The 72089-nt window shown below is 31.8% G+C and overlaps 1 protein-coding gene across 1 annotated transcript; it reads right to left on the bottom strand.

The window, feature by feature from the left end:
* Positions 1 to 7449: 7449 nt before the first annotated feature.
* On the bottom strand, positions 7450 to 37235 carry mRpL28 (mitochondrial ribosomal protein L28). The gene is made up of 8 exons (XM_067273749.1): positions 37134 to 37235; positions 34196 to 34408; positions 33780 to 33896; positions 31995 to 32136; positions 22517 to 22660; positions 13676 to 13805; positions 10330 to 10360; positions 7450 to 7589 (listed from the first exon to the last, which is right to left on the bottom strand). The coding sequence occupies exons 2-8, from the start codon at positions 34399 to 34401 to the stop codon at positions 7538 to 7540; spliced, it is 822 nt and encodes a 273-aa protein (XP_067129850.1). The 5' UTR covers positions 34402 to 34408; positions 37134 to 37235; the 3' UTR covers positions 7450 to 7537.
* Positions 37236 to 72089: the final 34854 nt, after the last annotated feature.

The following is a 72089-nucleotide window of genomic DNA, read 5'->3' on the forward strand; positions in this document are numbered from 1 at the left end:
TTACTGTAATTATAGAGAATTTCCTAACAATTCCCTTCATTTTAATTATAGTTTCGTGTTTAACAGATTGAGAGACACTTTTTCTTTATTTTAAATTGTTAGTTTTTAACACTTTCCAATGATTTAAATGTAAAACAAAGCAAAAATTCCTCTAAATTCAAGCCCCGATTTTCCTTTATTTCCGAGTAAAAAATTTACTATTTTTGGCTTAAAATTTGGCAGAATTTACTGCATTAAAATGTTTTCTAAAATTATGGATTCATTCTTTAATATTTTAATCGTTAGAATTCATTAAAATGTGGAAGTGTCGAAGAATTAAGCGAAGATAATGTATAACGTTCTGACACCCGAACTGGGATTTTCAAGGTTGGAGAATTGAGATTATCATTAATTTTGAAGCGCTTAAAATTAATTGTGACAATTTTATCGTTATAAATTTTCTTGGGAATTGGAAGAAGTTTTGTTTATCTTCCTCATTTTATCATAATTTTCAGCAAAATATTTAAAAATAACTTAAATTTACGTGGACTTTGATGTATCGTGCATTTAAATTGCTACTTCCACCCTTTCCAATATTTTACAAGGAGAATTTGCCAAGAAAATATTTGTAAATGAGGCAAAATTTATTATCGTTGCAGATAGGAAACTTGCCAAATACATAAATAAGATTTTGATTTTATTAAAAATGATCATTTCTTGGATGTAGATTAAGAAAATTCTCAACACAGTATATGAAAACCAAAATAGGGAAATTTCGTGATGTGATGCAGCTAATTTCATGAATTTTTGACAATATAAAAATTAAATTAAGGTTAAAATTTTGAAATTAGTAAGTAGTTTGCACCTAACTTCATTAATTATACTAAACTATGTTTAAATAAATTTACTCTAATTAACCAACATTATGTAATATTTTAGAAAAATTTAAAAAAAAGTAACAAAATTTTATTAAAATTATCTTAATCTGCAACTCTTGCACGTTATATTTTCTTAAAGCATTGAAAAATTTGCATAATTATGTGAAAAAATGATATAATTTTCTAAACTTCCTTGCAATACTTCAGAGTGATGTAGATGAAAGAATAAATTCATTTTGGAGGGTGAATAACGTTTATTTTAATCAATCTAGACACGTTCGGGCCAGATTAGTTATACCTTTTCCTTCAAGAAAACAGATTTTAACTCGCATCGTGACTCGCTCTTATTTAATCAGCTGCTGAAGTAAAAAATAGTCACGTAGAACAGAACAAATGACCCACATACAAGATTATCAACTACATCCAGACAAACGATCCGTATCTTCCGCATCAGCATCCTTTCATCCCTCCAGATTCTTGTAGATTAAATTAGATGATACAAAATTGTAACGAATGCATAAAAAACTTATTTAATATTTAATGCTGAGATATGTATCATCTGCATCCTTTAATCTAAATTGTTGCAGATTAAATTAAATTAATGATGAAGTGTTCGAGTGCATCCAGGATGCAAGTTACTAAATATTTATGATAAAAGAGGATTTTGAACCCGTTTGTAACTGGTTATAAACTATATTTATCCTCATCTTTTCATCTCAAGATTCTTACAACTTAAACTAGATGATGCAAAATTTACTAAATATATATATTCAATAAATGAGCTTTAAACCCGTTTGTAGCGCTAAGTATTATAATAAGAAATATCCAGACAAATGATCCGATTCCTTTAATCTCTCGAAACTCTTGTAGATTTAGTAAATTGCTTCACTTAATTATGCTATAAGCGGGTTTTAAACTCGTTTGTAACGCGAATCTGGTAATAAACTATACGCATCTTCATCCTTTCAGATTAGAAATCTTCCATTATCTAATTTTATCTAGCAAATATATCCAAGAAATTTACTTAATACCTATGCTATAAGCGAGTTTTAAATCCCCTTTTATTGAAATTCGGATAATAAATTATATCTAGACAAGTGGTTCATATCATCCTTGAAAATCCCTAAACTCTTGAAGATTAATTGAAAGTAGATGATACAATATAATCCAAGAAATAATTTACTATAAGCGTGTTTAAAACCCCAAAAATCAGTTAAAAATTATTGCTTTTTTCTAGTCTTATTGTAAAAGTAATTTAGAATTTTCTGTTAAGATCGTAATTCTAAACGCAAGTAAAATTAGATTTTTTTTAAATAGATGTTTGTTGAAATAACAGGAGAAGCTTTTCCCACTCCGGAAATTAAAAATTCTATCTTTAGATTGAGTACGTTTGTATTAAAGTGTAGATTTATTCTGTAAACGTTACTCTAATACGCTTTATAACAGCTTGCAGAATGATATATTACCTAAAACGCCATCGTATGCGTTACATGTCCTTTCGTATATCGCAATTCATAGTAACTAGTTGCTATATACGGTATAGGATGGTGAATGTCGAGTAACGACAGATATTAATGTATATGGGATGTGCTCTGTGATACTGAATACAAAATTTGATTTTTGAATGATGGATTTGAAATTTTCACTCCAGTTACATGTTAAAAATCTTGTATTTTATGCAAAAACTTTATTCATTTAAGTGGAATAGATACTTATTAATGAGCTGTGCAAGCTTATAAGCTTTTGTCCTTGCACGTGACAAACGAATTGTATCTCATCTCGGCAAATAAATCGCATTTTACCAATTTAATAAGAGAGAGAGAGAAATGTTGCAAATTTAAATTGCTAAAAGGTGTAAAAAAAATTAAATTTTGTGCAGATAATCTTATATTATAGCGCTAAGAAACGTAATCCAAGATAACGATCTTAAATCCCAATTGATGATACGATATTGATAGTGGAAAGATAACAACTAAAAGTAAGGAAAATTACTCAGAAATAAGTATTAAACTGATGTAGATGAACAGATAAAATCTCTAAGAGGATAACTTGCTCTAGTTACGTTGAAAATGACTTAAAAGACGTCACTTTGTTCCAGTTTTTTCATTCTCCGAAGAGTAATTCCACTTGAAAATTGATAGGTATGATGGATTTCTTCATTGAAAGAGACCATTAGTTTTAAAGATTCCATCAAATAAACCTTTCACTATGTTATTATTTTACTCGAATTATATTGCTGTAGATAATGCATCTTTCAATTTTTGTTTAAGCTGAACGATTCTCATTTTCTAGTTCAATTTTAAGATGCCATTATAGATTATATTCAGTGATTTTCCTGCTCTCAATTTTATCAATTCTTTTTTTTAATGGATATCTCCATTTGGTTCTTCGGTTGCGGACATTTATCTTTAAATCTCATTGATTTTCTTTGGAATGAAGACAAAATGATACCCGAAACTACCCTTTTTTCCTCCTCTCTATAAAAATAAAATTATATTTGAATCATTAAAGTTACTATCTGAATATACTGGCGCCTACTAAAATTTATGTAGACCACTATTAGAGCTTTATAAGATTATTTATTCACGTGAATGGAATTATTTAAATAATTTTCCAGTTTTATTTGATAAAAAAAGCTTTCAAAAATCTCTTGTAAACTAATTACAGATTTAAAATGAATTTTTTCCAAAGTAAATTAGTTTAAACTCACTTAAAGTCATTTCATTTCTGATGTATAGAATACCTGTAGTAATTGCTTTATAAATTATTATGTTTGGATTATATAAATTTAATAAATTATTTAAGATATTCTAATAATTACACTAATACCAAATTACAAAGATTAAATATATCTAGTAAATTTATTATATTTAGATCATTAATTCTTAGTACTTAGGTTATATAATTATTAATTACAGATACAGTATGTAATGATTGATTCCTTTTTTAACTCCATAAGAGTTAAATTAACATGATGATCTGAAAAGCCAGATTTAATCTAATTTTCCATATACAATTTTAATATTTCAAACTTTATTCTATGATTCACAGAAGGTTCTTTCAAAGCTTTGTTATAGTTTATATATAATGAAACTCATTAAATGTTTTAGAAAATTATAAAATATTGTACGGAAAAATTACACTCTTGAAGTTTTAATCTCATCTTAGCAATGGCTGGTGAATCGTTTAGTTTCACTCAACTGGATTATGATTATAATTATGCATTTCTGTACAGAAATTTAAATTTCTCTTTGTTAAATTAATAGGAATAAATTTATTCCTGTTAATGGAAGAAACTAGAAACTATAACTAAATGTGAAATTAATCAAAATTAAAAAAACAAAAAAGTAAATCTATTATTTAATAAGACTATATTGATGACAACACTTAAAAAGAACAGAATCAAATTAAACTTTATTTAATCCATGTTTAAAAAGTTTTTTTAAATAAAAAAAATTTAAAATAGTCACTTTTATTAAATTCTGCCTTTAGATACATTAGCTCACTTGTTGTATGTAATCAATACTAGTATCTTATCAAGTTCGATTTTATTCAACTTTATACTTAATGGAAGCTTTTAAATTCAATTATTTAAGTATAGATTTTGGATGACAGTTAAAATCATCACACTTTTATGTAACTCAATGCAACACGTAGGATTATTCCTAATTCACTTTGATTTAATCAATTTGCAGCTGTGCTTCAGAAATTGTAAAGAGGAGGAACAATTGTTTCTTATAAATTTTAAAGTTTTCCATTTATGGTGATGGAAACTGCTAAAATAGTATGCTTGAATTAGAAATAATTATAATGTTAACTGCTAAATATCATGAACATAACAAATTTATCTTAGAGCTGCTGCCACAAATGTTTTTTTTATTCTTGAAAACAATGGTCATCAAATTAATACTCAGATTCAATTAAGTATGAATTTTATTGACAAACCTACCGTATTTTTGTGTGTACACCTATAGACTATCCGTGTTTAAAAGGTAATGTGAAAAGAGTGCACAGGTTATATGTTTTTAATGTATAATCATGAACATAATTACAAATTAATCACAGCTATGGTTGCTCCCATAGCTGTGCATTTATGAAGGTTTCAGTTTTGTTCTGTCAAGTTTCTGCAAATTATATGCCATTTCAAGTTATATGCACAAAAACATATAGCAGGTCTCTGAATTTTAGTTATTATATTTGCAGTACTCAGGAGCAATACTTGTATGTATTATTGTGTGTTTTATAACATGTACTGATGGTGAATAAAATAGATTTCATCATTAATATAACATTTAACTTTGGTTAGATGATTTTATAGATAATTTTTAATTGAGTGTGTAGTACTCTCTCATTTAGCATTTAGTGTATGTCCCTTCTAATATCCTTTGCTATGCTCTGTTAAAATTTATTCATTTTGTATCTTATTTTATCATTCTAGGGATAAAAAAAACCTTGATCTAAAAATAAGTATTAATAAGGTTTCAGACACAGTAGTTCCTATAATAAAATTTTATACTTAAACAATTTTTAGCCATACATTACACATATATAATAATTCTAACTGAAGTCAGTTTGGATACAGTTTGTTTTCTATAGCTCAAATGTTTAATATTTCACAAGCAGAGATAATTTAAAAGCTATTAGCGAGGTTGAGGCTGAAGTTTTAAACGCGAAAATGTGTACATCTGACGTTCAGCGCCGCTTTCCTGTAAGCCTAGAAGTTTAACAATGGCGTTTGGAATGTCGAGCATGATTCCACTGACTTTCCAAACACCACTGTCAAACTTTTAGGCTTACAGGAAAGCGGCGCTGAACATCCGACGTACATGTTTTTGTGCTTAAAACTATGGCCTCAACCTTGCTATTAACTGAAACTGAAACCTATTAACAAAAAAGCTTTGCATTTCATTGCAAAGCTTTTTTGTTTAGTCACAGATATATGCCTGTTTTGTGATTGTTGTAAATACAGTAAAATCATTTTAATTTACTAATGCCTAATTAAGAGGGTAATGATCTGAATTTTGAAATTAAGAGGGTAATGATCTGAATTTGTTAAAGAGGTTAATATGATTAATTGCATTGATAATGGAAATTGCAATGCTCATGGCTTATCATCATTAAAATAAAATATGGAATTTGTGATATGAAATTTTATTTCTGGTAATATTAACATCTTAATATTCACATAGTTAAGTGAAATAAGGAAAATAATGGCATACTAGTAAGCAATGTTGGTCTGGAAACAAATTTTGGCCTGGAACATAAATCAAATATAGATATAGCTCCATATAACAGAAGTATATATATCTTTGACTAGATGACTAAAATGGTTAAGGTGTCAGCCCACTGCTCTGGAATCTAGAATTGAATCCAAATGAAAATAACTTCCAAAAATTCCTGGGGTTCTGTCCAGATACATCAGGCTCCCATCCCTCACCACCCAGCTATCTTTATCATGACCTGACCAACGCACAATGGACTTGATAGAAAGAACCTCTTTCCATCTTGTGGGTACTAAGAAGTACCCACAAGATGAAAAAAGAAAAAAAAAGCATTAGTTCAATTTAGGTTCCATTATGGCAGTCTATAGCCCAAGTTTGATCAGATATTTTCAAATTAGAAATTAAAAAATAATCATCATAGTGAACTGAATGTCAATGATGGCCCACATCAAAATCAGAGCTAGCCATTTTAAAATTTCAAGTAATAAACTACATTTGCTGTGAACTGGACTTTTCTTTGTAGGGGCTGTACCATGGTGCCTTACAGCCTAAATTAGAACACTTTTTTTTAATGTAATACAATAGATAGCATTTATATTTTATTAAGTGAATATAATATACTGTATATTAAAGTAAAAAAATGGCCACCAAGCAAACACCCTAGTGGAATTTTCCCAAATAGTCCACCATTGCTAGTAAGGATCTGTAAAATGTAAAATTTTAAAGTAATAATAATAACAAGTAGCATTTATCTTTATTGGCCTTCAAATATTTATTAATAATTTACAATTCAGCTGCCAATAAAAAGCTCACTGAATGGTTATGTAGTAAAATATAATTCTGTGCAATGAAATATGGTGTAAGTTAGTTCAGATTATTTTATACTCTTCAACCATGCCAACAAATCCTATTGTGTATTTGGTCACAATGATATATAATAATAATAATAATTAATTAATTTCAGACTTAGATCATTCAACTCTGCTAGTTCTTCAGAAGATAGTAGTGAGTCTGATAGTGAAACAAGTTCGACATCAAGTTCCACAGATTCCAGTTCTTCTTCTTCATCCTCCTCTTCCTCCTCCTCATCTGATAGTTCTGGATCTTCGGAGACCGAGATAGACAGTTCGGGACATGAAGATTTTCGTGACAAGTCCAGATGTAGGAAAAAAAGAAAAAGTAGCAAGGGTAGATAATGTATTAAAAAGTGCAATTGACTGTTTAACCTGACTTTCAATTAGTAAATAAACATGCAATTCATCTTTTTATTCTAAATTTCTCAGAATATTTAAAATTTTTATCGATTCAGTGAGAAAACATATCAATTATATAATTTGAAAATGTACAGAGATGTAAATAAATGCTTCATGTTATATTTTAACTAATATCAATGTTTTATTTTAAATATGTACAATACTGATTATTTTCACAAAATGCAAATCTGTTCTTGATTGATCTTTACTGTCTTCCAAATAGCTTTATATTAGATATCCAGGAACCTGATGATGATCTGATTAAATAAAAACTCAGTATTAATGCAGGTTTAAAACAAATATTATCACTAAACCAACATCTAAATTTGTAATTTATAATGAATGAACTGTTAATCTACAACTTATTAGGAAGCTTCCAGAAGGTTCTAGATTTATTTAATAATTTATTTAAATTATAATTATCAATTTAGTTATGAAATGGCACCTAGCATCTACCTCTAGTAACAAATTGCTTTATATCAATCATTTAATTAGCCAGATTATAGCCCGATATTTAAGGCGATCATTGGTAATTCACTATTATTGTACTCTCTAAACACATTTCGTGGAAATGAAAGACTGTTTCTGCTCAATGCAGATAAAAAAAAAGCAATGAAATATTTAAAAAGCTTTTTGAGTATATATTTATACACAAGAGAAAACATTTTGCAGTCAGATTTTTAATCCAATATATAATTGCCAAAAGTGCATGATGATTGATTGAAATTTTTAATAAAATTCTTAGGTTTATAGTTATCATCAAAAGTTACTAATTTCTTGCTGTAATGTTACACTTCAAATTAGACAAGTCTCATAGTTTACGAGTGTAAGTACAGTAGAGCATCGATTATCCGACCCCTGATTAACCGACCGCGTTCTAGTCGACAAATTCAAATGTCCGGTAGTGATGTGGTGCTACAATATTTGGTTGTGTCTTGGCTACTAAAATATTTTTGTTAAATTTTTGCATGTTTTAGCTGGCAGCACTGGCTTGACCATGAAAGGGAGGCTAGTATTTAAACCAGGCCTAATACACTATACTAATAATGTATTTCTTCATACTTTTTGGTTATCCGACTTTTTCAGTTATCCGACCAACCCGTCCCCAATTAAGTCAGATAATTGATGCTCTACTGTAAACATATATATAAATAACATCGCTAAACCTGATATACTATAATATAAGCTAGACTCCAACCAGATGCCAAATTATATCAGGCTAGATATGGCTAAATACTAAATAAATTAAGCAACCAATTTGGCACTAGAGGGAAGCGTTAGATGCCATCTCTTATTAAATTTAATAATTATAATATTTAATTAATTAATTTAAATAATTTAGAACTACTGGAAGAAAAAAAAATTAGCCCAGAGTGGGCCTCGAACCCACAACTCCTGCTTACCGTGCAGATAACATTCCTCTAGTGTCAAATTGGCTGCTTAATTTATTTAGTATTTAGCCATATCTAGCCCGATAGAATTTGCATTTGGTTGGAGTCTAGCTTGTAAGTAAACATTTTTAAATTTATGATTTATAATTTGATTCATTTGTTTTAGTCTAACTTTATGGACTTTGGCCTTAAAGTAATAATTAAAACAAATTTAGTTCAGTTATAATTTATTGTGTATAAATATATACAAGCAATCTGATTTTTGGACGAAATGCATTTATAAAACTATATGGGCTATATTACTACTACTATTATCGATATTAGTTATATTATATTATATTCTAGAAATATATTAAAACATCAAACAACAGAGTTGTATGTTATAAAGTTTCATTTCCAGAAGGTTAAAAATAAAAACTACAAAATCTCTTATTTATTTTTTTTATGGAGATTAAAAGTTTAAAACCTTATATTAAAAATCAGCAATTAATTACAGTAAAGTAGAAATGTCTTATGCAACATATTTGAAATATTAATCACACATGGTTTTGTTGTTGTTGGAACCAAAACTGGCAGAAAGTAACTCATAATTTTCAGCTGTGATGTAAGAAAATCTGAATTTTCTGCATGGCTTCGTGTTCTCAAGACCACGTTGAGAAACACCCATCCGTTTTATTTTTATTTTTTGACAATATCCAACCACATCTTTTCAAATATTTTAACCAGACAAAAAATATTTTTTACTAATTTTGAGATACTCTTTCTAATTTAAACTGTACTGAAATCTTTCATAGTAACTAAGATTTGATTTGGTCCCATGATGATTAGATCATTCAATATCCCACCACTGATTACCTACACTCTCATGCATTTGTGCTTAGCTAATATATATCAAAAGCAAGATATGTACAGGATATAGACAATAACATTGTACCAGACTATAACAATAGTGTTAACTTAATAAAAATTCTGATGTAAAAAGTTATTCAAATTTTTGGCAGAATTTAACAAATCGTATCAAAATATCAATGAAATAAGCAGAAGACAGCAGTCAATATTGACTGCTATCTTCTGATATATTCATTAATATTTACAAAGTAAATAAAAACATAAAAGTTAATTTTTTGCGATGTTTATGTTACTCTAAAAAATTAATTATAATGTTTTTGTTCAAATAAATAAAAAAAGAATTCAAATTGGTTAATTTCAAATATTCTCTCTGATTTAAATGTGATTAGAAAGACTAAAAAACTTTTTAAAACTATTGTTGTTAATCTTAAATATTTTTAAAAATGATATAAAATAAAAAAAACAACTGTATTGTTTGTTCTCGTCTTCAGGGACAACTTTTCTATTACTATTATCAAAATTCTATTCTTCATTGTCATTTTACAAAAGAATAAAAATAAAAAAAGGTTTTTATGTTATTTAATAAAAGAAAGTATTTTTATAAGATTGAACGAACACAAACACATCTTTTTTTCTACCAATTTATATTTTTCTATTACAATTACCAAGCAATAATATGTAAATATAACCAAAACTAAGCAATGATGTTTTAAAACTGTTTAATTAATAAAATAAAAAAATGAAATGAAATACTCACTCTTTTGAAGCTTCCTCTTCTATTTTCATTTCTGATTTAAAATATAGAATCTATTACTGACAAAACATAATTAACTACAGCCCAAAAATTTTAGTTAAAATAGTTTTAAAATTTATATAATACATTAGAAACCTGATTATCTGGAATAATAAGGACTGGTGCTACCTTAGACAACTGAAAACTTGGATTAAATGGACAGCCATAACATTTTGGATTAAAAATTAATACAGATTTATATGGTAGCACTTTTATTTTATACTTTAGTAAATTTAATCATATATAAGAACAAAACTTTTTACATTATTTATTATACTTCTAATATATATATAACTTATCATTCTAACTATTGTAATGTTGTAGGTATTTATATGAATGATATGTGTCATATTGAAGTTAAATGATAAAAGATAACAGACATATCATTTTATACATGTTATTGTTTTAAACTTTCTTTTATGAATTACAGTATAAAAATGTAGTGTATTCACTTAGGCTCATCTCAGATAATGTGGAACTTATTAGTTAATTGTAGTTCTATTATATTAAAATAACTAATGATAAACACAAAAATGTATGACTTTTTTAAACAAAAAAATTAAATAATGAATTTAAAATACACTTTCATAAAATAAGTAGGGATTCCAATATTGAAATTTTTGTACTAGAATTTCTGCAAAATTGTTGGTACTAGTATTTTTCATATTATGAAATTATTTCAGTAACACCAAATAAGATATATGTTTAAATTAAAAGTTCAAACGTATGCTGATTGTTATAATCCAAAAAATATATATAGAATGACTACGGTAACATATTGCAGGGAAATTTTAAATTACAAATCTCATGTGGGGATGGGATGAGACCATAACAGGTCCTAAGGCCTAACATTTGTTTGCTTGATGATGACAATTAATTCTTATATTTAACGATTTTAGTATATTTAAGACAGTACTTAAATTATATAATAAATACATTACAAAATTTGTAATAAAAGGAAGAAAAACAAAAATGTATTGTTATATAAACAGAAGAACATAACTGATAATATTATAAATTTAAAACTAAATGATTATAGTTAAGGTTATAAAACTGGCCAGAACCCATTAAATATTCAGTTTGATCAGAATATGTCTTGCCAATTATTATAGTTTGACATCAAAGTCGTTAAAATTTTGAATCTCATTCACACTGAATAAAATCTCTAAATATTTTCATAAATGCTATTCATCTTTTCTTCCTTAAGTTTACAAAATCACTTGTGAAAGAAATAAAGAATTTTTGAAAATTATTTGAATTTCAGATTTTTTATGTATTAATTTTCAAATATTTCACTGAATACAATATTCTTAACAGAAAACTTAGAATATTCCAGGGCTGTGAAGTCAGAGTTGTCAAAAATCCCCTAACTCCGACTCCTTTTTACTTTCCCAACTTGTTATGTATATAAAAAACGAAAAAGTATTGAATCATGTCACATTTGACTCTCAGAGTTTTTGCAAATCTATACGTTTGGAGATCTCTTGAACCCAAAAAATGTCAAATAAAGGGAAAAATTCACATGTCCATGCACGTATCTTGGCGTCTAATTTGTTTAATTTCTCTATTCTGTTCTGAACTATTAAACAATATCTCAGAATGAGTAAAGTTTAAGAAACAAAATTTGGCACAGTAGCATGTGTATAAAGGGCATTAATGCTATTAAAGGGTAGAGACATAGAAGGGGTCATGTGTCATATCTCCAGTGTGGTCGGATTTAATGAATATTTTACTCATTATTAGCATTCACAATCTTATAATATAATCGAGATGGGTTAATAATAACAATAACAATAATACTGTAATAATAATAATGATAAGCTCAGAGTTCAAACAGTTAAGAGTTGAAATTTGGTACACAGTTAGGATACAACATAAGAATGCACACTAAAAAAGGATTTTTCAAAAAATTCCTCTAGCAGGGAAGAGAGGGTTGAGGATTATCCTGAAGAACTCTGTTTCTACTGTACTATTTTAGATACGGTATTTTGCGTTTTTGTGAAAAATCAAACATTCTTTTAGACCCATCTAAAAATTCTCTAATTAGTCTCGAAAGAAAGAAGACCTAATTCTTGTACCCACTGAAAATGGGTAAAATCGACTATAATCTAAATATCTTAATATTTGTTATTGTTACTTTTTGCATGGGCAACATCTGACTCATCTGCTAGTTTTTTATTTTTTATTTTTTTATAAAACGCGTCTCTACCCTCAAAATTAAGATTGAGTTCTAATATGAGTACAGACAGAAAAGGAAATCTTACAAAATTTGATGATGATATTCTATTATGCACTGGAAAAAATAAATCACATTGACTCCTCTTCAAGTTTAGATGTTAAAACTGCAATACTGCACTATCCAGACATTATCCAAAATACAACATTGATTGTCACAGCATTGTCACCAACCAAGTTTCAGCAGAGCGTTTACTTTCTGATCTTAAAATTATTAAATATGATGTAAGAGCTTCAGTGAATGCTGACTTAATAGAAGTGCTTTTTTTTGTAATGAGTAATTCAGTTTATAACAGAGATGAAAAAATGATAAATTAATCAACATGGTAAAATAAGCAATCTCTTTTCTTTACCAGTCTAAATGTTATATTTCTCATTCTTGACTTTGTTAACATTGCTAGATGACTGAGCCAGATATTTGTATGCTAGATTGTCGATAAAAGTGCGGCCATATCCATGATTGGACACTACCTGTTTGAGATGCTCCAGTTCCTTGTTGGTATCTAACAATTCTTAGAATGGGAGTAGGCTCTGGCTACTAGTGCGCGGAATGCAGATGCTTTATATGACCATGGGCCTGCTGAATTGGCAGGTATGAATAGGGGGCTAAGTACCTTTGCGGTAAATTGTAGTGTTGAACTTGTTATCAGTAACTTGATGTCTAAGAAATTAACAATATTACAGCTTTCCTGATCCAATTTTAGCATTATTTGCTGAAAAGTTTGAATTTAGGTGTTATTTTCGACTCTACAAGTTTTTAATCATTCTGTGAACTGATTTTTGAGAAATGACAGTAATGGGAAATTTACAGTCACAGAAAAATTTGAGTAAATCAGATATTAAACTTGTTAACTCAAAAGTTGGAACTTTTTTACCTCTTCAACTTAATGAGATTTTACTGTAAAAATTAATTTAATCAATGCTCACTTTTATTAATTAACAGTTTTGAATATGTTAAATAAAAACTTTATATTATTATGCTTGCTAAAAAAAAGGAATAATGAACATTTTATGCAAAAAATATTTTAAGAATAAATACAGATAATTTAAAAAATATCTAAATCACGAACTATACCTTTTAACTTTTCAAACAATTCTTTTCTGTAGATTAGTTTTAAAGGAACAGGTTTCACACTCTTTTCTATACTTATTTGTTTTTCAAATGCATCTCTAAGGGAAAGACCAAACCATTCAGCTTCTTCTTCCTGGAAGAAAAAGTTTAATTAGAACTTATTACTAAAGTTTTCTTAACTGACAATACATTTTAATGTTTACATGAATTATAAAATCCCAAGGATTAATATGCTTTTATAATTTTGGGTCATTTTAAAGTCTTTATCCTTTTTCAACATTCCAACCAGATGCAGATGATTAATAACATGAAGAAACAAACAGTTCATTAAAAACCAGCGATATAATATTAAAAACACATATACACTATACATTTGACGTCAACTTTTTCTTTGAGGATCTCACGTCAACAACATAGTATTGAAATTTTTTAAAACATCACTCAGGTCATTCTTTGTTGTATTTATACCCATTTTCAGATTCCTGGTGGAAATTTGGGAATTCATAGTAATTCACATATTTACATGAATTATAAAGTCCCAAGGATTAATTTACTTAAGTAAATTAATCCTTGGGACTTTATAATGTGTAACTTGGGACTTTAAATGTCAGTCTAATGTGAAAAGTATCACATTAGACTGACATTTTCAACAGCAAAACACGATTTTTCTCAAGGTCATAAAAATGTGCATGGACTTATGGACTGACCTGATATTTGGAGTGTCAGTTTACTTTTGGATTTCGAAGAGATCATACTGTTCCATAATATATCACACCATAATACAAATAGTTTCAATATTTTACAGTAAAATGTCTGTGAATGAAGATACTATCAGTTTACCAATAGTTGATGATGATTATTAATACACTTATTAATTATTTTGTATTATTATAATTAAAATGACATGTAATATGTGTTAAACATTTTTTTAAATGAAATTATTTATTATAATAAAATTTTAATATATTTATATATATTCAAAATACTTATTTTAAAAATTTTTAGAAAGAAAAAAAAAAAAAAAAAAATACTAATCGAGACCAGAGATTTGAACCCTGAACAACTTGGCAGTAGCCAAGAACGATGTCGACTGAGCTGCTCAGCAGCTGCCTGACCTAGTGAAACTTATTAGTACATAAGCTGAGCTGGAATTTTTAAAGGCCTTTTTCTTAAAATTGGCTGGCCATTGCGCTTTCTTGTTTTTAGGATTGAACATCCTAAAGGAGTACTACCTATATACCAAGTCTCATCCTGAAGTGAATTTCCAGGTCGTGCCCTCCCCTTGTAAGTTCATTTTTTCTTTAAATTTTCAACTCAATTCAAAGGCATTTTTGTTGTAAGCAATTTTCAACAAACTTTAATAAATTTTTTCTATTTGTGAAAATTTCTATGTAATTCAAAAGTAATTTTTTATACATATTTTACACAGCATTATTCATTATTATTTCTGATGTTGCAGGTTGTATTAAGTTACTTAAAAATGAAAAATAATTATATCATTCAATTTTAAGATTATTTTATATCTTAAAATATTAGCTGGAAGCACTAAATGGCCTTTCTCTATTGCTAGACTTATTACACCACCACAGGACATCAAGATTAGCCTTAGAAAAATCACTTTATTATTTCAAAAATGAATGCATTTTGGACCTTAAGTCCCTTTTCAGCATGTTGTACAATAAATAATTTTGAGATTGATGTTAGCACATTTACAAAAAATATACAGTAAAATTGCGACAATTAATAAAAGAACAATGATAAAATATTGGTAATACAAAGACTAGACAAGAAGCGTATCATAGTATCTTGAAAATAATTAATTATATCCTGAAATTCTGGGAAACAGTTCATTTTTTTCCCAAAATCCTGGAACCAGCAAAAATGAAAACCCTAGTCCTATTATTCTATGATCCAGGACTCCCACTTTAAAGGGAGAAAACTGGTTTTGGAAAAGACAAAAGGAACTGAAAATATATTTATTTGCTATAAAAACAACAAAAATCTCAATGAAAGTATGATGAAAAATGTTAGGATCTTAGCATGTAAAGATCTCTAATCGTAAAACTCACTGTTTAATATCTAACAAAGAGTTGGTTTAATGGTTTAGATTGGACATCAGTCACATCATGCCAGTCTAACTAACCTGAACAAAAGACATCCCCAAATCTCGCTCCACATGTACGTGTAACCTGATTGGTTCCAGATTGGATCCTGGTCATTAGGTTTTCATATGTGTAAAAACAACTGACCCAACACATCCCCTTTTAAGAAAGAAAAACCGGCCGAATTGGCAGTTTATGCCATGTAATAGTTCTTTTGAGAAGGGTTGATTTGAAGCTGTCCAATCAGGATTCGAGTGCGGGCTGATCAATGTGGAGGCTGTGGTGCTAATATCTCAGGAGATATTTCCTTGACAGTGCATGGTCTCTTGAATGGCGGGGACTCAATGTCCTGCTGTGACACTCTCTCAACTGGATAAGTTAAGTCTTGAGTCGGAGCGGGACGTAGTGGGATGGAGAAGGCTTCCACAATGACAGCGAAAGGGTCACTCTCAAGCTGTGGTCAAGAAGATTGTCTCCATATGAGTTGATTGGTGTGGAATCACCAAGTCAATCCATTGGTCATTTCTACTTTGTATATGGTGTTTCTGGTTTTGCATTTGATTGTTCCCAGCTGCCAATTTTGGGAGCGTCAATGTCGTGCGAAGACAAGCTCTTTAGTTGCGAAATTTCACTTTCAAGCTCCATGTTTGTGGTTGAATTGTCTCTCCATTCTGATGTCACGTTCTGTTGGATATTTTGGTGGCAACAATAGGTTGAAAGATGTTCGAATCTTGTGTCCGAAGAAGAATTTGGCTGGAGATTTGCTGTCTTGTAGAGCTGAGTTCTGAGTTATTCAATAAGTCTCCAGAAATATGTCCAAAGTGTGTTGTATATTTCCCTCCCCTTTTAACTTAAGGAGAGCTTGCTTCAGTATGTCTACAAATCCTTCCACCTGTCCGTTGGATTGTGGATGATAGGCTAAAATATGTTTTTGGATCCATGTTGGTCACAGAATCTTTTAAATTCATACAAGCTGAACTGCGTTCCGTTATCACTGACAAGAACTTCTCGCAGTCCATGATGAATAAAGAGTTTCTGCAGTATGCTGATCAATGCGAGCAATGTAGTTTTGTTCATGCTGATAATTTCTGGATACTTCAAATAGGCATCCACCATGACGAAAAAACTTTTCCCCTGGTAAGGTCCTGCGAATATGCTGCCACAGGGTAGCAGGTTTTGGCCAAGAGAATAGTTTGGAAGTTACCGGTTGTTTGGCTGCTGCGATACACAGAGAGCACTGTCGCATGATTGACTCGATGTCAAGGTCTATATTTGGCCAATAAACATAGTTACAAGCTAGGGATTTCATGTGCCAAATGCCAGAGTGTCCACTATGTAGAAGTTTGAGAACCCTATGTTGCAGTACTGTGGGGATGATAATGCATTCGTTATAGAGGAGACATCCCTTTTCAACACTGAGTCCGTTGTGTCAACGATAGAATTGCTGGATATGAGCCCAGTCAGAGGACTCTTGAAGCTTGTCGACATTCAACCACTTTGAAGTGATATAGTGCCTGATTGTTTCAAGGAGTTGATCCTTCTTTGTTTGCTCGCTCAGTTTGTCGAAGGTTACTGGAAGTTGGGAGATATGGTTGTAAGGTCTATCTCGACTTGGATGGTTGCCATGACCATTTCTTCATCCTGTAATGGTGTTGAGCGGTGATGAGGCGTGACAAAACATCAGCTTGCCCAAATTTGCTTGTTTTCTGGTATTTGATCTTGAAGTTGTATCCAAGAAGAGTTGCTGCCCAGCACTGCAAATGGATGGCAGTGTACGTTGAAATACCTTTCTTGTTGCCAAAGATGACAAGGAGAGGTTTGTGATCCATGAGAAACATGTGGAATCCTTGAAGAATGTGCACTTCTCCGGTTGGATTCAGAACCCACAGTTGTGGATGCAATGGAACATCTCATGGAGATGCCGGTGATGATCGTCCATGTTGCCACTAGCAATGACTATATGCAAAGGCAAATGATAGTCTTGAGATCATGGAGTCCATGATCAATTGGAAGATGCCTGGAGCAGACTTCACTCCAAATGGAAGACATTGGAATTTGTAGAATCCACGGTGTGTTGCAATATTGCAGAGTTTCTTGGATGTGTCCTTGAGTTCCACTTGCAAATAGGTGTCAGAAAAGTCTATTTGTGAGAATATTCAACCACCATTGAGCATGGAGAAGGCAGCTGCTGGAAGTGGAAAGGGGTGCTGATTGAGCTGGAGAGATTGTTGAGACCTGTTGAGTAGTCCATGCACAGTTGTGACAAATCATCTTGTGGAACTTGTGAATGGTGAAGATGAGTGAAAGACCTTCTTTTTCGATTTGACTATAGTTCTTCTCAACTAGAGTGAATGCATGAGAAGAGTGAGCAATAACCTTAATTGATCTGTTGGGCAGGCGATGTTGGATGATGGCACCAAGACCTAGGCTTGATGCATCGGCTGTGACAACGATATCTAATGGTCAGATCATAGTGTGTAAGAAGTAAATCGGACTTGAGAATTTCCTTGATGCGCCAAAAGGCCCATTGGCATTTGTTTGACCACTACCACTTTCAGTCTTTCTGGAGTAATTCGTCTAGTGGTTGGTAAATTTGATGCACGTTGTGGATGAAGGTTTGATAGTAGTTTACCATACCGAGAAATGAGCGAAGTGTGGAGAGATCTGTTGGCGGTGACATATCAATGATAGCATTGACCTTAGAAGAGTTTGGGTGGCATCTATCCTTATGAATGATGTAGCCTAAGTATATCCTCATCCTACACACCGGGGTGTATAAAATATAAATCGAACTCACTTGTGCCTATTGACCGGTGTGAAATAAATAAATTCAATTCAACGAACGTTTTCTGGACGCCTTCCGTGTCCTTCTTCAGGTTAACTGCTGGATTCTATTATTTTTAAAAAACTGCGTTCCGATCTTTTAAGAACAAATTCAAATGAAGATAGTTCGAAAGCGCGATGACCATCGCGCATGCGCTATATCTGTCGTGCTCCTTGTCGTACTGTATCATATTCTTTTTAATCTTTTTATTCTTTTTTATCTTTGGGTCACATGATTTCATGTGTTATCGGACCCAAATAAATCTTTATGCATCCTCTTGTAATAAAGTTTGCCAAGCAAGCGAAAGAGTTATCTCGTCGCGTGAATTAATGCATGTTGTTTTAGTTTGCGCTTTATGTATCTCTATCGCTTCCAGCCATTTGAGGTGTTCCATCCGAGTCGTTTTAGTTATTAGCGTGGCCCCCGCGAAGTCCACATTAATGCCCGGTTCAGAAGCGTACACTGCAAGCGACGTGGTAGCTCTGTTGTATTTTATATCCGCCTCGTGTTCTTTAACCCTGACTTCCATAGAGCGTTTCGTTGATCCTATGTAGATCAGATCCCTATTAAATCTCTCGTCCTTTATCTTTATTTAGATCGTTTAAATAATCTAAATTATAAATTGTCTTTATCAGGCACACCACAGCCAAATACAGCACCACTATCTATATTTTATATATTTTGGGGTATTACGTCATCACGGCATGTTTTTACGTCTATAATAGTTATCGCGATTTTTAATATGTTTAAGGAATTCCATCCACGTGCTTTACGTAATTTAAATAGTCCGTTAAAAAGCTAATTTGTTTGAAAATTACAGTATTCGATTTTCGCCTGAAGATGACAACTGTAAGTTGTTGAGAGTGCTTGCGAGTACATGTGAAGTATTACAAATCACCGTTTGTATCGCCGCAACACCGATGTGTCAATCATTCATTACTGTACGTTGGCATGAAGTGTAACAATATTATTCTTTTAGAATGGTTCTTTGCAGACGTCATTGTGACAGAAGGTGGTGTGTTCCTTCCCTAAGAATGGTGGAAAAATAGTACTTCCATTATAAGATCTGGTTCATTCTGTACAAGGCTGGGGTGTGGGTCGTCCGATGGCATCGTATGTTGTTTCACTGATAATGTTAATTTCAGATCCACTGTTGAGATAGAAGTTGATTGGATGTCCATTAACCTCAATCCTCATTTTTAGCAGTCGGCAGGAGTTTACAAAATTTTGGATAATTCCTACCCTGGCAAAGCACACTTGCTTTTTCTTTTGTGGTCGTCGACATAATTTTTCCAAATGTCCTATGCAACTGCACTTTTGGCATTTGTACCGTATGTGTGGACAGTCTTTGTACCAATGCTACTCGCCACATCACTTGCAAGTACTCGATAGACGATTTGCCTTCTTGGTCTTTTCTTCTTTAGGTGGGTTCTTGGCGTGGAGATTATTAACAAGATATTCTGTTTCTTCATACAACTTATTTTTGGAATGCATCTCTATAAATGCTTCACAGTCGTTCATCATGTCATCGTATGTAACGTTTTCTCCATCCGAGTTAAGCTTCTGGAGAATTCAAGTGCAATGACTCTTGGGCTTTTGACTTTAGTCTAGTGAGAACAACGAGACAAAAGAACTGTTCTTCTGTCTGAGCACGAAAGTTATATCATTGTCGGGCTGCTCTCACTTGGTTTGAGAAATGGTGGAAGTCTTCAATTGCAATGTGCAGACAGTCATAGTGGTCTGCAAAGATCCAACATTTCTTGCTAAAAAGTTGGCGAAGTTGCAAAGTGGTTTCCTCATAGTCGAAGTTCGTAATACACTTTGGCATACAGTACTTATTGTACTCACTGAAGGCAGACGCAGAAAGTTTAGTCATAAGAAACTTGACTTTCTCCTGGTTGGCCATCTTGGGTGCTGCGCAATCTAAAGTGAACTCAAAACAACTTATCCACTTGTCGAATTTTGAACAGTCTTCTTCATCAGGTTGGAATTCCGGTAACTGAGGGAGTGTGTTCCTGAGGACAGCATTGATGATGTCGGTGATGAGGAAAATGTGTGTGTAGATTAGTCTTGATAAGTTTGTGTAAAGTCTCTTCTCGACGTAGTGCAGCCTCCTGTTGTTCTGCGAGAAATGATTTTACAAATGATTTCACTGATTCCGGGTCCATCACCGTATCCTTAATCCTTGTCGCCACTGTTAGGACTGTAGCATGTAAAGATCCCTAATCGTAAAAATTGCTGTTTAATATCTAACAAAGAATTGGTTTAACGGTTCAAACTGGGTCCTGCTCGTCTAACTGACCTGAACAAAAGACATCCCCGAATCTTGCACCCACACGTAAGTGTAATCTGATTGGTTCCAGATTGGACCCCGGTCATTAGGTTTTCACAGGTGCAAAAACAACCGATCCAACAAAAAGTATTAACTTAAAAAATCATTGAGTGACTATCATCAACATGATTAATGATAAGCTAAAATTAGCAATATTTGCTGGATATAATCACTCATTTTTATCACCACTTAAAAGGGGATTTTCTGGAGAATAGAACAAAATGCTTAAATCCAACATTCACCCAAGTTCAAGAATTATTCGAAAGACCATTTTATTCCCAGATATTTTATTTAAATGAATTTTGAATTAGTATTTTTGTTGATCCCTCTTCAGTAAAGGTACAACCTGTGACAGGGTCTACACCAGGGGTTGGCAACCTTTTTTGGCTGCGGGTCAAAATTAACAAAATGTGTGTATTAAGATGATGTTTCGGGTCAGTAGTATTTTTATTTTAAAACAGTCTTTTTTGGCAAATAATAAGATACATTTTATTGAGAAAATAATTACAATATGCTTTAAACTTTAATCATAAAAATTAAAATTATAATTATTGTAAAAAAAACACAACTGAATGAACTTTATTTTTCTCTCCAATATCAATGGCTCCCCTGATTACATCTGTGCATAAAATACATATCAATTTGTCACCATTTTCAATATATCCATATTTTTCTTTCCACACATCTTGAAATAATCTCTTATTTGCTTTTTGTTTGTCCGTGGTACTAATTTGTTTTAAATAATGATAATTATTTCTCTGCATAACTATAATTGTGCCACTAATTTTGCGCTACTGAACAAGTGCTACAACTGAGAGAGAACTGAGAGGAGGACACCAGTGTTACCACATGTCTGTTAAGGAATTATGGATTAGCATTGCCAAACTTATCGATTTTTCCTTGAAATTATGTTACAATTTTTATTTTTTAAAAATAAAAATGCATGTTCATTACTGCAACTTTGTAATAAAACATAAATGTTATTGTTATTATTTATTTTCAGTTTATTTTTTATGTATTCTTCAAGTCAGTCGTAGAGAAACAGTGTTGTGCTAGATTGCTTATTCAAATTGTTAAACACAAGATCATGTTATTAACTCAATCACTTGGCTTTTGACTCCACCTTTATTTAGTTGATGAACTAAATAAAGGTGGAGTCAAAAGCCAAGTGATTGAGTTAATAACAGGAGCTTGTGTTTAACAATTCGAATAAGTATTCTTCAAGTGTTTGTTTCATATTCATGTTTTATAATTTATTTTTATATACTATGTCACAGAAACAATCAACATTGTTATTGTGTTATTACATTGTTATAGGTAAGTCATTGATTAAAGGTCTCAGGTCAGGATAGTGGTAAGTTTATATATTCTATGCTAAATTATTCTAAATATCTAAGATTTTAGCTGATGATGGTCAGATTTAGACTGAGAACATTTCTTTTAATTAATTAATATTGACTAACACTAAAAGTTGGTTTCCTGAAATTAGCAGCGATTTATTTATTTCTTAAATTTATACATAAATGAACGAAAAACTATATTTTCACTTAAACGCAATATTTATATTTTAAACAGATAATACTTACTGGAATAATAAATTCCTCATATTTTTTATATATTTTTTCTTGTTTCTCAGGATCATCAGGATACATTTCACGGCGAACTAGAGTCAATAACATTAATCTTCTCAAATCTAAAGCTAACTGTGATTTAAGATCTTGAACGGGAGTCTATTAAAAACAAGTAATAAAGTAGCAATAATAATATTTACACACACAATTAAATAAGAGATGTAATAAAACTAAATGCTTGCATACAAATGTAAATCGTTATATACTTAAATGTAAATTTTTTGTCATAAAAGCATAAACTTTTACATCAATTTGATGTCATTCCTACATTTTTGTAATGGGGGAAGTGTAAAATATGGTACAGCATTGATTATCCAAAACAATTGGGCAGAACAATTTCAGATAACCTTGATCACATTTTCTAGAGAAAGAATAAAAAGATATTTATCTTTTTATTCTTTCACACCTTAAAGAAAGTAAAAATATTAATTTTAATTATAGTACAATAGTTAAAAATATTAAAGCAAGGTAATTTAATACATACAATGATAAATTGGACAAAATTTTATGGTTTCTTATTAAAAACAAGCACTCGCTTGTCTTTCATTACAATTTATAATACTAATGAAAGGTAGAATTCAAAGTAAAAAATATAATAGTAAAATTAATATAAAATAAAGTATAACATTAGTACTAGAGTAAAAACTAAGTTCTTTTTTTGAAAGTAGTAATTTATTTTGCTTTGTTTTATATAGTTTTTCTTTTAAATTCTGTTAAATCCCTGGCTTTCTTGATTGTCATAACAATTGAAAAATCTGCTTCAGGCTGCATTTCTTACCATGTCAATGCTGTTTCTAATGTAACAAATGCTTTACTGTGCATAGGCAGAGCAAAGCATTTGATGCATTAGAACTGTGACTTATTAATCATATTTTTCTATTTGTACTGTAATAAATAAAAACTGACATTAGGGTGATAATGAGATAGCTCAACATAGTGCCTACAGATTTCAAACAATTGTTATTATGTAAAAATTTCATAATTTATAAAATTAGTGCTCACTAAAGTTGATTTTGGCTAATTAAGTTTTTGAATAACCAATGCTCAAAATCTAAAAAGTTCAAAGTTATTCTGTGAGTAGGCAAAATCATAGTATCTATCTTTTGGGATCATCTGTTCATATTATTGTTGACTTATGTCCAAAAGGAACTACAATGATGAGTGAATTCTACTGTAGTGTTTCAAATTCTGTTTATGGAGCAATTTACAACAAATGATGTTTGTTGTCAAAAGGTGAGCTTTTCTTGCAGGATAATGAATGGCCAAACACTGGCTGGTAAACAAAGAAAAAAATTGGAAATGTTTTATTGGGAAGTCCTTTAACATATCCCCTACAATCATGATTTAGCATCTTCAACATTAAACATCTGTTTGGTCCATTAAAAGAAAACTTGTGATTTCAATTGGAAGATGAACTTAAAATATACAAATATAAACATCAACCAGAACCTGATGCATAGCAAATAGACACCCACAATTGCCATAAATAATTGGGCTATAAATTTGGCACTAGGGATTGCGCCTAATGCCTCCCTCTAGTGTCAAATTTATTTGTAATTTATAATTATTATTTCCCAAATATAGCCTGATTATTTACTGCAATTGTGGGTGTCTGTTTAAACTTAAAATGTTTGTTTTGCAGTAGTTCAGACACCAGGACAAATTTTCCATTTGTTGGTATTAATGTACTGGTATATTGATGGAAAAAAGGTAATGTAAATGAATAAATGTACTGTAAAAAAAAGGTAATGTACTGTAATAAATAAAAATAATTTAATACATACAATGATAAATTGTATGTATTAAATTACTAATGGGGGCATGTACTAAGTTTATATACTTAGTACATGCCCCCACTACTTTGGTTTTAATTTCGTTTAATGAACAATGCCAAGCAGACAGATCTTGCTAAGTTTAAGCAAAGAATTATCTGCTATGCTGAAGAACATGTATATATGGATGTTTCAGTGTGATAGTATGTATTTGGAAAATTTCATGCTTGTATACATGGATGTAAAATCTTTCTGTTAAAACATTGATCATATAGTAATTTTATGTTAGTTGGAAGATCCTCCGTACCTGATAATGGAGTCATAAATAAAACATACTAACCTTATTGCACTTATTTTGAAAATTATCACTAATGTTTTCAGTCCACATCTAGGACCTTCTTCAGGCAGTTTTGAAGAAAAAGAAAAAACAAAAAAAATTTTTTCTGGTGTTAGTGATGTTCTATTTGGCTCCAATGTATTCAAATTTCAAATGTTTCTTTTTATGAATTTAAATGTGTGTGCATGCATTGTTTGTTATAGTACTGGGCATACATAGCTTGCCACGCCTTTGAGATTTGTTTTTCATCTTTAAAATTGATCAAGAGGCCCTGGTGATCTGCTTTAAAAATCTCCAATGCCTCTAAATTCCTAAGTTGGTTTATAAGGCAGGTTTGTCGTATTATGGTAGCCTGTTGTAGTTCTGGTGTAATTCCATTCTCACTGGCATATGTAGCCAAGGCAGTAGTTTTTTCTTCTTTTCGATATCTGTTTTGTGTTCAGAGAGGCATTGTTTGAGAGATCTTGTAAACCCGATGTATACAAGGTTTCTATTAAACCTGTTATCCTTGGGTGGAATTTATATATCCCCAGTGTTCTTTTTATGTCTGCTTGATTCTTCTCATTTCTAAGCATTTTGAATGTATCAAGCTTACATCTGCAAGTGATTTCTGTATTAGTACACGCTTCAATTTCTTGATACAAAGAATGCATGTGGTGTTTGTATGTTATTATAACATGGTACGGAGATGTATCTTGCCGTGGAATATTTTTTATTGGAGTTCTATTCAATTCATCCTTGAGTTGGTTTCTCTACTTGTCTGCCATTTTATATACTAAGTCTTTACTATAGCCATGCATTTCAGAAATCTCTGCTATTTTTTTTATTTCCTTCTGCTTGTCTTGTTCTTTGTTACAATGTGTGCGGGCCCTTTTAATAATAATATTAGTGCAAAGTGCAATAAGGTTAATACAGTAGAGCATCGAAAATCGGAATCAATTGGGGACTGGGGTTGTTCCGATTAGTCATTTGTTCCGATTACCGACTTTGTACGAAAAAATATATTAACCTGTCCGATGTTCAAACTTTTCTCTGTTGCGTGTCGCTTCGTGTTGAATTTTTCTCCGTTGCGTGTCGCTTCGTGTTGAATTTTCGTCGATTTTAAGCCTAACAAAAATTTTTATAATAATAATCGAGGCTGTTGTATCATTAAAAATTATTTCTTCATTTTGTACAAACAAAATAAATATATTGAAGAATATAAAAAACATGAAAATTATACTTTAGAAGTAAATCTAGTATCAAAAATGTTCGATTCAGCACGACACAGTCCGACTGAAAATAGTTCCGATTACTGGCCATTCCGATTACTGGCGTTCCGATTAACGACGCTCTACTGTATGTTTTGTTTATAATTAACGCATTGTTTAGTGAATTGTCTTTAATAGAGTCATAAATAAATATATTCAAAAATGTAAATATCATGAAGTACTGTAAACACAATAATAAAATGTTTTTATTGCTGCTTCAATACATTATTTTCCCACAGCTGCATGTTTAGTGTTAAAGATGTTTATTTGAAGCTAACTTTTTTGGGTTTTGATAAAAATGATATGAGCATTGCACTTGATAGTACATTAGAATCAAACAAAAAAGTAGTTTGATTATTAATATTAGTAATAGAAAAATGTTAAATCTAGTAAGCTTTGATAAGTAATTTTGAGTATGTGAATTAACTCTGAAATTAAAGTTACAATATTTATAAAAATCATTAAATATTTTAATGTAAGTTTCTACCACCTTTTGAATCAAGTTTTGTTCACATGGCTAATTGTATATCATTGTAAAAGGTTTCTCTTATTAGTTATGAAGGGAGAATTTTGTTTAAGTTCGGTTGATTTGTTTGAATAGAAACAGTCGGATTTAACGGGTCTGTTAGATTTTCATTCAGATTAAATGGCCCAGGTGAGAGTGGATTCTCAGTGACTGTTGCAGGTGCAAACTTGTGATCTTCAAAAATGTCACTTCTCGGGGGATAGATCCCTGTTTTTGCAACTAAAAGTATTGCTGCTTTAAGATAAGCTTTTACAAATAGCTCAGCTGTCTGATATATAGTCACTGTCCATCCAGGATGTTCATGAAGCCAGGTTGACACTTCTCTACTGTAGTATGGGCAAAATACTACCCCCATTTTTCCAAGTCATCAATTTTGAAAAAGCATTTACCATGTGAGAATTGGTGCAACTTTTAAAATGAAACTTCGATGTTTCAAACAGTTAATTCATGAACTATTCCACAAAATTCCTATCATGCCATTATTGTATGCTTTCAATATTTTTGTGAAGAAAAACACAAAACTTACTTTTTGGAAAGTAAGTCCTGTAAGAAGCAAAAAAGTAAAGAATACAACCCTGTCCAAATATCATCCTTTCAAATATGACTACTGTAACCCTAAACTGAAACTGTGCATGCAAGGGCGTTCACACACCACACCAGATCTGAAGATACCGAGGCAGAGTTAAAACGCATTCAGAACATAGCTGTACTGCACAGATATAGTAGGAACCTGATACACAACCTTTCCTGCACTTACTCCACACAAATAGCTGCATGCAACAGTTCTAACACACACATGTAGCAACCCATGGAACACACAACCTAAATAGCACACAGTCTCATGCAGTGGTAGAGTACAACCACCACATCAAAGCCATTTACAGAGAGATTGCCTCCCATACCAACACTAAGATTGCATACATGAGGCCCAGCACTGTATATGGGCTACTCTGCAGTGGCAAGGATAAAATCAATAAAAAGCAAGCACCAAGTGTATACATGGTTCCTCTCTGGGACAACAGGTTTCAAAGGGAGTTGGTTTATATCAGGTCCACAAAACGCTCTCTGAATAAAAGATTGCAGGAACACAAATACGATATCGATAATAAAAAGGCACATCACCGCCCTATCCACCTATTCCACTAACCCCAGCATAAGAGTTGACCTACATGAGGCCAAACCGATCAAGCTGTCTCACCGTGTTGAACACCTTCGAAACCTGGAGGCACTTGAAATTTACAAAGCCAGGTTACATGCCAATTGTATTAACTCTAATGATGCCATCAATGTGTCTCTTGCATGAAAGGTGAATAAGGAATAGTGGATGCCCACATCAACAGTTAGGAACCACACCCCCACCCTCATTTGTTTATTTATATGTATTTATATCTGTGTTTGTATTACATACACCATTCCATTGCCATGGTAACACACATGCATAACTGTTTATACACACACCTAGAGTGTTCCATTGCTTTAAAATCCATTTGTGCTGTTCCATTTTTTTGAAAATAATTTCGTAATTTTTGTTGTTTGCTTGTTCGAATCTCACTGGGTTTTTAAACCTGAAGAAGACCGAAAGTGCAGTTGAAAATGTTTGTTTTCTATTAAATATTTACTACTGGACTTTTAAGGTTTATGAGTGTTAATTTGCAAGTTATTTGTTAACACTTTCCTTACACAGATGGATGTAATTGTTTATGAAGAAAGAGCTGATCCTCATTGTCTTACATTCCCTTAAAGATTTAAGAAAAACATTTTGTAGCTTTCTATTTCCCTCTGTACTTATTATTTAGCAACAAGTATTTCTAGACATAAATTTCTGAAAATTGACTTGAGAGGTTTCACTGTATCTATCTAAGTTTAAGGGGTAATAATTCCTGACTTTGAGAGTTTAATACTCAGTTTTCTCAAATTTTTTCTGTGGCCACAAATTTCAAACTATTAAGCAATTTTTCAAAAATTTGTTTACACAATGATTATAAAATTGTATGGTGCTTTTGAGCATGTTGCCAAGGCACTCCTTTGTGTTCCAATCAGAATGCCAAACTTTTTGAAAGCAAGGTCTGTAAGAAGCAAAAAAGTAAAGAATACAACCCTGTCCAAGGCACTCCTAAAGTAATACTATCAGTAAAAGGATGTTAACATGATTAGTAATGGCATGGTGTTGTGTTCAGCATAAAGTCATAGTATTTGTTTATCTTAACTGTTTGTATTCATATGAAATTAAGAGAAAACAAAGATCACAAACATATGAAAGAATGGAGAGTACACGAAAAAATACAATCGAGTTAAAACATACCAACAATTTTGGTTAATGAAACTGTATTACATGGAATATCCTATATACTATGCCCAGGACCTGTAGACACTTCAAATTAATATAGTTCAACTTAACAATGTTTTACTGTATATAAAAAAGTATTGTACTATCTAATTATACATAAAACAGTAAATCAAATCTTAAAATTAGTCAACTTTTTAAACTAAATTCAAGAATGATTATAAGAAGTAACATCTATCCTTAAGTGCTTTTTAATACAGAAAAACACAGCATATAAAATAATATGGTATATCTGAATATAGAAGCAAGCTCTTAGATTGATAGAGATAAGAAAATATTTATTTGACAAAAATGAAAGAAAATCAAAAAGAAAACTTATAAAAGGACTGAAAGATAAACAACAAAATTTAGTAACTGATAATCTGATTAGTTTCCATGTTAAATTTTAAATAAATATTAACCATATCAAAATTCAAAAGAATGAAGTTTTAATTTTCAGTAATCCATCTGAATAAAAGACATTCCCCATTTATTTAATAACTTTTGTTTTAAAATTGTTTAATTTATATGTTTTTCCTGTGAGTATTGCAGAGTTTTCTCTATAAAACAGAATAAATATATATATACAGTCAAACCTGTTTTTATGCGGTGAATAAGGACCCCATAAAAAAAGTCTCAGGTAGAAAATAACTCGAAACCATACGAAATAACTAGGAATTGCTTTTTTAACTCCTTGGGCCTTTTTCTGCAACACCTAATGGGGAAAAAAATCCTCTAAGAATTTTAATTTTTATATTAATTAATTATTTCCACTTAAATACGAATCTAACATTAAAAAGTTAAAAATAATCGTTAAATAATGATTTTATTTGATAAATATAGCTGCAGAAAGTGTTATTTCATTTAACAAGGCCAGAAATTTCACACCTGCAGTCTAAAGCTGGAGGGGAGCTAACTTACCGCATCTGTTCAAATATAACATAATATTTATGGTTTTTATGCTATTAAAATAAGAGGGGACGAAATAAACGTGAGAAAAAAATTTTTCTGAATAAAAAATGAAAAAACTTGCTGATGTCATAGAAAACAACCAATAGAGTTTTTAAAAATTTTACAGGAGTCAATTATGTTCCAATTTGATTGAAATTTTCATATACCGCACAAAAAAAATCGCACAGAAAAAGACCGCACAAAAACAGGTTTGACTGTATATGTATAATTCAACCACTTACAATAAACTCTTAAATTAAGATAATTTAAAAAATATTTCACTATTAGCATATCAGCAACTCAAAAAATGTTTATCTACAAATAGTTTTGACTTCTATAAATTATAAGTGGATTTATTTTAATTAAACTCAGAATAAGTCAGCGTAATTATAGTCCAATAATTTGGCAGACTAAGTTAATAATTAGATAGGAAGTAATTTGTCTTGAGATAGGCAGTTAAGTCATCATCTCATGATAATTTTGATAATTATAATAAATTAATTTTAATTCAGAATTATACTGTAAAGGATCACTTTTAACAGAGTAGGGACAAAAGTGACACGACCTTGTAAATTGGCCCCACCTGGTGTTGTATTTGTAAACAGTCGGGGAAACAAAGGGAGTATCGTCTTTGTTTATGGGACTTGTGTGTGGGTGGGCAATGTGTTTGCCGCATGTTAGCTTACTAGAAAAAAAATGTAAACAAGTGATGGACGTTACGGTAAGCTGTTTTGTCGGGAGAAGAGCCAACGTTTTGGAAAGCTTTCGATGAAAGGAAGAATCCTGATTAGTTGGAACTTGTCACCCAAAAACTCTTTAAATAGTAAGAGTGGTGAGAAAAACAGGGAGAAGGCCAAGAGACTGATAATACAGTAGTCTCAGGTACTTGGGTAACCAGCTGAGCGTAAAGAGAGTGTTCTCCTCTGACAACGATCTCAGGGACGGGTAAGTGCGGAGACTGGACAAACCGTATAGTTGAGCCAACTCCACAAGCTGACTGAAGCTTCCCCAGAGTATAATAGTTCCCGAAAGTTAAGCTGACACGTAAGACACAACCTGTTGTTATCTAGTAAATATTATGTTTTCAAGCTTGTATATTCTACTTATTGTAAATAAACTGTAAATAGTGTATAATTTGAGTGTAGAGATGTACTTTTCTACGAACCAACGTAAGAACACTCGAGTCATAGGAACCAACTCGAGACAGATTATCGTAAAGATCTTCACTGATGCAATAGTCTACAGGAGTATCATTGGAGAACTTCACTTACACCCTGACAATTTGGCAGATCCTGATAAGGTGAGTTGACTATATAAACAACAACTCACCTTAAAATGAACACCAATAAAGTGAATTTTGCCGTTGCCCTGGCAAAATGACACTGTCACAAAATTAATGTTCATGTGATAAAGTGAACAAAAATTTTACCAGGATTCATTAAACCAAACTGTAAATTACTTCCATAACCCCAAGACATAACCATATTTCCAATAATGGTTATTTTTTATACTTTTTGGAGTGAACAATAAAAAGTGATACTGTAATGAATGTTTTATTTTGTGTAGAATGGATTTCCTTCTAGTAAGCAAAGATGGGTTCAATCTTCAATTGTATGCAAAAAGTTTATCATCATCACTTTTCTTTAACAAAATACCATAAACAATTTACATACATTTATCATCAACAAATAAAAAGGATGATAAACTTCCAATTGTAGAACAATTCAAACATCTTGTTTTAGTGGACCATTCCACTGTACTCAGAATATAGAGGTTAAAGTTTAAGGCATCTATCCCTTTAAATGGATGCAGTCCTATGCTAGTTTGCATATTGAAGAGTGCATACAGGAATTTCAAAATCATTTAGAACATTAATTTGTTTTCATAAATTTTATTTTATTTTATTTAATAAATTATGCAAGTTGACTATACTAAATAAGTCTATTTACATATATAAATATAGGTGGATCAAATGAAATGGGAGAAATATAGAATTGACATCTATAACTGTTTTGTATTCATAATGAATATAAATAATATGATGAATAAAAATACATATTTTTATATGCATAAAATTACTATTTCAAAAAGAAATTTTCATTCAATAAAATTCTGAAATATCTAAACTTAATACATAATTCATGTTATCAAGATTTGTTCACCATAAATTGCAGCATATAAGTCAACTTTTTAAGCCTGGAAAATTTCTGATGTATGATACCATATTTAGATTTCAGTTCTAGCATACTTTGGATTTCAGCAGTAAATACATACCTTTAGAATATAATTATCAAATCCATAATGATCGTCAACCAATTTCAATGTTCTGGGCGTAACAACGACATGCATATATTTATCTAATATTTCACTGTAGACAATTGTACGAATTAACTGTGGAATCCACCAATGGGCAATCCTTAAAATATAATTTATAACTGATCAATTTACATTCAACTTTAAGAAAGATTTTTATTTATGTTTCTAAAAATGATATTACTATTATGTTTTTCTTATATAAATAACAACCAACCTGATATATTAGAATTTCCAATAATCTGCCTGATTTTTATCATAGCCATAGTTCGTCCTGATAAAAACCTGGCAGTTCATTTGAAAAAAAGACTTTTTTTTTTCAATTTAATAATAATAAAATCATATACTTAAGAAACATTCAAAATCAAGGTAAGAATAAGACATGACATTTCATCATATAAAATATGAATAAGAGAAGATTTTTCTTGTATTGGTTTTGTTCTTTTGGTAAATATTTGCATTACAAATCACAAAAAGTTTCTCTCTACCTATAAAAGTTTATTTCACAAGTATAGAGATTATACAATCCATATCTTTTTCACGTAGTTTGAACCAAAATCGGAATTGGGGTTGATAGTTTAAACTTGCAATCTTTGGGATATTCCAATTTCTCATATCAGTTGTTTTTTACATATAGAGTTTACAATATAAAGTACAGTACATCAATTTTGTACAGTTAAAACAAAACAATTCTCTATTGATATTTTACCTGTCCTAGCAGATAAATAATTTAGATAATTTAATTTATCAAACACAGATTTCTACATCCAAGCATTTCTGAACTAAGTAGTAAATATGCAAAAAAATATTGGTGAAAATACCTCTGTAACATAGCATTGAACTAATCTAACAGGAAAGGTTAAATGCTTTGAATATTACAAGATATTACTAATATTTTTTTACTAATTACATTAAAATATTTGGCTTGAGTTTAATGAAAATTTGAAATTTAAATATTAGATTATGTATTTTCTGACTAATAAGTTAACAAACAGTAAAATATTATGTTGTTAAACTCACTTATAGACACTGATATTGCCACATGCTATAAAATTTGCAATAAGCCAATAATCAGTGCACCATTATTGCTGAACTGATATATTACTGAAAAACTATGACACACTAAAATACCTGTACACTCTGTAGCATCAAGCAACAACCAACATGTACAATCCATAGAACAACAGTAATGAGGATAGTTTTTATAAAACAGAATTATGAATAATAAGTACCATAATATAGCATATTACACAGTGTCTATATTTAAATATTTAGTCTAATTTAAATATCTAATTTAGGTTTTCCACATTTTTTGCATTTTCACACTTGCTAACAATATTGCTCATTACTCAAACACAGTAACCCTGGAGTATACTATGAAAAAAAACAGCACACATCTGAACCTTATAAGAATTTCCAGGATATTTAATGCAAACACAACATTTTCGATCTGCACAGGAGATCGAAATCATCTCCTGTGCAGATCACCTTTCGAACATTTTCGATCTTCAGGTTAGAATGTTTTGAAAACGGAAAGCAGAAAAGTTTGTGTTTGCATTAAATATCCTGGAAATTCTTATAAGGTTCAGATGTGTGCTATTTTTTGTGATTGCTCATTACATATAAAGTTCTTAAATTAATTATTTTATATAATTGAATTATTAAATATTTTTTTCCTCATTTTATAAAAATTTTCTTAATTTTCAATTTATTTTAGTAATAATTTTATTTTATGAACGACCTTACTTTGCATGATAACGATGCTTTTTCTTAAAACCTTTTATAATTCCTTCTCCACCCCAAATACCATTATCGGCATCTTTTGGATAAATAACTGGAATTGGTCTATTTTGAATTCTTTTCCTATATAATAAATAAACAAGATGTTAGAAATGCATTAAAACTTTAAATTTACAAGAAAAAAACAAAATAAACTAACTAAAAACTTATTTTTAAAAAATTTAAAAATAAGTTTTTAGTCAGTTTTCATATTTAGCATAATAATGAATAAATTAATAGTTTATATGGTAAAATACAATATTTAACCAAGTTTTATTTTTATTTGATTAAATAATTATATATTAAATTACAAAAATAAACATAATTTTGCATTTTAAATATATTGGTACAAAAGTATATAATACATAAGAAAAAGTACTAACATTTCTCCAGTTTCTAGATCTTTATACCATTTTCTTGGATCATATTTATAATGAACAGGTGCTGATGGCTTCATGAGTTCTTGGAGAAAGCGTTTATAATGTTCAGGCCAATTCTTAGCATATTTATATCCTCCATTCCAGGGTTTCACAAAATATTCTAGTGAATATTTATAACCAGCATGCCATGGTCTTAGAAATTTTTCCATTTTAAACCTATATAAGTAAAATTTACATAAATGAATTATAATTTTTCATTTATAAAATAACTTTAATCAGAAAAATCTGATAATTTAAATGGGTTTAAAATATTTGTAATTCTTTTGTCCGATGGCTTCTTTAATTTAAAAAAAAATTATTTTAAGATGTAGTTCGCTCAAACATGGACAACCATTAATTTTCTGTGCTTTAGACAATACAATCCTGGCGACCGACCTTCCTTTGTAAGCTACTAGCCGCAAAATGCTAAAAAGTCTTTTAAAAAACACACAAATTTACTGTATATAAAAAATCATAAATGCCAATAATGAGTAAAATCTCCATTAAGTCCAACTGCATTTGAGATATGACACATGACCCCATTTACCTCTCTATCCCTTTGATCTTTAAATGCCAAAACTTAATAGCATCAATGCCCTTTATATACAAGCTACCATGCCAAATTTAATTTCTTAATCATTACCCCATCCTAAGATATTAATGTGCTAAGCAAAATATGGATTGCTTAGTGATGCTTAGCAATTCAGGGAATGTTGTTCAATTGATCCCTATCTTTTAGGTGTGAAATTCAAAGATGATGCACAGTGTGATCAATGATTGACTGCAACTGCTCCCTCATGATGCTTCACACATTGTGTTGTATTAGAGAAGCATCATGTTAAGTCTGCCAATGTTACAACATTATAATGATAAATCATCTTTAAATGGTCCAAGAGCCATTTAAAAAAATATGCACACTCTGGCAATTGATGCCCATCATAGCTGTAGCTGATAAGAATGACATTCACTAGTTGTCTGCATTCCGCTTCTATATACCATATTTACTCACATATAAGACAAGATGTGACTTTAAAGATCAATATAAAGAAAATTAGATTTATTAATGCAATTCTAATTTTATTTCAATTTGGAATTCAATTCAAAAACTTTGCTTTTCCTATTGTTATTCATCTTTACACCTGACAATACACAAGAATGATTGAAATGACCAAGATAAAATACTTTTGTCTTTAAACATCAGTGGGTGAGCATCCGATAAAAAATGCAAATACACGGTTTACAAAAATTATTGCAAAAACACAAAAATTGTTCGCTTGCACATATAGGATGACCTAGGTTTTTGAAGCAGTGGAAAATTACTAAAAACATCTTATATGTGAGTGAATATGGTATATCACATTTTTTTCCTTGAAGTGCCATTTACCCTAGTGGGCAATTCTGGAACTAAAGTTTTTCTTTCAAAATCCTTTTCTGCATCCTTTACAGTGGTGATATTTGAAATAGTTAACAAAGGGTTCGCTTCGCTAGCAGAAAATTTTTCCCTGACAATCATCGACAAACGAAATGGAAGTTTTGGCTAGAAATAAATACAATACCTTTTCTTGCAATACATCTAATAATCAGTGGTGTATTTGGAACATAATGAGCCCTGGGCAAAGACCAGGTAACAATAGTATATTAGTGCTGTCGACCTTTTTTTTTTTTTAAGGCAGAGAAATTTTTCACCCTGAATGGCACTGCTGATAATAGACAGAAGTCATCATCTCTCAAAATACAATATCCTTTTTATTTCGCTGTCCATAGCCCAACGCATCTTCCACAGCCATCTTGTATTATCTTGCACTTGTGAGATTGTGGGATCTCTCTTATGACTGGATCTAGTTTCAAGAACGCTCTTCAATCGATCGCGATTAAACCTCATTTCGGTCAAGATTGAAACGGTTGAGAGAGACCACACCAAGGCATAGTCCCCGACCTTGCTCACAATCTAGATTGAAATGCTCGGTGCGAACGGGGTATAAGGATCTAGTTTAGTAGTGTTACAGAATATAACACGTATATTTTAATATATTTAAAAAAAAAACAAAACCACTGAGAAATGTTCCATGTGTTTAACAAGGTTCGGAAAACTGAAAATTAACAACGGGTTTGGCCGAACCTGTGCGAACCCGCTGAATATCACCACTGATCCTTTGAATAACATGTACACAAGTTTTGGTGTCAATAGGCTTATTGTTTGGAGCTACAGAGTTCTCTGAACAGGACAACTTTAATTATGATCCCCTGTAGAATTGGTAGATACTTTTGAAAAAACAAATCTATCTTTCTAATATCTACATATAATATACAAAATGCTAGCTTTATTCATGCTAGCTAGGTCTTATCTTTCATCTTCAGTCAAATCTTGAGAAATTCAATTAGCAGAAAAGTAGAATTTCTTAGTTTATGGAGTTAGTTAATGATGTTATCAGTGGCATCAACTTATTCAAACTTGTGGAACTTAGGCCCATCCCATAATTTGAACTCAAAGAATAATTTATTTCTTTGTAATTTATACCCATTTGTTTAATAGCATACTTCAACAATATTGTTTTGCCATTTGTTTCATAGAATCATGTGGCTATTTTAAATTGTAAACAAGTCCCATGCTGTAATCTTGAACTTGGAAGAATCCGTAATGAATTTATAAGAAGCAGCACATATGCAACATGACTTGTTAATGATGAGTAATCATTCAGTAGTAGTAGTGATAGTAGTGGTTTTATAATTGTATGGGTTTAGTAAAATATAGTTTTTATGGCAATCCCTACCTCACTATTTTTAAACCCATACAATTCAAATGTTAATATTATGATTTAGTAAGTATGAATTCGAATTTCATGCGAAAATATATTTCTGCGATTAACATGCCGAATAACCAAATAGATAATAAGAAACTCACTTGTATAAAAATCCACTCCTTCCAAATTAAATGTTAAACGGAAAAATGTACGTATAAACACAATTTATATACTTAACAACACATCTCAGACATGCTTCTCAAAAACGCTTTTAACACTCCCTAGCGGAAAAAGTAAATCACATAGATATTCGTTATTATAATTATTCAAAGTATTTATATTAAAGGCTGTGTTATTCTAAAATAAAAATATATATATATTATTTTAATAGAAAATATTACACTAGAACATCGATTATCCGACTTAATTGGGGACTGGGGTTGGTCGGATAACTGAAAGGTCGGATAACCGAAAAGTATGAAAAAATGCATTATTAGTATTCGCATTTTTCACCGGATGCTCGCCCTCTGGTGTTTAAAAACAAAACTATTCTATCTGGGTCGTTTGATTAATTCTTGTGTATTATCAGTAGTAAATATGAATAACAATAGTTTCGAAAAGCAAAGCTTTCTGTTGCGTTCCAAATTGCAATTTCAAAGATTTACGGGAGCCTAATATAAGTTTTCGTCTATTCCCACACGAAAAACAGATGATTATTCGGAAATCGGTCGGATATATTTATGAGCTTCTCCGAATTGTGAAAGAGTGAATTAGACTTAAGAATTGGCAGTTTCCCGATTGTCCAACTTTACACGAACAAGTTATGCTGTCAATTTTAAAAGATATTTTCTTAAAGTTAAAATGCCAGTTATTTTGTATGAGACAGAGTCGGATTTAAGCATTTCGAAGCCTTAAGCTGAATGTAAGTACCCTTACCAACCCTTCACAATTTTAGAAGTCAATCATAAAAAGAAAAAATTAAATCAGACTATCTCTCTGATTCAATACGGTTATTGGAAGAAAAAGCTGTGAGGTTTCACTAGTCTTCTGTTTTATAACTGAATTTAATTAAATTTTTATACCCATTCCTTTAAAAATCTTTTTTAAAATTGGTTTTATCATTATTTTAAAAAAAGACCTTACGTTAATTCTTAAAAAAATTAACGAAATACTACACAAAATAAAAAGTAAAGTATTGTTTGTTGGTTTGCAAAAAAATGTTTATTACAAAATTCGACTTTAATTTTTTTTTTGTTTGTACAAATATTTGAGGCTCCTTGAAAGTCAAAGCCTAAGCAACAATTTACATAGCTTTTTACTTGTAAATCTGGCCCTGATAGGACAATGTCAAAGCTGATGTTTTTAACACAAAGGGCACAAATATGTATAGAACGATCTCGCTCACTTGCTTCGATACCACATAATGACGTATCCCGCTAGCAATAATTGTTCTGCTACTATAAAATTTCTCGATAAACAGCTACGAGCAGCATATATCATTATATCGGGCAGTAATATATGATTAATTTTACATTTACTAGTTACAAGCGACCCAGATAAAGTAGCCATTTTGTAAAAATTCAGCGCCCTCTATAGTTCATGAAAAACGCGAATAGTGTATTAGGCCTGGTTTAAATACTAGCATCCCTTTCAGGGTCGAGCCAGTGCTGCCAGCTAAAACATGCAGAAATTTAACAAAAATAATATTAAAGTAGCCAAGACATAACCAAATATTGTAGCGCCACATCATTAGCGGACATTTGAATTTGCCGACTAGAACGCGGTCGGTTAACCAATAAGTCGGTTAATCGGGGGTCGGATAACGATGCTCTACTGCAGGGATGAGCAACACGCGGCCCGTTAAACATGTTTATGCGGCCCGCCAAGCATGTCTATAATTGAATTTATTTGATCAACTTTCTCCCATCAATATATTGTTATAAAATTAATTATAATAAAATGGTAGTACATACTAAACCGAAACAATTTTTTGTGACGAGTTACTCACTTGTCGGCGACTTGTTCAAACATGCAATACGAACGCGCCGCGTCTCTGCTTGTTTGTGTTTGCTTCTGTCACACAATCAGTCATACTGGTAAGCTGTTAACTAGCAATTTTAGCAATTCTTGTGTTTCTTGAAAGGCGTGAGTACAATATTATTGTCAAAAAGGTAATATTAGAATTTTTTTTTAATTCAAAATTAAGTTTGCCTACAAATTTTTTTAACCTTCAAATTTTTAATCCATAATAGCATGTCGGAAAAGCAAACAAAAAAATGGAAGGTTGCGGATGAGCACAGACATTTTCAAGAAAAGTGGAAATTTGATTTTTTTTCACTTTCGTCAAAGATAAAGCTGTATGCTTAATATGCTCAGAGACTGTGTCGACATTAAAAGAATATAACATAAAAAGGCATTACGATACAAAACATGAACAACGATATAAAAACTTAACAGGACAACTCCGGATAGATAAGTTTAATCAAATGGAAAAAAACTTGGGAAACCAACAGGCTATTTTTAAAAATCAAGCTATTTTTATCAAATACGGCAGTAAAGGCTAGTTTTGTTGTCAGTAGTGATGTAACGAATGGTATATTCAGCCTCAGCCGAATATTCGGCTTGATTAATGCACATACGAAAGTTGGCGTGCAAACTGCATTATGGCAAGGAACGCGCACCCTGCTCTATTTGGCTCGCTGTCACTACGATTTTTTCTTCCAGTAGGTCTAAACTATTTAAATTAATTAATTAAATTATAATTATTAAAGTTAATATGAGATGGAGTCTAACGTCTATCACTAGTGCCAAATTGGTTTATAATTTATGTAAAAGCCATAAATAGCCCAATATGATTCGGCAGTTGTTGGTATTTAGATGTAAGTTATAACTTATAAGTTATTTTATTTGCAATCCATCTTTTTAACTCTTTAAGCACTAAAATTTTGTTTTTACTACGTATTTGTAGACTGAATAGTACCCTAAGGATATATTTTAGTGGGGACATATGGTCTAGTTTCTCCCCAGTTGTGGAACGGTTCAAATATATTATTGGGGGTTTCTATTTGTGATATTTTGTTGCTCTTGTTTTTGTCAATATTTTTAAAATTAACATGATTTCGAATGTTATCTTTTGCATATAATGAGAAATGCTCATTCTTTGCTTTATATTTAAAATAAATTACATATTAGTTACTCGTCTTCTAGAAATAGATAAATAATTCTTTCATTAAATACGATAAGTTTCAATAAAACGTTTTGTAAATCATTTTAAAATATCGTAAAAATATTAAAATATACGCGAATACGAATATGACATAATTAACTAAACAGTAACATCAATGCCCGATACATTCTAACCTACACGCCATCAATGCCATAAGACAGGGGTGGCCAACTTTTGTGTACATAAGATCTACTTTTTATCTGAAAAATGTGTCGCGATCGACTTGTTGTCATAGGCATAGTTTAAGTGGGGCGGGGAGGTGTGAAATACATACTATGTTTATACAATGTGTTTCAGTACGAGGTGCACTCCCGCGAGCTATGGGCAGATAAGCAAAATATATGTTCAAAACTATTTTTTAGTTTTTAAATCACTTACTAAGTTTTCGAGATATAGGCTCATAAAGAAAATAAATTTCCAGACCCAACTTTTGATATTTGCAGCTGCGAGTTCATTCCGTACAGGCAGAACCTAAAAAAATCGATTTTTGGATACTTTTTCAAGATAGATTTTTAGTAACTTAAAATATAATTTAATTTTTTTTATCAATTGCAATGTATAAGTTGTGGTACTATTTGTTCGTAAATATGAAAAAGTTGTTATAAAAATGCACAGTAGCTGGCTGATAATTTGATTACAAGATTTCACTTTCGAGATTTTTTTGGGCCAGGATAATTTATCATGGAAGAATGATATAAGATTTTTAGACTTATTTTTTGCTAATCTGTCAATAATTCACCGGAGTCCACCTCGTACTGGAACACCCTGTATATCTACCTACGTAAAAAGCAACATAATTGTTTAATGGGCCAAAAAACTCACGTCCAAGGGAATTAAAACAACATGAGTAATTATTAACAATATTTATTAATTCAAATTAGCTACAGATAAAAACAGATTTAGAATTTATTTTATTACCTTAACATTAATGGGAGGACTGAGTTCACATGTCTCTAACCAAAAAATCATAATTAGGTGTATATCCTGACAAAGATAATAATAATGAGTCTTCAGTATAGGAATCAGTCAGGACAGAATGTTGTTTAGTCTTCGTTAACTTTAAGTATGAAAATGCCAATTCACACAGGTATGAAGATCCAGAACAAGAATAAAATTAATATAATCGCTACATTTGGTGATACTGGGATATTTTTCTCGGTTGACGTATTTCCAAAAATCCAAAAATATAGAGGTCTGTTGCCGAAAACGCTCACTTATCAAGTAAATAGATAGGTAAGAAACGCCACAATTTAATTTAAAACATAAATAAAAGGTACTTACATTTTAAACAGAAGAAAAATTGAAACTCAACGTTGTCACCGTGGATAAATAATATTGATTAATAATAATAATAATATTGTTAATACTAAAGAAAAGAAGTTACCGTATGACAGTACCAAATATTCAAGCTAAATAGCTATGTTTTCTACGAGTCCAGACAACTGCATGCATATTGTTTTTGCGGGTTACGTTCACGCGTTGCGTTCAGTTACAAGTGTAACACATTAAGTCAAGACATCGGGAGCGACCGACCGAAATTGGCTTCGCGATCGACCGGTCGATCGCGATCGACTTGTTGGCCACCCCTGCCATAAGATATCTGACTAGATAAAGGCTGTAATATTATTTAATTATGAAATAATTTAATACTCGAGTTAGATGCCATTTCTTATTAACTTTAATAATTATAGTTTAATGTTCAGCATTAATAAAAGTTACCAAAATGATTAATTTACTGTGTTTTTGTTATTTCTTACTCCTGTTTTTACGTATTCGGTATTCGGCCGAATAGTGATTTAAATATTCGGTATTCGGCCGAATAGTGATTTAAATATTCGGTATTCGGCCGAATAGTGAAAAATAGGCCGAATAGGCCGAATACCGGGTAGTAACCGAATATTCGTTACATCACTAGTTGTCAGTCAAATATTGGCAAAAAAAATGAAACCCTTTGCGGAGATGATAAAAGAATGTCTGACTGCTATTGCAGAAATAGCATTTCCTGGTAAAATAAATATTATTTCAAACATTAGTTTATCAAGATTCACCATTGCAAGGAGAATTGAAGACTTGTCCGAGAACATAGCAACAACGCTTCGTGAACGCATTGCAAAATTCGAATACTGTTCTTTGGCACTTGATGAGAGTTGCGATATCAGCGATACAGCACAACTGGCTATATTTTTACGTGGTATTGACATCAAATTTAATATTACCGTAGAATTGTGTTCACTGATTCCAATGCAAGGGACTACAACCGGCAAAAACCTGTACGACGAACTAAATTCTGTGTTGGAAAATTTTTCAATTTCATTAGAAAAGATTATTGGTATATCCAGCGCCGGATTAAGCCTCTAGCGGGCCCTAGACAAAATTTAAATTGGGGCCCCATTTAAATAAGTTGCTTCTAAACAAATCTTATATAATGTGACATTAACGTAGGTAGCATGGGTGACACCCAGTGCGGATATCGTGGTGTCACCCCAAGTCACACCGTGGTGTCATCCTTTTTAACTCTTTTATAAAACACTATTGAATTGTAATATCTTCGCACTCGAGCAACTTGAACGCTATATCGAATATGCGATGTCGCGACGTATAAGTTTAGATTTAGAAAATAAATCATAACCATACATCAGTACTACCACAAGAGGCGGTCCTAGGAAGATTTCTAGATGGTGCGAGAGATCTCGTGGCGTACAGTACATTACTTCTGACGCACGGGTGGCTGTTGACTTTTTTTTTTTTTTTTTTTTTTTTTTAGGCAATGGCTGGTCGACTGCAGCTTACTAACCATTGTTAAATACAGCCTTTTCTGTCCTATCGAATTTCTTAAATAATTTTTAACTCGTTTTGAAACACAGAAATCTTCTGCACTGAAGCCGGGCCCCTCTGAATTACGGGCCCTAGACATTTGTCTACTTTGCCTATTCGATAATCCGGCCCTGGGTATATCGACAGATGGAGCACGAGCAATGTCAAGCATGGAGATAGGAGTATCGGGAAGGCTATTTCAAGACATTAAGAGGGTCGCAGGAAGGGAAATATTCGTTAACCACTGCATAATTCACCAGGAAAATTTGTGTGCGAAAAGATTGAGTTTGCCAAATGTCACAGTACCAATAATTAAACTAATCAATTTTATAAAGTCGCGCGCGTTAAATCAACGTGAATTTAAAGAATTCCTGAAAGATTTAGAAACTGAATATGGCGACGTGGTTTTTAATACCGAAGTACGTTGGCTTAGTAGAGGTGCAATGCTAAAAATGCTACAATTGTTCTTGGATATGAAGGGATATGACTTTCCTCATTTTGGTAATAAAGAATGGATGTGCGATTTTGGGTTTATTATCGACATGACTCAGCATCTCAATGATCTTAATGTGGAATTTCAAGGCAAAGGACAGTTTATTCACAATTTGTATGATAAAATTTAGGGCTTTGAGCGCAAATTAAAATTGTGGAAACAGCATCTTTTGCAGAATAATGTGTCTCACTTTCCACATGTAGAAAAAGAAAACGTTACTACTTCTCAAAAATACGCACAATATATAGACATTTTAATCAATGAATTTCAATTACAGTTCCAAATGTTCAAAGCTGAGAAGACAGCGGTTTCCATGAAAATGTTTTCCTCGCCATTTAATATCGATGTGGATACAGTTCCCGAAGACTCAAATGGAAGTGATTGACATGCAGAATAATACCGATTTAAAAAATGTATTTTTCTCAGTAAACATTGTAAGATTCGCCGACTTTAAAGAGGGATACAATTAATCCCGCGTCACTGACACCAGTGTAAGATTTGGACTGGTGAAGACTGGGCTTAAATATCCTGCGTCAGGATGAGCTTAAGGGAACCCGTGTATGTGGGCGGTTGCGAAGGAGGCAAATGATGACAAGTGTTTACATGCGGAAAATCGTTTATTTGGACGAATACATGCTTACATCGGTTAGGTTGTTCCAAATCTCGGCGATTTTCAGAACGTGAGTGTTCGGCAGGTAGAGCTATCCAGTCCCGGGCGGACGAGAAGGGCTGTTGGACGATGGCGATAGTGACGGGCGGTGACGCACTTAAAGTTCCGAGTGACGACACTACACACACTGTCTTAATCCACAAGAGGCATGTCCGTCATTCCGAAAAACTCTTTTTGACCTTGAAGTCCCAGTTTTTATACGTTTTTCTCGTGTACTATCCACCTTACGGATTGGGTCCCTCGTTCCTTTCCTCGCTTTCCGATTGGTCTCCCCTCTGTTTTCAAGCGCAAAACGAGACCATGTCGGGTCGCAGGAAAGGTCCGATTCGAAGTGTCTATTTGACACCCTTTGTCGACTATGCTCCAAGATTGTTGATAGAACCACAACACCTGCACTCATAATTTAATCCGTTGTTTGCAATTGAGGTCATTTTGGAATTTTAACGATCACGTGATATTTTTCTATCTCTCCAATTTTTCCCTTTTTCTGAAATTGTTTTCCTAAGTTCAATTTTTTTCTTTGAATACTTGTGTCAAACTTATACCTCTTTATGAGTGCGTGTGTCAGAGTTCTAGCTTTGGATTAAACATTAACAGGTCGTTTAACACGCGTTGACGTCATCCCGAGACTCGTTGTTTACATTTTTCGTTAGTTGTTTTGATTAAGAGTTTTTTCCCCTCTCTTTCTCTTATATAATTTATCGTTATTTTTTTCACAACAGAATTCTGCATTTTTGCGATTTCGGACCTCGTCTGGGTCCTTACAACATCGAAAATTTTTATAAATCTTATGTGAGCCCTGAGAAATTTCCGCTTTTGAAGAAAAATGCAAAGCAAATGATGTCTCTGTTCGGAAGTACGTATGTTTGCGAACAATTATTTTCAACCATGAAATTAATCAAAAATGACCACCGATGAAGACTGAGTGATGCACGATTAGAAAGCTGCGTACGTGTAGCTACCTCATCAATTCCGGCTGATATTGATCAGCTTGTATTGAAAAAAACAGTGCCAAATTTCTCATTAAACATTTCAAGTAAATTCGTTTTTCTGTTCTTTTCTTGTTTGTTTTTATTTTGCATTAAAATTTGTTTATAAAATCTTTACTTTTTTTAAATTTTATATTTTTTTATTCTAATGTTTATTATAAATAAAGTTTTGTAAATTATTAATAAGTGTTACTTTATGTGCGGCCCGCCAAAAAATTTTAAAATTTAAATTGGCCCGTTGATTAAAAAGGTTGCTCACCCCTGATATAAACTAAATAGATTTACGTAAGAACAGTGGCGTGCCGTCATTGGAAGTGATGGAAGCGTGGCTTCCACCTTCCAATGACATTCCCTTGTATTTTATAAAATATAAATTTTCATATTTTAACATACTTTGAATTAATTAAAATTAATATTTTATTATAACTGCATTATGTATCTTTTACAAATTTCTATACTACATGTGAAAAAAACGATAAGATTGCTGTTGTATATTTGAATAATTCAGTGGCGGAAGGAATGTGGAAACCGGGTCAGTTTCTAATCAGCCAGATTATATAGGCGTTAGCACATGCGGTTTACAGTGCACCAACCTCACCCGGTTTAGCTGGTAGAAGCGACACACGCGTAAAGAGTCCGACTTTATATCCCGGTGCGGTTGTAGACTGTTAGCCAACTGCCTGTCAACTTCCAAGCAGCCAGATTATAGGCATTGGCGCAAGCGCTTTACAGAGCACCAACGTCACGGTTTAGCTGGTAGAAGCGACACACGCGTAAAGAGTCCGACTTTATATCCCGGAGCGGTTGTGGGCTGTTAGCCGCCTGCTAGATATTCGGCCACCCTCGCCCGATTATGTGAATCATGAGCAGACTAGATCAACGGCGGGCAATCCCCGGCCCGCGGGCCAGCTACGGCTCGCGAAAAGTTTCTATCCGGCCGCGAGATCTTTAATAGATTATTAAATTAGAAAAATAACTAATTAATAGTTATTTTTCCAATTCTTTGTAATTTTCGAAAACGATAAGAGAAATAAATGTAGTAATTAACTTTTTATTTATTTATTTCATATTTGCAGACTAAAAAAATTACGAGTCACAAGAAGGCGTCAATTGACTACTACGGCGCGGAAAAAAACGTAAAATTTATTCTGGCCCATGTTATAAAAAAGGTTGCCCACCCTAGACTAGATTTATAACTTAACCCAAACGATAGGAATTTACTGGCATGTTTTTATGATAGTTCTGTATAGTTGACAGGAGTTTTAAAAAAATCCATTAAAATATTTGATATATTTATTCTGCGTTTATTCCGCTCTCCCATCTTATATTACTTACGGATTTCAATGTTAAACCGGCGATATTACGATTTAGTATGTCCCACTGTAAGGGGATCCAGAAAAAACGTGTACAATTCTAGTACAGTGTTAAAAAATTAACTGTTACTTTGGCAGCATCATTTACAAACAAATTTAATGAATGAGACGTACAATGGTGAAAAAAAAGCTCTAGAATTTATTTTTCTTAAATTTACGATTTATGTATTCCGTTGTCATAAAAATTTCTTTCCACTTCTTTCCCAAGACTACAGATATTCAAGTACAAAGTAACCGGTTTCAACTTATTTCTACTTAAGTAGTAGTTAAATAATTAAGCGATTAGGGAATTAGAAACATAAATAAAACCCTGATGAAAGAGCCGAAATTTTACTTAAACAGAAGCTTAACCCAACCAATCTCTTGCCGAGTACAGTGGGGTCTGTTCTCTTCATAATGTTAGATGTAATAAAAACAAAAATTTTTCCAGTTCAATGAGAGTGACCGAAAAGTTGTAAATTTTGGAAATTTCCGTGAACACTCGGTCCTAAAACGAATTAATTAGAAAACGAACGACGGACAATCTGTTAAGTTTGACATATTTAGATTTTTACAGCTATGGTGAGAGACGTTTAAAATCTACAACAGCCCTGTGGCGTCCTTTGAGATATACTAGTGATGCGACAAAAGAGGCATTTGACATTGACCGGTATCGGCACCCTCGGGATTTGGCACGCACACACCTACCAGGACGTCTCCGATTTCATTCATTAGCCACTCGTAGGAAGCTATTTCACTAAGTGGACTGTTTTAAAATTTAAAAAGTAAAGAATATTTTGTTATTTTTATGTACGTTTCTTCACAAAGTTATATTTAATTATAAGTTTCTTTAAAAGTATATTCATACAATTGAAGAATTTTTTGTACTAGGTATGTATATTCATCACACATTTTATTTTACCAAGTAAGTTTTTTTTTAAATAATTTTAATTTTAGCCCTTATATCGTGGCTAGTGATTCAAAAATGTATTTAAAAAAAGTTTTCGTTCAAGACCATGTAATGAAAAATAACATATTATTAAAAGATAAAGACCAATGCCTAAATTAAATATAAATACGTCGACAAAAAATTTCGACATTTTGACGATAAAATTTATGACGAATGACGATTCTTTTGTAAAATTGAAGCAATTTGGAAATCAAAATAGAATAGAATTTAACAATGGTAGACAATATAAAATAAATATTAAAAATTATAACAAGATAATTACGATTAATAGATATATGTAAATTAATAGACGTTATATGTTTTTTCTCAAAGCAAGAATTGACATTTAGAAAACATAAAGAATTTATTGAATCTAATAACAGAGGTAATTATATTGAACTTTCTTATTTAATAAATACGTCAGATAATCTATTAAAAATACATTTAAAGAAGTATACGGTTTTTACTGGCTTATCGAACAAACAAATACGAACGGGCCCTGACGCGCAATTAATTGATTGCCCCTGTAAGTCGGCTTCTTACAGAAACACAGCTTCCATATCATCAAATGTCACGGCACGCCACTGTTATCTCTTAGAGAATACTAATCTGGTTAAATTGGCAATTGCCATTTATCGTCATATATATCAATGTTATTAAACTTGTTTTATTGTTGGAATTAAGCTTACGATACCAAGAAACCATAAACTTTTCCGAAGTTACTCATTCATTGGACAAGAACCATAGTATAGTAGTAACGAAAAGTAAACAGTTTTAAGGTTAAGAGAACGTTTATTTAGTGAAAGTTCAAAGATCGTGTTACGAAGACGATTTGCAGATCACTTTAAAGTGTAGGAAGATAGTCGGTTTTCTCGAATTTATAATGTAATTTATAATCTTAACAGCTTTGTGGTGGCTAATGTAATTTTTAATAAATAGTTTATTGAAAAAAGCAAAATTATTAGAAAAATTAAATTAAATTTTCGTTACTTCCGCTCAGGTCATTTTTAATGAATTAATAATTAATCAACGTTTACGTTTCGTCGTAAGTTTTATGTTCCCATTTAATTTAAATATCCTATACAACCTATTTGCTATTTAGAATTCAATTAAAACGCGATGCTTACAGCTGAAAAGATAAACTATATACTGTATATATATTTTAATCATATATTCTACGTATACTTTTTGGTATCTTCACATTCCTAACGCAAATTTGATATTTTTGTAATCCGTCCTATTCTTCACTTTATAACTAGGTTAAAATACAATATGGCCGCCGGCATATATCTCCGAATAGCGGACCAACTTCTCGATCTCTACGATACTGTATATATTTTCTTCTATAATTTATTTAGAATATGTAGTAGTTGACCAGAAAAAGCGAAAAGCATTCTTCTATCTCCGTGAAGATGCTAATTCGAATCTTATTCAGATTTTTATAAATTTTTATGACATTGTAGATTTGGATGCTCTCACCAGTCTGAAAGAACTCCATGCATTTCAGACTATTCCAAAGTAGGCATAAATGAACACAACTTACAGCACTTATTCTGCTGTTACTCCTCTCAACAAATCCAAATTTAGTTTATAAAATCTTGTTTATTTTAATGATATTTTGCAATTATAATGAATAAAAAGATTGTAAACATTTCTTTTGCAATCATAATTAACTTAAATGAATTAGTGTATTGTTATTTACTTTTTGTTCTTAGTTACATTAAATTTTTGTGATAACCAAACCAGTTATTTAAATTTTAGGGATTATCAAATCAGTTAATATGATATTACCGAAAAGTTTTTTTAGTTTATTTTATATATAAGTTCACAAAAGAATACAAAAATTTTACAATGATTGAATCTTAAACGTATACAACATACCCAAAATGAAAGAGTCCAAAATGCATTTTGGTTCTTCAATTGGTGTTTTTATAGAAAATAAAAAAGTAAAATATACATAAAATTTACATTCAAAGATTTAAATAACCACGAAGACATCTCAATTAAAGAAACTGATGCTATCTCATATGTGCTGTACAATAAATTTCATCTTTTTTCTATTTTTTTTATAATCAATCCAGCCGTGGACAGCTAATTGAGGCCTCTGAAGGATTGACGTAACATTGCACCAGAAAAAGAAAAAAAAATTACTACGGTGTACAGCTTCACAATCAGTTAAATGTGACTATTTTTTTGGTAACTGATTGTAAAGGCAATAACAATGTTTAAATCTCAAAATTTGACAAAACAATTATACATTGTACCACAGATTTTCTATACAAATGCTTGATGCTGTAAAAATCAAATTCAATAAATAAATAAATAATTTTAGTATAATTATTGATATTCAAAATAAAATAAATTTACCTTTTAAAGAAAAGAGACAATAATGATTTACTTTTTTATATTTTTCAACTGAATGAAAAACACAGTTATCGAAAGAAACATGCTACAAGCCTATAGAAAATATAGTGTACAGGATTTGAAATGCGAATAAATTTTAAAAATATTAATTTTTTCAAAGAGAATATAACACAGTAGACACTTATTGTAATCGCAGATGTTATAATCAGAACGAGACATTCCAAAATATAAAATATACTTGCAAAACTTTACTTATTGTAATCAGATTTCGGGCTAATTATCACTAGCTTCAGATAAACAGTTATTTAAAAATCATTTTTTCTATCTTTTACCTTCAATCTGTGGCTGATAAACTGATAAAAATGGAGAATTAAGTTAGTCAATCATTAGCGGGGTTGAGGCCGAAGTTTTCAACGCGAAAACATGTACGTCGGACGTTCGGCGCCGCCTTCCTGTAAACCTAGAAGTTTGACAATGGTGTTTGGAACGTCAGTGGAATCATGCTCGACGTTTCAAACGCTAGTGTCAAACTTCTAGGTTTACAGGAAGGCGGCGCCGAACGTCCGACGTACACGTTTTCGCGTTGAAAACTTCGGCCTCAACCTTGCTGTTGACTTAAAGACGATACTGCAAGAAACAGCGCTGACTGGATCACAATTAGTAAAATGCTCGATTGTTTTTAATGTCTGTTCGAAGACAAGAAAAATCAGGATTTATACTAATTTTATTCTTATTTAATTCCATATTATTATAAGCGAATAAGATTACAATAATCGTATTCTACTGTATTTTTTATAGAAGAAATTTAAAATACCTAAAAGAAATGTTCTCATTTAAAAAATATTTAGTTTAAATAAATGCATAAAAATGCAAAAGAAATTTATAGATATAATAAAAGTATTCTCACTTGGAAAATTACGTATCTGGTTACTAAATACTTATTAAACAAAGTTAAGCCAAACGGGGGAGTACATCTTCTTATCATAAAACACAACTAAGAAAGAAAAGACATTTTTTTAATTAAAGAGGAAGAGAAAATATATTTAACTCTTTTACTTGTAATGAATCAAAAATTACATAGCATTCATTTGCAATTTTTATCTCTATTCAAAAGCGTGCGCAGGAATGCGCCGTGGCACCATCAATTGTTCAATAAATTTAAACATTTATGCAATTATCATAAACATTTCTAAATTATAAAGATAGAAATTTTTTTAAAACATTAGAAAATTGTAAGTACTTACATAAAAACCATCGTTATCAGTTGATGTTGTAATATTATTAAACAAGTTTCTAAAATACTTTTTCCCCTTTTAAATAAAATAGCAAATTTGTAAAAACTCTTTTTGCAATTGTACATTATAAATAAATACAAAAATCATTTTTTGAAATCGTAATGAAATAATTTTTTTTCACTTAATTTATTTAAAATAAACTGATTAAACAAATAATATTAAAATAACAAAATTTTAATTTTAATATTAAACAAACTACTTACTTGCTGATGAACTAAGCTCATTGTAAATAATATAGAAAAAAGCAAAGTACACAATATGAATATCAAAACGAATGACGTCACAAAAGAAACAGTATATCGCATGCTGAATATTATCTGCTGCAGCAAGAAAACAATTAGAGAAGCAAAAATTGCTACCGAAGAAGATACAGAAATTGTTAAGAGTTTGTCTAGTTCTTTTACATGTTCCAATACAAAGAAATATATTTCTATAATATCTGAAACAATCGTATTCCCATTCATTACATTCTCCTTCATGTAACAAAATATCGCATTCAATCTAATGATGGTAGCTGCAAGAACGAAAATGCTTAGAATTAAAACTGAAATCGTAATATTCACTCCATATGTAATTATTAAAGTACAAAAAACAGTTACAAAAATCGAAGTAATAAAACCATAATCTTCGAACATTACATTAAAATTTATTAAAATATAAATCGTAACAATTGTTACGGTTAAGAAGAAGCTTATCGAAAACGTTATGGGAATCCAAAAATTTGCCATATTTTGCATGAAATGATTCATTTTTTCCTCATATTTAACTGGTATCTTGTACGTCATCAACTTTCTACAAACAAGTTTTCCATGGAAAACAGATTTATGATGAAAAAATATACAAAGCAGGATGAAACAAAAAAGAAACCAACAAAAATAAACGGTGTAAATAACAATTAAATCTTCCTTCCAAGTTTTTTTGTAATTTTTTGACAATGTTATCAGTTCTGGATAGAATGCGATCTGTAACATCCATAATTTAGCTAAACACATGAGAAGAATAACAACCATAGAATAAGTTTTCCATAAAATTTTTAAAAGACGATCTTCTTCTTCAAAATTTACATATAATCCAGAAACACGAGCGCAGTTCGATAAGATTGAGAAAATGTTCTCTGGAGTGTAAGCCACACCACTCATTTTACAATTAGTAACCGTACAAAGAAAAAAATTAAACAATTAATTTCGAAGAGTGTTCCGGATTGTGATTCTTGATAGCATTTAAGAACTCTTATGAACGTACAGTACGTTGTATAAGAGTTACACGTCACCCAGTTAATGCATTTACTTCCTCATTATGACGAAATAGTTAATGGACATCGATCTTTAGGCTAAGTGTCTTATTTACAATAAGACACTTAGCCTGTACAATACCATATAGTTTTGCAAATGCGAATTTAGTAACAAGTAAAATTGAAAATTTAGACGTGGCCTTATATATATTTATAATTTACCAATAATAACTGAAATTATTTATCTAAAATCTCTTACTCTATCTTTTTAAAACTTACGACACTTAAATTTGTTGAAAGAATGTAAAGTCAACTCTACGTCATATTGTGAAGAATCGATCGTTCTGTAATTTATGATTGGCATTAATCAATGTCAGCTTTATTATCTATTAAGAATAATCGTAAATTTCCCTATGCAATTATCTTTTATTTTTCTAATTTTTAATAATTGTAATATTATCAGGGCTGTGGAGTCGGTAGATTTTTACACGACTCCGACCAGGGGCGGACTCGTTAACAAAGAAGGCCCGAAAATTCTGTCGTCACCACGTGACCTCAATATTAACATCAATAAATATAGTTCTAATAAAGATAGAACGCAGAAACTTTTTATTCCAGAGCTAAAATATTCCTCTGAGTCAAGGGCGTCGCCAGAGGGGGGCAGAGGGGCAGTTGCCCCTCCCTAGACATGCGAAAAAAATTATTTAAATGCTGTCATTTATTGCCCGAATTATAATTTCCGCGAGAAAAACCCAAGAAGATTATGTTTTAATTAAAATAATCTTTTTAAGCTTCTTAAAATTTATGAATCGTTTTTATTTTACCTACATACAATTCATATCCTCTATCAATTTATATCATCTTGCCCCCCCTGGCCCATTGGCTGGCGACGCCCTTGCTCTGAGTAATAAGTCAATAGAATAATTTTTACTTTTCTGTTGTTATATATAACAGAGGAAAAGTGTAACCATCGGTCAAAAAATGATCCCACCCCAAATTTTTGTATTTTTGGACTCGGGGCACCTTGAAATGTCGAGATATGCAAAAGATTCGGTTTTTTTCCCCTGTATGTACGAATGTTAGACTGTATGGGGGCACGATTTTAAATCGGAGTCGGATTGTTTTAACACAGGAGTTATTAAGCTTGAAAATGGTTGAACTAAATCGGTTGGTATGTGTACCAAGCGATTTAGTTCTAACATCCGTTTGCACTTCTCTACGTTTCGAGGCTTCCCGAGTCCAAAAGTGTAAAAATCTGAGAAAGTCATTTTTTGACTGATCGTCATTCTTTCCTTTGTTATGGGCCTATACTGTATAACAACCGGGAAAGTAATAATGACGACGATTCTGATTATTGTTTTAAAAAATACAAAATAAAACGATTTTAAAAAATTAATTAAACATTAAAATTTGACACATCTACTGAATATATAAGTTCACATTTATTGACTCGTTTGATTATTGGTATCTGCATTGGTATTTGGTAAGCGTGTATGAATAAAAATACTAAATACATTCTTATCCGTTTAAACCCTGAACTTATCATCATTATTATTATTATTATTAACTCATCTCGATTATATTATAAGATTGTGAATGCTAATAACGTATAAAATATTCATTAAGTCTGACAACTCTGGAGATATGACATCTGTCTTATGTCTCTACTAGGGATTGCAATTGCTGGATCCCTCATCCAGCAATCCAGCTGGATCCAGCGCATTCTTCGGCCTGTTGGATCCAGCACCAAGTGCTGGATCCAGCGCTGCGGATCCGCAAATACTCAATTAACTTTCTAAATAATTGCGCAAAAGTCTACGTTGTCGCGTTGCCGCTTTGCTAACTACTAGACTGCTACTAATTACTTACTAATTATTTACTCACTACTTTACTGACACTAATAATTAAATTACTTATAAATAAACTATACCTTAATCAATCCAGCAAAATTTAATAAAATAATAACGTATTCAATCGCTTTTAATGATCTTCCTCAGTTACAAAAATATACAACATTAACTATTGAACATAAAATGTGTTTCGAATAAATATAAAAAGAATAGTGCTTAATTACATCCCATTTTTTTAAAACAAGATACATAGATGTACTGCCAGGTGTGGTAATTTTTGTATTGTATACCGACGTAATCCCATTGTTTTCAAACTTTTAAGAAACGATAAAAAGAAAGAGGATCGGAATTCAACAACGAGTATATATTCGGTGCCTTTACACAACCAACGTTTCAATTCCAAGCTTGTTTATGTGGGTGCAACGATGCGCAGTTTAAAACAAAGGCTCAAGAGCACAAATATACAATCAGTAAGAACCTTGACAACACTGCGCTGGCTCAACGCAAGACAGAAGGATGTTAACGTCCAATGGGATCGAGCGGCAATTATAAAAACGACGACGAATAGGCAAACGGTCAAACATCTTGAGAGATTGGAAATCTGCAAGGCGCACATGACAACTGGTTGTATGAACCATAGAGATGCGGACTCATTGTCTACCATGTGGAGATCCTTTTACATTAATTAATGTTATTAACGGACAATGCTGGTTTCGTTGTTATATCTTATATACAGTAATACCCCGAACTTACGCGATAGGTGGGACCGAGCGATAACCGCGTAAGTCGGGGTATAACTTCGCATATAAATACATACAAATTATTTTTAATTGGGGCCGGAGACTAAAGAAAACAACAATTTAGATAAAAATGTTTAATAAAATCATAGATAATACATATGTATAACAAATTATATTATTAAAATCGTAAATTGAAGTTATTTTGTTATAGAAGGCTTCCTAAAATCTAACAAATTCGTCTGACGGCTCGAAGATTTTTTTCTCCCGCAAAATTTCCTCGTAGCATGCTAATAATATTTTTATTTCTCGTTTTGTAGAAGAAATGCGCTCTTCGTTGGAGTCTATATTTTGTAAAATTTGTAACCTCTTTTTAATTAAACTGAGGCCTTCTGCCAAGTTTCCAACTGTCATTCGATCATCTGATTGAACTGGGTCTAAAGAATCAAGTTTTGCCAATTTACAAATTTTCATTTTTGTATCGAAGTCTTTGGAATGTAAAGTTAACATTATTAAAGATGGAGTTTTTCTTTTCTTGTTTGATGCAGAAGAATCAGTTCTACTTCGTTTGGATGACACAGTAGAGTCTCAAGTCTCCGTAGATATAACAAACATAGAAATAAATAAGACAAAATAAATTGTAGCTATGCGTCGATTCCGCGCGACACGTCCGAACCTGTAAGCTGAACAATAGTTTGGGGGGGAGTGACTAATCAAGGGTTGCGTGGCGCTCAAACAAAAGACGAATCGTCGAGATTTGAAAATTCGCGTAAGTCGGGGTAGCGTAAGTCGAGGTATTACTGTACAGGGTGTTTTTTTTAAACTGACGGTACTCAGAGACGTCTGTAGAGCAATCTAACATCCGGACTGTCGCCAAATTTGGGAGAGTGACTAAGGACGACATGGGAAAGAGATTCCGCGAAGAAAAAAGTAGTACCCAAATTTGCCGGTAGGGGTGGATTTGGCGCTGTTGTAGCGAAACAGCTAAGAATCTGCATAAAATCCAGCTGCAATTAACAAACACACGAATGAATAATCAGACAGAGGTTTCAGTGTAATAACGAAAGTTTAATTTATCAGCAAATAACCTTCTCCCTTCTTCAATGTGATCACTGTCCTGCTGAACAACTCATTGCATCCTGAACACCGTGTTCTCTATGACCGAACGTAACATGTCCGCAGGATTGTTCATCACAGTTCGAGAAATGTTGTCCTTCCAAGTCATCAAGTTTGGAACAAGTCAGACCTTGGACTTTAAGTAACCCCACAGGAAAAAGTAACATGGGGTTAGATCCGGGAAGCGAGACGGCCATGCAAGTGGAAAAAAGCGACTGATGACCCTTTCTTCAGTGAAGTGCTGGTAACTTTTTCGCAACAACAGCGCCAAATCCTCCTCTACCGGCGAATTTAGGTATTACTTTTTTCTTCGCGGAATCTCTTTTCCATGTCGTCCTTAGTCACTCTCCCAAATTTGGCAACAGTCCGGCTGTTAGATTGCTCTACAGATGTTTCTGAGTACCGTCAGTTTAAAAAAACACCCTGTATATATTTATTCCGCTATTTATTTTGTTTATCTATATATATAATCGAGACGAGTTGATAATAATAATAATAATAATAATAATAACAACTCTCCCGTGGTCACTACCTGGTCGTGGTGGGAGAGCCCAGTAAGTTTACTGATCCATAGGGCAATGCAGGCTGGAGCACAAGCTCCTGGTAGGGACACCCATGCCAGTAAGGTCTATGGGGAGAAATGAAGCTAAGAGTGACCACACCCACATTCTGTGGTGATATTTATCATGGTAATAACTAGATCAAAGTGTGATACCGGCTCGGACGTCGCCCGCATTAACAAGGTCCGCGTTCGTGGGTTAGGCAGAGGCTCACGTTCGAAAAATAGGCCACAGTCTCCCTTGGTTACCGGTGGCGAAAGCAGCACCGACCCAAGCATGGCTACTGCAATGCCCTCAACAGATGTGAGGAACCAACCCAGCCTTGATGTTTCTGTGGCAATGCATCCACAGTCCACAAAGGCTGGAAAACCACGCCAACGGATGAAATGGACAGTAGAAATGAACGAGTTTATCATCCGTATTTACTACACCATCACAAAACTCGAAACAAACATGACAGCATACAGACAACAACTACACCATAGATTCACACAACAGTATCCTCATCTCACTGTCACCGAACAAAGGGTTGTTGATCAAAAAAGAACAATTATACACAACAACCTTATTCCACAAACAACACTTGAACTTATCAAACAACAGGTTGCTGATCAAATACATCAACAGACAGAAACATCTAACATTAATGAAGATCATGTAACCTGTCAGGATAATCCAGCAACAAGCATTGATAATAACACACATACAACAATTACCACTAATGATACTACAGACACTTCCTCATTCATCACTGATAACATAGACATGGATTTAGTTAATACGCTCTCACTTATATTTCAGGAAACACTCACTAAATATACAGGTACAGATCCCACACAACGACCACGAATACCAAAAATCAACACGTCAAAGGAAGTAGGAAAAACACTAAATTACGTAAACACTCACTTACTACCACACTACATTCATTCAATTTCTACACTCGCAGACATTCATACATTAGTTTATGCTGGGGCAGTCACAGTAGTGACACACCATGGACTGAAAGTACAATCACAGACAAATACACAGATAACACAATTCTATCACAAGCCTGCCTGGCAGAGAAGAATAGAAACACAAATAAATGACATTAGACAGCAATTAGGCAGGCTGACACAATACACTAAAAACAACATATCACCCAAATTATGGAAACAGCTCAAAAACATTTTCAAGAAAATAAAAACACACACAAAACATGAACGTCACAACACACGCATTACAGAATACATTGATACACTAAAACAAAAACTTGCTGCCAAAGCACGTAGACTCAAACGATACAAAACATGTACACTACGAAAACAACAAAATAAATTATTTACAAACAATGAAAAACTCTTTTACAGACAAATTAATAACAAAGCAAACACTGATACACAGCACAGTAGCACACCAACAGAAGAAGAACTCACAACATACTGGTCTTCTCTTTGGTCCAGTGCTGTCACGCACAGTGCTGAAGCAGGCTGGATTGAGAAGGAGAACAGAAACTTGCACAACATACCAACTATGCCCTGTGCTGAAATAAGCATACACGATTTCCAATACACTGTTAACAGAACACACAACTGGAAGAAACCTGGTGTAGACAACATTCACAATTTCTGGTACAAAAAGTTTACATCACTGCACCAGGAACTAGCTAAACACCTAACACACATCATCATCAATCCACAAGACATGCCAAATTTTCTTACTCAGGGCATCACCTACATGAAACCTAAAAACAACAATACCACAGACCCCACACAATACAGACCAATTACATGTCTTCCAACACTCTACAAATTATTGACATCCTGTATCGCAAACAAAATATACAAACATGTTGAAGAACACGACATTCTAACGGAACAACAAAAAGGTTGCCGTAGAAATCACAGGGGATGCAAAGAACAGTTACTCATAGATTCAGTCATTCTACGGCAAGCACACAAACAACACAGAAACATACACATGGCATATATAGACTACAGAAAAGCATTGCGACAGTGTTCCACACAGTTGGCTGCTACATATTCTACACATGTACAAAATACATCCATCACTTATTGCATTCTTCCAAAACACTATGCTGCACTGGAGAACAACACTACATCTCAGGGTTCATAACACCTCCATACAAACAAACCAAATCTTTATTAGGCGAGGAATTTTTCAAGGAGATTCCTTGAGTCCTCTCTGGTTCTGCCTAGCCTTGAACCCATTATCCAACATGTTAAATAACACACAATATGGCTACAATATCACACACGAAAAAACAACACAGTTTACATTGTCACATCTCATGTACATGGATGACATAAAACTTTATGCATCCACACAAAAACAACTTTGTCAACTCCTACAAATCACACATTCATACACCAAGGACATACAAATGGAATTTGGCCTACATAAATGCAAAACACTTCACATAGAAAAAGGAATCCTGAAGAAAGAAGATTTTGCACTTGGAAATGGAGACATTATTGAATCCATGGAAGAGGGCGAGTTCTACAAGTATTTAGGATTCCAACAGGCCGAACTAACAGAACATGCACAAATAAAGCAAAGATTAATTAAAGAATACCAAAGTAGGTTAAATGCTATTCTCAGAACAGAGTTAAATGCAAAACATACAGTTAAAGCAATAAACACATATGTCATTCCAGTACTCACATATTCTTTTGGAGTTATACATTGGACTCACACAGATCTTGAGCAACTCCAAAGGAAAACAAGAACAACACTTACTAAGCATAAACAACATCATCCTAAATCTGCCACAGAAAGATTAACCCTTTCACGTAAAGATGGCGGACGTGGCCTGATTGACATAGTTAACCTTCACTACAAACAAATACAGTCACTGCGAGAGTTTTTCTACATAAAACAAGAAACATCACAATTACATAAAGCAGTAACTCTAGCAGACTCGAATAACACACCATTAAACTTACACTCGCATCATATGGACACAACACAACATATAAAAAGCATAGACACCATTAAGCAATCGTGGGCTCGAAAGGCACTCCATGGCAGGCATCCTTATGATCTGGCCCAGGATTTTGTTGACAAAACTGCGTCAAACAGCTGGTTAGCTCGGGGATGTCTCTTTGGGGAGACGGAAGGATTCATGATTGCCATACAGGATCAGGTCATAAATACTAAAAACTACAGAAAACACATACTCAAAGATGCAACACTCACAAATGACACATGCAGAAAATGTCACATCATGCCAGAAACTATACAACACATCACCTCTGGTTGCAAGCTCTTGGCACAGACAGATTATTTACACAGACATAATCAAGTAGCAAATATAATACACCAAGAGCTTGCAAAGAAACACAAATTAGTAGACATCCACGAACCATACTACAAATACATTCCACAGACAGTATTGGAAAACAACACGCACAAAATGTACTACGACAGAGCCATAATCACAGATAAAACAATATACCACAACAGACCAGACATCACACTCATTGACAAACACAATAAAATCACATACATTATAGACATATCCATTCCAAACACTCACAATATACAAAACGCATGCACTGAAAAAATTAGCAAGTACACAGAACTCGCCCAGGAAATAAGGCATCTGTGGAGGATGGATAGGGTGCTTATTGTACCTGTTGTTCTCTCCTCTACAGGTGTCATACCACACACACTACACAAAAGCCTGGGCACATTAGAATTGAATAGAAACACATACATCACACTACAGAAGGCCACTATATTGAATACATGTCATATTGTGAGAAAATTCCTGAATACAGACACACACACTGATACACTTCTTTAATTTCTGTTTTGGTTACTATGCCTTGACTTTGGTCCGGCATAGTACACAGCCACCGGTGTTAACCGAGTATATCTCACTTAACCCAACATAATAATAATAATAATAATCAGCGCAGAGCCCAAACGGTTAGGAGTTGAAAGTTGAAATTTGGTACATAGTTAGGGTACGTCACGAAAACGCCCACTAAGAAAGGATTTTTCGAAATTCTTTTCCACGGGGGAGAGGAACAGGATTAAAGCTTCTATATACATCATCGAGACGTGCCTAAACGGTTAGGAGTTGAAAGTTGAAATTTGATACGCAGTTAGGGTATGTTAAGAGAACGCACACTAAGAAGGGATTTTTCGAAATTCCTCCCCACAGGGGAGAGGGACAGGATTAAGTCTTAACACTTTCATCAACAATGGAAGTGTTAAGTAACAATAGAAGTGTGAAGCAATAATGGAAGTGTCAACAATGGAAGTGTTAACAATGGAAGTGTTACGTAACAATGGAAATGTTAAGAGCCCAAACGGTTAAGAGTTGAAAATTGAAATTTGGTACATAGTTACGGTACGTCACAAAAACGCACACTAAGAAGGGATTTTTCGAAATTCCTCCCTACGCGGGAGAGGGACAGGATTAAGGCTTAACACTTCCATCAACAATGGAAGTGTTAAGTATCAATAGAAGTGTTAAGTAACAATGGAGAACAAGAGAAAGCGACGTGCAAGATTCACGGGCGCTGGAGGAAAAAAAAAAGAGTAATATGTTAGAACATATTTGATTTTCAAATTTAAACAGATTGATTCGGTTTTTCTCGACCCTTCTTCTTTAGAACATTCGATGAAAATCGAACGATATAATCAGAACACGTCGTGAAAATCGAACAATATTACAATATTCGATTTTCAAATTCGACCTTTCATTAGAAATATTTAGTTTGTTGATGAAATTACTCTTTTTCTTCTGTGACTATAACGTAATAATCTTAATCTTCGCTATCATTACTTTTGCCCGAGCAACGCCGGGCCTATCTGCTAGTAATATATAAATCTATGAAAATATACGCTTGATTAATTTGATTTTATATCGCGTGATCATCAGCGAGGCGACCTTCGATGAAACCGATCATCGACGGTGAGAGATGGCGAATGACCCTAAGACACAAATAATTGACTAGTTGTGTTTTTCAGATTTCGGCATGGAGAGATTTGTTGAAGATGAACATATGAGTGGAGATGTGGATTATGAGGATGATTTCTTCAGTTTTGGCTTGGAAAATTACCAAGAAACTAATTATTGGGAAATTGTTTTCGATCTTGCCGAGGATTGTTTCGGCTATGGCGATTCTAATTCGCAACAAGTCGATATTTGTTTTTGTTGCGACGAATTCGAGAATCCTCGGGTATCGTGTGATCGAAAAGTTGAGCTGGAAACTGTTGGCGATTGTCTCGACAGGTAAGACTCTTATATTCATTTAATACGTATTTAATAGGTAGTAGGTGATATTTTTATCTCATTTTCTGTATTGTTTATAGAAAGCCAGAGCTGTCGAGTGAGGAGCAGTTTGATCCTGATAATGATGATCGGGATGATTTCTTTGATTGTGACTTGGAAAGTTACCAAGAAACAAACTATTCGGATGTTGTTCTCGATCTCTCCGAGGATTGTTTCGGCTATGGCGATTCTCATTGGCAACGAGTGGATAAAAGCGAATGCGAGAATCATCGTCAGAAAGTCGAGCTGGAAGCGGTTAGCCATTGTCTCGACAGGTAAGATTTTTATGTTTATTTAATACGTATTTTTATATCATTTTCTGTGTTGTTTCTATATTATAGAATAAAATACTTTTAATAGTATATTACAGAAAAACAAAGATTATTACTTATTATTAAAATTAATATTTTAATAGTTTTCGATTAATTTGAATTTTTCATTTTGATACAACAGAGTAGCCGAAAATATGACATCCGACGTGCATGCCAGTCAATCAAAGGAACTTGCACTAAAGAGGGGAAAATTCAGTAAATTGAAGAAACTGTTCAGATTCTTCTTTTGGTATGTATCTTTAACTTATTTATTGTAATGTATCTTCACCAATTATTCCGAAATTAATTAATTGTTTCAATTCCATGACAGAACTCCGTCCCCGTGGAGAAGTTCGAATTTGCAGACTCGATCTGCTGTACATAGTTCATTGTAAATATCATCATCATCGTTTTCATCTGTACATATTCATCGTCATCGTTGTTGTTTTCTGTTTGTGTTTGTTGTTTAACGTTTTCATTCATTTAAAAAAAAATTCATTTGTGATTATTTCAAAATTTATAAACTTCTGTATTTCGGCAATCATCATTTTAAAAAATCCAACTTATGACGCTTCTGATACCGATTGTCACTTATATATACTGGACTGACATAATTTCAAATGTATTTTGCACCAATCTGAGAGACATCCTGGCTCAAAACGTGACATCTATGAATTGACTAACGTATAATGACACAACGATTATGGACATACCAATTGTGACTAAGGGATAAAGACGCACCGATTGTGGACACGCTCGAGTAACAGACGACGACATACCGATGTATAACAAACTAACTGTATGCAATGCCAAAATCACTGATTAACTATAAACTGTATTAATAAATTTACTTTTTATTGTTTTGGTTATGAAAACAATTGACTGTATAATAAACAAAATAAAAAGATAAATAAAGGTAGAATTTTTGTAATATTTACATTGTCTCTTTATTGTTTAGAACCTATTTTATTTGACAGTATTATTCAATTAATTTACACAACGCTTACAATGTAAACGGATGAATCGCCTTTTCGGTTTATCGGTCATTTTTAAAACTAAAACATTAATTTGAAACAACAAAAAATTAATGATTAGTATTTGCTATATATGCATTATCAATAAGTTATGTATAACAATTTCACATATTTTATGAACTGGAAGGTAATTGAATTTATTTATCGATACATCAAAAACAATTATTTCGCTTAGAGTTATCGGAAAAAACTTATTTTGCTATCCCGGCTGTCATATATAGCAGGGAAATGTTATATATAACATCGAGTCCTCGAAGGATTTTACATTTTTGGTCTTGGGGATCGAGAAATGCAAAAAATTTGGGTTTTTTTCTATATGTATTGATGTTAGTCTGTTTGAAGGGTAGCACGATTTTGTTCACCCTGTTTGAAGCTTAATAACTCCTACGCCTTTAGTGGAAAATTTCCGAAATTTTTCAGGGAGGTTTGTGTATTACAAGATTAGAGCTATTAAATTTTGGAAGTTAAAGGTCAGGGGTGGAGCGATAGATAGGATAGTGTGTCATATCTCGAATGAGATCAAACTTCGTGAAGATTTTACTCGTTATTACCATCAGACTTATTACACCGCCACAGGACATCAAATTAGAATTAGGAAAGCACTATTTTATTTTCAGAATGCATTTCGGACGTGGAGTAACTCATCAGCAACATTATACAGGCTGACCAAATCCTGGAACATGTAAATCAAATAGATACTGACAATAAACGTTTTCAACCTATTAAATAGGCCAGTTTGCTTGGAACATCTTCACCGTTAAATATCGTTCCAAAATAGAATACAAGAATAATAACGTTTAAATATTTGAATATAAAGCAAAAATAACTAAAAATTAACAAAAATAATTTATAACAGTAAAATACAAAATAAATAACTCAAAAAATGTTAGAAGTTTCTAACAAACTTATTTTGTACAATGTATTTCTTCGCTGTTGCTAAGATGTCCGCATCTGTAAATTAATGTATTCATTTTTCAACTTTCTTTTATATATTTCAAGTTTTTCAGCATTCTGTGTTAATGTTGGAGAGTGTACAGACTTAATGATATTTGCCTTTTCTTATTTTATCACAGAGTGCTCAGTTTGCGCTATCTTAGATAGCACCGTGCTATTGAATATCTTTCTTACATCATATTGAGGTCGTTTAAATTAAGTCTGATTTTCAAGTTCCTTGTGGTAACAGTGATGTAATTCTTGTTTATTTCCAACTGTATGTTTTCATATGGCACCTTATAAACACCTGTCTTTCCTTTTTCTAATCTATCCTTATTGTTTTTTAAAATTTGATACATAGTTGGGGCTCTTTTCACAACCATACTAGACCCCCTAAACCGTTCTGCTATTTCTTTCATGATGTTAGTTAGGCCCCTGTTAAACGTGATTCCACTAGGTTTGTTGTTTTGTGTCTTATGTTTGTTTTCTTCAAATCTTCTAATCAGACGTTCTATCGTGCTGGTTCCATATCCTAGTGTTGTGGCCATTTGTTTGATTCTGTTCAGCTCCTTCATTCTGTCTATTACATTACCACAATATAAAAAAGCTCTTCTAATGATAACCCGAAATGCCGCTAGATTGCATTGATAAAAATCATTTGAACTAAAATAGAATAATAATTTTTATGTTTCCGGATTCGGTACAAATATACGCATGCAATAATACAGAGCAATCTAGTGTAAATATGTAACTTTTTTCTGTACACGCGATCGTTCCCCAAAAACCAAAAAAAAAATATTAAGATTTTTTCTGATGTCGGTCGTTATATCTCGAAAACTTACTAAGAGAAAATAATAATTTTAATTTTACCGGATTCGGTACAACGGTACGCATGCAACGGTACTAAGCAATTTTCTGTAAATATGTAAATTTTTTTGTACACGCGATCGTTCCCCGAAAACCAAAGAAAAAGTTATTCAAATTTTTTGAGATAGCGATCGTTATATCTCGATAACTTAATAAGATGAAATAATAATTTTGGTGTTACCAAATTTGGTACAACGGTACGCATGCAACTATAAAAACAATCGTCTGTAAATATGTAAGTTTTTTCTGTAAACGCGATCGTTCCCCGAAAATTAGAGAAAAACATATTCAGATTATTTGTGATGTCGGTCGTTATGACTTGACAACTTACTAAGAGATATTAATAATTCTCATGTTATCAAATACGGTACATTGGTACGCATGCAACGATACAAAAAATGCTCTGTGAATATGTACTTTTTTTCTGTAGACGCGATCGTTTCCAGAGAACCAAAAAAATAAAAAATATTCAGATTTTTCTGATGTCGGTCGTTATATCTCGAAAACTTATTAAAAGAAAATAATAACTTTAATGTTACCGGATTCGGTACAACAGTTCACATGCAACGGTACAAAGCAATCTTTTGTAAATATGTAACTTTTTTCGTAGACGCGATCGTTCTCTGAAGACCAGAGAAAAAGATATTCAGATTTTTTCAAATAGCAATCGTTATATCTCGATAACTTACTAAGATAGAAAAAAAATTTAATGTTACCAAATTCGGTACAACGGTTCGCATGCAACTATATATAGCAATCGTCTGTAAATATGTAACTTTTTTCTGTAGACGCGATCGTTACCCGAAATCCAGAGAAAAAAATATTTAGATTTTTTCAGATGCAATCGTTATATCTCGATAACTTACTAAAATGAAATAATGTTTTATTGTTATCGAATTCGGTACAATTATACGCATGCAACAATACAAAGCAATCTACTGTAAATATGTAAGTTTTTTTTTGTAGACGCAATCTTTCCCCAAAAACCAGAAAAAAAATATTGACATTTTTTCTGATGTCGGTCGTTATATCTCGAAAACTTACTAAGAGAGAATAATAATTTTAATTTTACCGGATTCGGTACAACGGTACGCATGCAACGGTACGCATGCAACGGTTCAAAGCAATCTTTTGTAAATATGTAACTTTTTTCTGTAGACGCGATCGTTACCCGAAATCCAGAGAAAAAGATATTCAGATTATTTCTGATGTCGGTCGTTATGACTTAAAAACTTACTAAGAGATATTAATAATTTTCATGTTATCGAATACAGTACATTAATACGCATGCAACGGTACAGAGGATTATTTTGTAAATATGTACCTTTTTTCTGTAGACGCGATCGTTTTCCGAAAAACAAAAAAAAAAAAAAATATTCAGATTTTTCTGATGTTTTCGTTATGTTTCGAAAACTTATTAAGAGAGAATAATAATTTTAATGTTACCGGATTCGGTACAATTATACGCATGCAAAGGTACAAAGCAATCTTCTGTAAATATGTAATTGTTTTTTGTACACGCGATCGTTCCCCGAAGACCAGAGAAAAAGATATTCAGATTTTTTTTAAATGGCAATCGTTATATCTCGATAACTCATTAAAATAAAATAATAGTTTTAATGTTATTGGATTTGGTACAACAGTACGCACTCAACGGTACAAAGCAATCTACTGTAAATATGTAAGTTTTTTTTGTAGACGTAATCGTTCCCCAAAAACCAGAAAAAAAATATTCAGATTATTTCTGATGTCGGTCGTTATGACTTAATAACTTACTAAGAGATATTAATAATTTTTATGTTATCGGATACGGTACATTGGTACGCATGCAACGGTACAAAGCAATCTTTTGTAAATATGTAAGTTGTTTCTGTAGACGCGATCGTTTCCCGAAAACCAAAAAAAAAGTTTTTCAAATTTTTTGAGATGGCGGTCGTTATATCTCGATAACTTACTAAGATAGAATAATAATTTTGGTGTTACCAAATTCGGTACTACGGTACGCATGCAACTATATAAAGCAATCGCCTGTAAATATGTAACTTTTTTCTGTAGACGCGATCGTTACTTGAAAACCAGAGAAAAAGATATTTAGATTTTTTCAGATGGCAATCGTTATATCTCGATAACTTACTAAAAGGGATATACATTGTGCTGTGTGTTGGCTTGATGTATAGACTTTGTGTGTATCCTTCTGTTTTTTAAATTTTATATTTATGTTCAAAAATGTAGTCGCAGTTGTAGTAAAACTGTTTATTCTGTTTTCAATTTTAGTCCGTCTTTGTTACTGTTAACTTTATCAATAAATTCAATGATGCCTTCATTATTCTTCCAAATTATACATGCATCATCTACTTATCTTTTAAAATATATAATTGTTTTGAAGCCTTCAGAATACTTTTTTTTAATTTTCGTAACAGTAATTCTCATAACAAGCTTGATAAGGGGCTTTCCATAGAGACCCCTCTTTTTTGTCCGTATATTTGATTATTAATACTAAAAAATAATTCCTAGCATATCAATTTTGCTAGTTACCACTGGCTGTTGCAAAATGCATGTTTTTATATTATATAATTCGTATCATTTACTATATTCTTTCGTTTTGAAATTCTTGAGAATTTTCTGTTGGGCTAAATTTTGTCAAGTCCATTAGCAAGTCTCAAGGAGAAACATTAACCGTTGCTGGATTATACTAGCAGAGTCTTGCTTTTCTTATTGACAACTGTATGGAGAAAGTTCAAGAATTGGAAGTTCATATAATCATTGTTTATGCGCTTACCAGAAACATACGAAACATTGTATTCTAATGTATTCATTAACAAAATTTCTAAACAGGTTATTATACATATATTCCTAATTACAAATGTCTTTTGTAATTATGCAAATATTAACATTTATCTTGCAGAGAATCTCGTAAGTATGCATTGATAATGAACAACAGAATTATTTAATTAATTCTTATACAGTCTATTTTTTTCAATCAATGGAAAAAACTGTTGAAAGTTTTGTTATTAATTCTCCGGGTAATTCCGCCAGTCGTTCGTGTTGCATGATAAAATAAAAATATATAATTTTTATACCTTTTTTAAAGTCTTTTCGCTCTTATGGGCTCTAAGAAGACCTTTTTTAGCAAGCCCATGCATTATTTCATTACAAAAAAGTCTTAATCAGTATCGTAAAAATGTTTTATAATTTTATTTTAAAATGATTATAAAATTAAGACCATCAAATATATTGCAATATTTAGTTGTAGAGAATAATAAATTACTTGAAAATTATAAAGTAGGTCATTTCGAAGTGCAGTCTATTAACGCTATTAATAATGGATTATGCTTCAAGATGAATAATAGTATTTGTTGCCGCCTCGAGCGCCACCGTATTTTTTGTGAGAAAAAAAATATAATAATTTAAAAATCTTTTTTGGAGACAAGAGTTTTTTGTAACGGCCAAGTGTGTCAGCCATTTTTGTGTTTTCTTCTTGTTCTTGTGTAACGACCCGCAATCCGCATTAAACTTTTATCAAACCGCAAGTGTTTTCCATTAAAGACCGACAAACAGTATTTATTACATAAATAAAAGCACATAGCAAGCATTTAATGGATATAGTTTAATCGATAATATCCAGAATATCTACAGAAATATTTTCTAAAATATCTATTGCAAAATTGAAATAAAAATTAAATACTGTATTAACAGACTAATACGAAAATCATATTTATAATAATTTTCTATTCGTAATCAAGATTAAAAATGATTTCCTTTGAGAAAATTTTGAAATATTAAATGATTATATTCAATATTAAAATACATGAGGCAGAGACTTTAAAACGCTTAATGATCAACTCATTTTAATCTGAGAGTACGTTAAAAGCATTCCATGCATACAATATTTACAATCAATTAAGAAAGGATAAGTTTACCTCTACTCTCCTTTAAATATGTAATATTCTTAAAAGCTTTGCATTATCTCACGTATACGTACTTCTCGTAAAGTTAATCGAATGTTATATATACACGGTTAGTAAGAGGAAGAAGTAATTATTTAAATGATTCAAGCGGTTTAAAAGTTCGAATTAAAAAACATTTAACAATTTTCTTAAAAGCAATAAAGAGTTTTTAAAAGAAAGTATTAAAGACATAAACATGAGTGAAAATTTCTACACCATAGAAGATCTCATGATATTAGTTTCGAATTGCATACGTGTATTTGGAATTTATGCCTGTTTCGATGAAGAAAGTGAATTCTGTAAGATTCTATCAAAAATATACTGTTTTTTAACAATTCTACTATATTGTTTTGGCAGTGTATGGATGCTGATAATAATATTCTTTCCCGAATTGAAACAATTTTCATCTACGTATTTAGAAATTTGGAAAGATGATGTAACTATCATCTGCACCATTTATCTCAGTTGGTTTACTTTTATTATAATCATTCTTTTTATATTTGTGCATGATAAATTAGGTGCCAAAATAAAAGCATATTCTAAAGAATTACTGATATTCAAGATTCCAGTAAAATATGAAAAACAATTGATTGTTTTGTTACAACGCATTGTAAATATTTGGATTCCCATTGTATATTTGATAAGTTTCGTAATAACAATAATAATAACTATAATTTATGTCAGATTAAATTTGGGTTTTACAAAAAACGATATCGTTCGTTCAATATTTTCGACAGTTTTTTGTACGCTGCTTATTATATATGGGATAAACATCACATTTTCCGCTGTGGTCGCGTGCATCATAATGCTTGTTGTTATCTTCCACAAATTGAATAGTGTATTTACTTTTATGACAGAATACTTAATGGCTAAAGATTTGAACGTTTCTGATATCCTAAAAACGTATTCGAGTGCATTAGATATAACGAAGAATGCAGATGAAATTTTGTCGACGCCATTTTCATCGGCTATAACAATATTCTTTTCATTGTCTGTATTTTTGTCATATCAAGTAATATTTGAAATAAACCAAAGTACTAGTTTAGTCGTTTCGTATCTTGTAATTTTGGCCATTTATCAACTTATATTTAGTATACTTGGCATGATGTGTTTAATTGAAAAGCAGGTAAGTAGTTTAATTAAATTAACATTAGTGAAGATCTTTGTATAATTTAACATTTGAAAAGTAATTTTTCATAGCAGTTTTCAAGCATTCAACATTAAAGAATAAACCAAAATTTCTTCAAATCGTTACTACTAAACACTATTTTTAATATATTCTTACCGACTGCCGAAGGACCTGAAGGTCATAGCGTTAAGTTTACTGCTTTGGGTGAATCGGAATAGATTCCGGACGAGGTCAAAAATTCCGGAAATTTTTGGAGATTGTCCGCCCACTGGGACTATGCCGAACCCATAATGAGCTTGATAAAAAGGCTCTCTTGGTGAGAACAGGAGAGAGTTTTAGAGAAAAGAAATATTTTTACCAGTTTATTTAATCAACCTTAAACAGGAATTTATATCTGTTTCAAGTACAACAAAATGAAAATATTTTGCATCATTATAATTATAGAATTTATGAATATTCCAAAATAAGAGAATTTTAAAAACTGATTTCGAATTCCATTATTTATCAATTAAATAAGAGTATTTCAAACACGATGTATATATATATATATATATATACAAATATCTATATAGATATTTGTGTTTATACTGTATGGATGTATGTAGGCTCATGGGGTGTCTTTGTGGCCGAAATACATTATATTAAAAATTTGATTGTGGTTAATTAAAGGGTATTTTTTGTAAAATTTAATCTCTGGTCAGTCCCTTATGTGATAATCCCGTTTATTTATTATAGCCGTATTTATAAGGCTATAATAAATAGGAGTTAATTTATTCTTAGTTTACGTAATGGGCTATAAATGTTATTAAATAATATATTTTTGTACATAATACTAATATTTTCAGCTTATATTTCTGTAATTTTACGAGTTAAAAGTTTAAGAATGAACTTCAGAATAGGTCAACATAATTAGTTAAATCTATATGTCGCAGCCATAAAATTAAGCCATAAATAATTATAAGAACTCTTATAAACACCAATTCACAAATGTTTAATTATAAAATTATAATTTTCTAATTTAATAATATTTAAATTTGTGTTATCAATTCTGATTTATCAAGTACATAAGTAAAATACAAGCTTAAAAATTAGACTAAAGTGTTACAAAATATGAATATTATAAATTTAAAAATATCTAATTCCTATTATTTTAAATTCTTTTATTAATTTCATATTTTATTTTGAAGGGGAAAAAATATTTCCGAAATTTATTTCATATCACTTCAAATAAAGTTTCTTATGAAGAAGGACTATCGGTGAGTTCATAAATTTTTCTTATAAGTTATGTTGCCCAAATAAAGCCCAGTTAATATATTTAAAGGTGTAAGAGAAAATAAGGTGACTTAACAACAATGATTGAAACACATTTATTGAACCACGTGTAAACAAAACACACGTAGCAGTAATTAGTGTTATTATTCTGCTCATGACTAAACATACGATTTTTTTAAAAACCTTCATATTGGGCTTTTTTAGGAGTACTGTTCAAACTATGCCCGCTATTGGAATTGAGAAGTTTATTAATTTTTATTAAATGAATACATTTTTGGACAAACAAACTATAAACTCTGGGCAAATAAATAAGTTACATCCTCATTCTAAGACTGATAAATAATGTACTCATCATGAACCCATTCTTAATTTTCATTGCAGGGAGTTTGTATATTATTAATTTCAGAAATACAATGTCTGAAATGGATTTTGCGTTTTCACATATTGTGAAAAACGCCGAATTCGTTGTTCCAACTCCTGTTTTTGTGCTTTCGACAACAGTGACCTTTTTCCCATTCTCATATCCGTTATACCTGTTTTTAAATGGTTTCCTAAAGTTCGATTAGTAATGACTTTTTCATTTTTCACAGCATCAAGGGCTATGTCCCCAGGAGTCACGTCCGTTTTTTTTTTTATAGCAGCCATAGTCAACTTTAGAAAAACAATTTTGCTTTGAAAATTTTTCAAA

This window comes from Centruroides vittatus, unplaced genomic scaffold (assembly GCF_030686945.1).
Source record: "Centruroides vittatus isolate TY-2023 unplaced genomic scaffold, ASM3068694v2 contig_487, whole genome shotgun sequence".
Classification (NCBI taxonomy): Eukaryota; Metazoa; Arthropoda; class Arachnida; order Scorpiones; family Buthidae; genus Centruroides; species Centruroides vittatus.

Coding starts and splice junctions, on each gene's coding strand:
- mRpL28 (XM_067273749.1), bottom strand. CDS start 34,401: ATGGAAAAATTTCTAAGACCATGGCATGCTGGTTATAAATATTCACTA. Junction 33,897..34,195: donor GATCTAGAAACTGGAGAAAT/GTTAGTACTTTT, acceptor TTTATTATATAG/GAAAAGAATTCAAAATAGAC. Junction 7,590..10,329: donor GAAGAGGAAGCTTCAAAAGA/GTGAGTATTTCA, acceptor TTATTTAATCAG/ATCATCATCAGGTTCCTGGA.